This window comes from Coptis chinensis, chromosome 8, assembly GCF_015680905.1.
Source record: "Coptis chinensis isolate HL-2020 chromosome 8, ASM1568090v1, whole genome shotgun sequence".
Taxonomy (NCBI): domain Eukaryota; kingdom Viridiplantae; phylum Streptophyta; class Magnoliopsida; order Ranunculales; family Ranunculaceae; genus Coptis; species Coptis chinensis.
The window spans coordinates 26,719,897-26,791,985 of record NC_141463.1 but is presented as its reverse complement, the minus strand read 5'-3'; the positions used below and the strand labels follow the sequence as shown (position 1 = coordinate 26,791,985).

General features: G+C 36.3%; 2 protein-coding genes, 1 long non-coding RNA gene and 3 pseudogenes across 5 annotated transcripts; 3 read left to right on the top strand and 3 right to left on the bottom strand.

Annotated features, from left to right (window-relative positions):
- Window positions 1-1,317: 1,317 nt before the first annotated feature.
- LOC147480817 (large ribosomal subunit protein P2 pseudogene) lies at window positions 1,318-1,857 on the top strand (annotated as a pseudogene).
- Window positions 1,858-38,086: 36,229 nt separating this feature from the next.
- On the bottom strand, window positions 38,087-39,178 carry LOC147480816 (putative trehalose-phosphate phosphatase D). The gene is made up of 4 exons (XM_086578751.1): window positions 39,131-39,178; window positions 38,954-39,031; window positions 38,703-38,819; window positions 38,087-38,236 (listed from the first exon to the last, which is right to left on the bottom strand). The coding sequence occupies exons 1-4, from the start codon at window positions 39,176-39,178 to the stop codon at window positions 38,087-38,089; spliced, it is 393 nt and encodes a 130-aa protein (XP_086434877.1).
- A 5,246-nt stretch (window positions 39,179-44,424) lies between these two features.
- Window positions 44,425-44,832, bottom strand: LOC147480815 (endoglucanase 12 pseudogene; annotated as a pseudogene).
- Window positions 44,833-54,909: 10,077 nt separating this feature from the next.
- On the top strand, window positions 54,910-61,443 carry LOC147480814 (short-chain dehydrogenase TIC 32, chloroplastic-like). Of its 2 annotated transcripts, XM_086576165.1 has the most exons (9): window positions 54,910-55,433; window positions 55,506-55,572; window positions 57,501-57,529; window positions 57,611-57,819; window positions 58,862-58,980; window positions 59,375-59,470; window positions 59,604-59,679; window positions 60,191-60,344; window positions 61,192-61,443. In XM_086576165.1, exons 1-9 carry the CDS (start codon window positions 55,230-55,232, stop codon window positions 61,327-61,329), a joined length of 1,092 nt encoding a protein of 363 aa, XP_086432291.1. In that variant the 5' UTR covers window positions 54,910-55,229; the 3' UTR covers window positions 61,330-61,443. The 2 variants fall into 2 exon arrangements, with proteins under 2 accessions (XP_086432291.1, XP_086432292.1); XM_086576166.1 differs by lacking the exon at window positions 61,192-61,443 and having other exon boundaries at window positions 54,923-55,433; window positions 60,138-60,261.
- On the bottom strand, window positions 60,567-63,463 carry LOC147480813 (uncharacterized). The gene is made up of 2 exons (XR_015203907.1): window positions 61,844-63,463; window positions 60,567-61,764 (listed from the first exon to the last, which is right to left on the bottom strand). It is a non-coding gene; the product is annotated as an uncharacterized LOC147480813 (long non-coding RNA).
- A 342-nt stretch (window positions 63,464-63,805) lies between these two features.
- LOC147480812 (senescence-specific cysteine protease SAG39-like) lies at window positions 63,806-65,234 on the top strand (annotated as a pseudogene). The gene is made up of 2 exons (XR_015203905.1): window positions 63,806-64,287; window positions 64,438-65,234. The product of XR_015203905.1 is annotated as a senescence-specific cysteine protease SAG39-like (transcript).
- Window positions 65,235-72,089: the final 6,855 nt, after the last annotated feature.

Below are 72,089 nucleotides of genomic sequence, written 5' to 3'. Positions count from 1 at the left end.
AAGTCAACAAAAAAAAGAGAGGTCAAATCAGAAAATGTAACTGGGACTAGGGCTTATACTCACCTAGCTATAAGTTTAACACTAGTTTCTACCACCAGAAAATGAAGATTGGACACTCACCTATAAGTTTAGTTTTTACCAAAACTATTTACTGACATAAACATGGAGAAAGAAATCAGAAAACCAAAAGTCCACAGCAACACAACATGGGAACCACCAAAACACAAATAGTCTAAATTAAATGTTGAGGCAAGTTCTAAGACTAGCCAAAAGAAGATCTAGAGTAGTGCTGGCTTTGGATGTGTTAGCATTTAAAATGAAGCAAACATCATTTGTGTGTTTAAAACATTCCAAAGTTACAAACTACATGCGCACATAGAACTTTAGTATAAAAGCAACCTACCCCATGTCAAGTATAAACTAACCTACGTACAATTCAGAACTTTAACACCAATCCAACCACTACATCCACGTAACAAAATGAACTACCGATACGGCAATGTAACTATCAACCCAAACATTTACCCAGTAGAATATCTCATAATGTAACTATCAACCCATAACTTATAGTACAGCCACGCAAAAATTTACGGAACAACGAGACTGAATTTTATCTATTCTAAAGATTAAAAAGTACACTCAAAGGTCTAGACACAATCTAGTGATATTTTTCCTATTCTAAAGATTAACAAGTACACACTCAAAGATCCGGACCACGCCTAGTGATATTTTTCATAGTTCATAGAAGTGAGGGAACACTTGATTACAACTACAACAAGGTGAAACAAATTCCACCAAACAAATGGCACAAACATTCCATTAATGTATTTATTAACTTAAAGGTTTGTATACAATACATGGTAAAGAAAAAAAGTTCAAATCCTACTTCTGTGCAAAAATGGTAAAGAAAAGAGGTTGAGCTGTATAAGTCGGGAGCAGATTTAGTAGCAACTATGGAACATAGAACTTTGGAAGTAAGATCTAATTACTTTAATTGACAACACTTAATCAAGGAAAATATTCCACTAAAATAGCCCATAACAACAAATTTTCCACTAACAAAAGCTATGTTTTACTAAAGGGGGGAAACAAAGGAACATCGTAACAGAGGGGAAAAACAAAGGAACATCAAAACAACACCATTTGGGAAAGAATCAAAACCATCTACAATCAAACAATTACAAATGAGAAGAATACGAACCTGAAAAATTAAAGTATCAAACTTGTTTCCTCTAGTAGAAATTTCAGCATCTAACCTGATAAATTAATTAAGAGCCAAAAATGAGAAAAGCTTGTTTTGAGAGGAGAGAAAAAAAAAAGACAATGAAGGTGGTCGTCGCATATTTGCTTGAATTGTTGGGTGGAAACAACAAACCTTCTACTGATCACATCAAGACTATTCTTGCCTCCGTTGGGGCTGATGCTGATGATGATAAGATTGAGCTTCTCCTATCGCAAGTCAAGGGCAAGGACATAACAGAGGTGATTGCATCTGGAAGGGAAAAGTTGGCTTCAGTTCCTTCTGGTGGTGGTGGTGGCTTTCTTTGTTCTTTGTAAAATGCCTCGGTGGTGGTGGTGGTGGTGGTGGTGCCACAGCACCTGCTGCTGTTGAATCAAAGAAAGAAGAGAAGGTTGAAGAGGCAGAGGCATCTGACGATGACATGGGGTTTGGTCTCTTTGATTGAGGGGTTTGTGACCATACATCCTTTGTAGAAGTCGGAGATGCTGGTGAAATGTTGGTGTTCACTGTCTGCTGGGTAGATCTGCTTTTCATGTTTTTAGGAAGTTATTGAGTTTTAAACTTTTTTGTAGAAAGGAGTTTGATGTAATGAATTTGAAATATCCTTGGTGTACTCAAAGTATGTTGACTTATTCAAATTAAGAGCCAAAGATAATTAAGGCCACTTGAAATTCTTTGAAGCTCAACCCAAAAGTCGAAGCTTTGAAGGAAACCTAAAACCAAAATTAGGCTTTGCAATACACCCACAATTTGAAGCTTCTCAAGTGAAAAAAGAGATAGAAAAAAAACTTACTCACCGCAAAAAGAGAGAGAGAAATAAAGCGTGGTCAATTTTGTTGCTTTGGTGGTTGGAGCAAAAGTTTGAGAAAAGAAAGTGTTTAGGGTTTTTCAATTTTTAGTTTTTTGTTCGAGCGCCAAAAAATGAAAATACCCTGCTCTTAAGAATGCCCAAGAGCAACACCATTCTCGTCACAATAAAGGATATACCAAATACCCCTTTTAGATTGGTACAACCTTGTAACAACGAAGAAGGCGCGGTAAATTATAAGCTATAACATTAGCAGCGAAAGTGGAGTCCTAATTGATAAAGTCCCAATAAAAAAATTGCATTTATTTTTTCTAAAAATTTAATTACACTAGTTGCTATGCACGAGGTGCTGCAATTGATAAATTCAAACTCATAACACGGTGAAATTTCAGCAGCCCCTAGAGGCGTTGCAATTGGTGACTTGTAGCAATAATTTTTTGGCGTTGCAAAAGAGTGCGCTGCAAAAAACCCCTTTTGTTGTATAGGCGTTAGTTGTTTTGCTGGATATATATTTTTGTGTAGATACATATAAACTTTGTGTAATAAAAATGGGTTGGGGATATGCAAGGTAGCTGCTTAAGTCATGATATGGTACTGGCTGTCTATAGCTTTTGTATTTGAGCATGTGATAAGTGCTCAAAAAGTGTATTTTAACCCTCGATTATACCTCTTGTTTAGGCATCTTAGTGGACTAACCGTGCTTGTAAGTTATGTTTTATGATTCTACAGGTGAAAAAGAGAGTTTTGTAGAATATTAGAGAAAAATATATTGGTAAAACGGAGCAATTCAGAGCATTAAGGATCACATGGGAAGCCCGTGGACAATCATGGAGAAAGCCAAGGAATTGAAGCTATGAAATATGCGACTTGGACATATTTTAAAGCCTATTTGGAAGCCCAAGGAAAAATGATTCGTTGCTTGGACCAAAGCCCGCAAAAGAGGAAAGAAGGATGGAGCAAAAGAGGAAAAAAAGACTTTTGTGTCTGAGACGCAAAGTCCGTGCGTCCAGACGCATGAACCGACACTGTAGCCCACCTTTTTTACTGTTTCGGCCTTGCGTCCTAAATGTAAGAACCGACACTGTAGCCCACCTCTTTTATTGTTTCATAAACGAAGTTGGACTCTGAAAGAAGTCAATTTGTAATAGGAAACAAGCCACTATTTAGGATGTTTCTAAAACTCATTGTAACCCCTATAAATAGAGGACCTAAGTGCCTCATGAAACTCGCCAATTCACTTATATTCTTGTCTCCAAAACTTGAGGCAGAGAGAGATTAATAATAAAAGATTCGGTTTTAACTAGTCGAGTCTTAATAAATTAGTCTTTCTATTCTTATGTTCTTCGACTCTTCTTCTTCTCATTCTTCGTGTTCTTCCTTTTTTATGGAAGGCTAATCTTCTCCTTCAAGGGAGAAGATGAAGCCGGTGTTTAGGGTTCATTGATTCTTTTGGTTCATGGTATTCTCCAATCAGGTTAGTTCTTTATGTTTTTAGTTATTAGTTCTATTGCCCACACCAGGAGATGGAAGTATAGAATAGGGTTTATGTTTTGCAATATTAATATCATGCTAATGTTCTTTACTTTTCTTCTAGTAGTGTAGTTCTTTAGAGTTAGTGTAGTTCTCTATCGGCATGATGCACACACAAACGATAGTTATCAAATAGGGTAATAATGTTTTCGAATGGAAAATGTGGATATGATAACGACATTGCTAAACAAATAATGCCACCCCCAAACAAGTCGGAAGAGTGGGATCCATAAAAAAAACATAGCATATGCCAAAAATTAAACCAACTTTAAACTTAAATAATAATCAAACACAGAATTCAATATTAACTACTTAACTACAACTGGGAATAAAAATTCTACTAAAACAGGGAATTATTCTTAAAAACAACAATACAACTAAAAAAAAAACTAGCCACGAGATGAGGAAGGGCCAGAGTCATCCGTCCTGCGTTGACAATGCTCATGCCTTCCATAGTCACCGAAGAAGAACCATCATGAGGTGGCAGGCGTCGTAGAACTTCTACTTGAAACGTGTGCTATTGCTCCATAAAAACATCCATGGCTTCCCAACGCTCATTATTACTCTGGACGAGAGTCTCCACGTTAGCCTGGAAGTTTGCTTGGCTACGGATAGTAGTACCTTGCTTAGTCTGAATAGCCTCACAGAGGTCACGCAGAGAACGTTGGCCTATACGAATCGTCTCATACTCGTTATGGAGAGTTCGCAGGCCACGATGAAGTAATGAGATGCGGGCTATATCCGTAGTAGCTCTTTCCAAATCGTTTGCATCAAAACATGTTGTGTCTTCCTCATCTTCCTCGTCTGATACCATCTCAGCACCCAAAACCTTAGGTAAATGCCAATCCCTCTGAATACATTCCTGATAAATACATGCATTTTCATGCAACTTCAACTTAACCTTACCAGTTTTCGAAACACATCCCCAGTACAACATAACCTTCGTAATCAATGTAGGGAAGGTTGCGGTAAGTTTACCAACTGCTTTAATCTCATTTAATAAAAAATCAAGGATGCAAAACCCATACCTCTTTTTCTAAAGGGTCTAGAGAATGTCCAGACAACTCAAATTGATGTCACTTATTTTTGTGGTGGCAATAACATTCCTACCAACCTACTGAGCCACAGCCAGCTGGTTTCTTCTCAGAGACGTGTGACAAACACAATGCGAACTAGGGTTGTATAGTCCTTCCAATATAGTCTTCGTCGTCAAAGGACCGATTCCACTAAACTGAGATTCCTGCATTGTGACTAAGATGTCTCTTTGCTCAATGCCAGTAATCTTAGACAACACTGCTATAGTCAATTCCTTCCGACTACCATTCACCTTTACAAAAATCCTACGACCATCAATCTCCCTCTTCTTATAAAAATCAAACACCAAATCAGTGTGATAAAATCATCCGTCGAATACCACAACCCTTCCCACTTCCTAATACACATTTCAGTACTAAAAGAGGGTGAAAATTGTTGAGTAGTAAAACCTTGTTCCGGAAGAATCTTTGGGGTTTGAGGAGCCACTGAGTTTTGGATTTGGATATTATGGTGAATGTAAGGTGGGGGATAGTGAATGAATCACTCGATCGAAATTTAAATTGGGTTTGTGTGGGTTAGGGCGCAGGCGCGCTCAAGGTTTTCTTTGGTCGGTGTTCTTGAGCGTGGAGGCGGAGAAAAAAGAAGAACGCGTGGGTTTTTTATTTTATTTTTAGGGAGTCATGTGCGAGGCACGTGACGTGTAGGGTTTAAATTGTTTTGGGCCCAAGCCCAAAACAAATCGGTAATATCCATCCTGTCCTATGCCTAGTAAAACTTAAAACTAAAATTTTTCGATTCGTTAACGATCTGATTTTTGCGAATGAGCTATGAAAATGATTAGCAGAGAAAGTATAATCCAATGATCTATAAAAAAAACTCAAATCGAACCGTGGTTGACATATTAGAAGATGGAAAATACCTCGAAATGCATGAATGACATAAGTTATATGATCAAAAGAAATCAAAATTCATAGATAGTGTCAACCTGAATCAAAGTACGACTAAATAGCGTAACCAACAAGGATAGGAAGTTGAGCGATCAAGAATGGAAATACCAAACATGCCACCCCCAAACAAAATTTTGACAACAGGGTTTTAAAAAAATTTGTTTTTAAAAACGTGGATATTTTAAAGTCAGATTCCCGAGACTTGCTAGATTACTGTTTATAGGGTTTTAATTTTTTTTTTCTTTTTATGAATAAGGTTTACTATAAAGGAAAACAATAAAGACATAAATCACTCCATAAAGAAACATGACTCAAAAATTGAGAAAATATGCAAGAGTAGAAAGCGTGAATTACGTTAAATGTGGACTTAGGATCCGGTACTTACAACCACACACTCCAAAGGGAGGGCCCAGTTACCTTCATGGTGCACTTACCAATATATGGAAATGAGAGAAAGTGCACCCAACATCAAAGGTTAATCCTCATAGACAAGGTCCTGTAAAAGGACATCCTCCACATCTAGGGACATTAACTCGTGAAAATGTTTTAAACGTTGGCCATTAACTTGAGAGGTACTGTTGTCCTTGGGATTTACCAAGGTGATAAATTTCCCTGGGAAAATATGCAAACGGGAGTTGTAAAGCAAAACATTTTGACCAACTACAAACTCTTTACGCAAAATCTATTTATCATGAACACGTTTCATGTTAGCTTTATAATCCTTCGCGAGATCATAAGAATCGCTACGGATTTCTTCCAGCTCATTTAATTGCAATTTACGCTTTACAACTACCTCATCAATATTGAAGTTCAGGCTTTTTATAGCCCACATAACACGGTGCTCCAATTCAACGGGCAAGTGACAAGGTTTTCCAAACACAAGTCTAAAGGGAGACATTCCTATAGGAGTTTTAAAAGCTGTCCGATATGCCTATAAGACAGCTGTTAGATGCTTAGACCAATCTTTCCGATCAAGATTGATTGTTGTTTTTAATATTTTTTTAATTTCCCTATTAGAGACTTCTACTTGGTCACTAGTTTGTGGATGATAAGGAGTTGCCACCTTATGGGTAACTCCATACTAGCTAAAGAAGCAACAACTCTATTGCAAAAATGCGTTCCGCCATCACTGATGATGGCTTTATGGATGCCAAAACGACAGAAAATGTATTCCTTAACAAAAAAACACAACTGTCTTATGGTCATTGCTACGACAAGCCATGGCCTCTATCCATTTGGAAACGTAGTCCAAAGCAACAAGAATATAAATAAAACTATGGAAAACAGGAAAAGGACCCATGAAATCAATGCCCCATACATCAAAAATTTCTACTACCATAATGGGATTTGAAGGCATCATATTATGTTTAGTGATACGCCCAAGTTGTTGGCAATGAACACACATCTTGTAGTGAACTTGGGCATCTTTGAAAAAGGTAGGCCAATAAAAACCACATTGAAGAATTTTAGCTGCCGTTTTCATACCACTAAAATGGCCACCACACTCTTTGTCATGACAGAAGGATAAAACCTCATTATATTCCCACTGGGGAATATAATGACGAATAATCTGATTCGCACAATACTTAAAAAGGTTGGGTTCATCCCAGTAGTATAGCTTAACTCTGGCAAAAAAAATTTTACGTTTATCTTTTGACCAAACATCAAGAATAATATTATAAGCTAAATAAATCACAATGTCGGCATACCAAGGTACAGAAAAAATAGAATAAAGATGCTTATCATGAAAGAATCAGGCATGGACTCAGAATCACTATCACTGCCATTTGTTAGTCTAGATAAGTGATCGGCAACTACATTTTTGACCCTTCATTTATCCTTAATTTCTAGGGTAAACTCTTGCAGGAGAAGAATCCATCGGATCAATCTCTGTTTAGCATCCTTCTTGGCTAGAAGGTCCCTAAGAGCTGCATAGTCAGTATATACTAAGGTCTTTGTACTAACCAAATAAGGACGGAACTAACTTATCTAAAGCATAAACCACAGCTAAAAATTCCTTTTTTGTTGTAGTGTAATTTCTTTGAGCATCGTTTAAAGTTTTACTAGCATAATAAATAACGGTGGACTTATCATCTAGTTTTTGGCCTAGTACAATACCAACAGCATAATCGCTAGCGTCACACATAAGCTCGAAAGATTTAGACAAATCGGGAGGCTGTATAATCGGTGCAGATGTTAAAGCGACTTTTAAAGATTCAAAAGCTTATTTGCAGTCATAATTGAAATCAAAGATGGCATCTTTTAAAAGCAGATTAGTTAAAGGCCTAGTTAAATTTGAAAAATCCTTGATAAAACGCCTATAGAAACCAGCATGGCCTAAAAAGGCTCTGATATCATGGAAAGTCCGTGGTATAGGTAAAGACGCTCTTTTATCTAATTTGGCCTTATCTACTTCTATGCCGTCGCTAGATACAATATGACCTAGCAATATTCCCCTTTTTACCATAAAATGACATTTTTCCCAATTTAAAACCAGATTTTTTTCCTCACACCGTGTCAACACTTTGGAAAGGTTATACATGCATTCACAGAAAGAGTCTCCATAGAGAGAAAAATCATCCATGAAAACTTCCATAAAGCGCTCCACCATGTCACTAAAGATATGAAGCATACACCGTTGGAAGGTACCAGGAGCATTACAAAGGCTAAAAGGCATTCGTTTATAGGCATATGTTCCAAAAGGACATGTGAAGGTATTCTTGTCTTGGCCGTCAAGATCGATAATGATCTGAAAATTTGCTAGAGTAGCCATCGAAAAAACAATAATAAGTATGACCAGCTAGACGTTCGAGCATCTGATCTATAAAAGGTAAAGGAAAGTGATCCTTCCGTGTTATGGCATTTAAGCGTCTGTAGTCAATACAGATCCTCCATTTTATAGGAACTCGTGTGGAAACATATTCACTCACAGTATTACACACAATGGTAAACCACAATTTTTTACGAACTATGTGAATGGGGATTGCACATTCGCTATCAGAGATAGGATATATGATACCCGCATCGAGTAACCGTAAGACTTCTTCCCTGACCACCTCTTTCATGGCGGGGTTCAAGCGACGTTGAGGTTTGCATGAAGTCTTCGTATTATCCTCCAAATGTATGCGATGCGTGCATACACTAGGGTCAATCCCCTTAATGTCGTCTAGGGACCAACCGATTGCGGAACGATGTTCCCTAATCACCCTAATCAAATGTGCCTCTTCATCAGCAGATAACTGAGAAGATATGATCACCAGATGACTACCATCCAGATCAAGATGGATATATTTCAACTCAGTAAGAAGAGGTTTAAACACAGGGTTAGGAGGAATGGGTAAAAAGGCTTTCAAAGGGTCCTCGTCCTGAGTAGTGAAGACTTGTTTAGGTAAGAGGTCTTCAAACTCGAAAGATGGAGCTACAGAAGGATTTAAGATAGGAGTAGACTCGAAAAGGGATTTGACTTCCTCTACGCAGGAGTCGTCGTCGAAGTCAGAACTTCCGAATGAAAGGAATTAGTGCATCTTATTTTCTGGAAACGTGTTGTTGAAATAATCTTGAGCTAAGCTCTTGATCATGCTAACTTCTCTATCGATAGTCGTATCGGGTAACTATTACATAATTTTGAAAACATTTACCTCAACAGAAAGATGGCCAAAGTGTAGGAACCATTATTTCAGAATGACTATTTCTACAAACCGCAAACACCACGCGCAACGGAATCAATGGGTGTCCACGATTTGTGATTGGAAAACATCCTTTGAATCCGATTTAGATAACTCTGAGAATCCAATCTTTATCAATCCGAAATCAACCCCTTGATCTTCTGTTGTATTCCTTTAGAATAGATTGGACGTTGTGTGGACAACGATCTACCAACCCCCTTCTTTCTCTCAAGATCAGAAACGAATTCAGATATACTTTTCTTGCCTCTTTTTCTAATCCAGTGAACAGTGAATTTCGGCCAGAGAGAAAGAGTATTCTATTTATAGGCTACAACAGGGACCATGATGAGAAATTAGGGTTGGGCCTTCTGACGGGCTTGGGCTTCCCATGTTCGCCCCGAACACACGGCCCAAGTCCGTCAACAAATGACTTATTCCGCTAAAGGCCATTGTTGCACTACCGCTCTAATCCCAAATTACATGTCAGCGTTTATGGGCTCCATATTATATGCTCGTTGATCTCCCCGTGTTTAAGATATCGAATGTCCGTTGATTAAGTCAAGTTACTAACAACTACATTAATAAACTTCTTATGTCCTTGAGTAGTACCACTCAACCTCATTGTCATGTCGGAATAAATCCACCTGCAGGGTTTACATGACAATCTTTTTGAGCTCCTCAAGGGGACATCATCAACCTGACTTCTTGCGAGACAGGAATTCCTTCTATAATCAACAGCACACCTTACATACAATGTCATTACCCAATCCATCGAGTTTGTTGATTCACAAATGAATCTCACTCATTGATGATTTAAAACAATGTACAATGTATGCAAGTGCCCGTTATTATATCCGAATTAGGATGAGAAGCATCCATAATAACAAAGGCGTTTGCTCTCTTATATAGTCAGTATAAGGAGAAACAACCTCACTTGGTCCTGTTCAATACACACAAAGTGTACTAGTGTAATCCTATAGTCAAGATAGACTAATACCATATTATACTACAACCGTACTAATAGTTTGTCCAAATCCATCTTGGTTGCGAACGATTACTTATACTTCATAAGGTACTGATGATATGATCTTCTGTGTGTTCACACCATATCATCTACAACATAAAGTATTAGACACATGCATATAACTAATAACATATATAATATGCATAACATTTGCCCATATGATTCTCATTCAAAATATAAAGAATTAGAGTTAATACAAAAGTAATGCTTTTAGTATATAACCCTATCACAAAGGATATGGACATCGAACCATCGTGGCAGTTTATGAGCGCGTTGGCAGTTGCCAAGAAGGGACGCCCTAAGATGATAGGAACAGAGTAGTTAGCGACTTCTGTGTCGAAAATAATGAAGTCGGCTGGATAGTAAAAATCTTGAACTTTAACAAGCACGTTTTCAACAACACCCTTAGGATACTTAATAGAACGGTCAGCTAATTGCAACGTCATTTTAGTTGGTTACATCTCTTGTAGACCTATTTGTTTATATAGATAATAAGGGAGTAAGTTAACACTTGCCACCAGGTCTAATAGCGCAGTCGTTGTGTGGGTATCCCCTAAGGTGCATTGTACAGTAGGACGACCATGGTCCTTGTACTTAACGATTCCATTATATTCAAATAGAGTGGGAAACTATTCCGTTAAAAAGGCGTCTTTTGGAATGTTTGTTTTCCGCCTAGTAGTGCACAACTCTTTTAGAAACTTAGCATGTTGTGGTAATTTTTTAAACTTCAAGAAAAGGTAGGTTTATCGTTAGATTTTTAAAAACTTCCCTAATCTTGTCAAAATTTGTATCCTTGTTTGACATGGCTAGTCTTTGGGGAAACGGTGGTTTTTCTCTATATTTAGCATATGGATCAATAGGAGTTTTAACCTTGGCCACTTTTTGCTTGGGTTGTGGTTTAACTGGTACCTCTATAGGGGTAGGATCTTCAGTTTCTATTTCAGTATCTAGTAAATTTTCATTTTCATTGACCACTGGTGGTGTAACAACGGGCATAGTTACGGCGTTATCAACCACTTTGCTAGAACGGAGAGTGGTGATGGCATTTAACTCACCAACGTTTAAATTTTCATTACTAGTATTACTGGTTACTTCAAAGGCTGTGTTTGGCATTTTAGGATTAGGTATAGCTTGACCTGGAAACATACCTTTAGGTTGGGCTTTATCTTGCGTTAACTGTTGTAAGGATTGTTGTATGGATTGTAAAATCTATTGTTGAGCTTGCATATAGGCATCGAAATGATCCGGTTGTGAAGGTGTAGTTAGGTGGTGTGATAGGAACTATCTCACGTTGATTATTAACGGGTGGGTTGTGATAGTTATTATTAACCAGAACGATACCTCTATTATTATTATTATTATTATTATTATTATTATAATTACCTTGTCCTTGTACTTGTCTTGGTGGAACTTGGTTGTAATTGTTTGCTGGCCTAACATTTTGATTATTAAACCCCGAAGGTGTAACTTGATGATTATTTCGCCAACTGAAGTTAGGGTTTTGTCTCCAAGGTACGTTAGGTTGGCTATTAATGGAGCAAACATTGTCCGGCTGTGCAGATGGTTGTTCATAGATGAGAGGACAATAAGAGTCGGGATGCTTAGGACTCAAACAGAAATTACATGGAATAGAGTTGACGTTCATGACAGGAGTAGGCTTATGTTGAACAGAAATGGCTTCTACCTTTTTTGTGAGAGATTTTATTAGAGTTCTAAGCTTGGGATAAGATTTAACCTCAAACATACTGGTAGCCTTGGCTGTGGAAGAAGAATTGGCGGAGCAGGGGATGTCATTACCCCCCCCCCCCCAGTTATTATTATGCTTAGATTGATCTTCTGAAAACCTATAAGCCTCTGAGGCTCCTTTACTAAGGAAACTACCCCCAGTCATTATATCAAGGACCTCTTTATGATGATGTAAAAGCCCTTTGAAAAAGGCACGAACAAGCGTGTCTTTCACAAAGGTATGATGTTGACACTCGATAAGAAGATCAGTGTATCAGTTCCAGGCCTCTGAAAAGGATTCATGAGGGTTCTGGTCGAAAAAATGAATCCGTTGAATCATTTCATCTGTCTTCAGTGGTGGGTAAAACTGTTCCATAAACAATTGAACAAGTTTGGCCCATGAGTCCACAGAATTAGGCGTTTGGGCAGTTAACCAAGATGCCACCTTATCGGCTAGGGTGAAAGGAAACACCCTTAGTTTAATTTGTTCCAAACCTACGGTAGGATGATGGAATGTTATAAGAACTTGTTCTATTCTACGCATGTGCTGATAAGGCTTCTCGTGGTCTAACCCATGAAAAACCGGTAAAAAATTAAATATATTCGGAGGAATTCGAAAATCCCCCACTGGGTCTACAAGAATGAATCATGACTTAGGGCTATCATTTAGGGCTTTGTAAAAATCAGAGAGATGAGTCTCTACTTCTTCAGCCATTAATGCAGATATAGTATGTGGTATTCTAGATAGGCGTGTGCGTTGACGTTTACGATAGAGCACGTTAGATGGTTTTCTCTTACCCGACCTCAATCTCATGCAAGGTTAAGTCCAATATGAAAGAAACACTAACAACAATCAAACAACAACCTGATATACCAGAATTAAAACTCCTCTGATAGAAGAGACGAGGAGTGGAAGAAGGAGTACTTGAATGCCTCCTTGCTACGCGTGTGAATAACGTCTTTAATACGAACCTGGTTAAAATCAAGCTTTTTTCAGAAGGGTGCGAGCGCGCTTAGAAATAGAGTAAACAAGGGCGCGAGCGCGCTCTGAGTATTGTACCTTTTTCAAGTAACAAGAAGGCGTGCGCGCTCAGAAATAGAGTTAACAAGGGCGCGGACGCGCTCCGAGTACTGTTTCGATAATTTTTCCAATCAACTTCTAGGAGCAAAAATCCTTGATTTTTTTTTTCAAGAAACAACACACATGGTCAGATTTGAACCAAAGGGTAGGTGGGTGAATTGGGATATTGTAAACGTGAAAAACTGAAGGAATTTAATTCTAAAACAACTAAAATGGCAGCGACGCCATTTGATAAAATTGTAAATAAACGTTTCTATCCTATGAATAATTATTTATGCTAGGAATAAGAAAGCTAGTTATTTTTCGGTTAATCAAAGTTTCTACTCTCAATTATCATGCAATAACGTGAGCAAAGATTTCATTTCACTCCTAGTTGTTTAGATCGTAACAGATTCACTAACTTAAATAATTCTATAATATCAATGAGAGCAATGGTTTAATTATACTAATATGGTGAAAATAACTAATTAAGATATTCTAAATTATACTATGGCAATTAAATACGAAGATGTGAATGAGAAGAAGATTAGGGGGATTTGATTCCACCTTGATTAATCCCTAATATGCTAGTACAAAGTTGTTGTAACCCTAATATTTTTGTTTTCACCTAAAGATTATGTATTTTTATCCCTAATTATTCATGGCATCTCTACCAACTAATAATTAGCATGTGAGGCAATTGAAACCCATTCTCATGGTGAATTAACTACCTTCTAAAGTAGAATATCTTATTACAACTATTCTATACTAACACATCAAGTCTTCATCAAAGCTTTAATCAAACCCCTCTAATGGAGGTTTAGCTATGATTAATTAGACTATCATGGACATAATAATAAGGAGAAGAAGACATAATTAAAGAACACTTGTATTGGAAATAGATTGGATTGAATTAATGGTGGCTAGGCTAATAAAACAATAACAAGGTTTTTAAAACTAAAGAAGAAAACTAATTTATTATCTAATGGAAAATCTAGATTAACTCCAAGATTATATATATTTTTAGAGTTTTACCTTAGTCCTCTTTATATAGGAGAGGGTTAGGTTTACAATTTCGTGCATGGGCTTTGGAGCTATGCTTTGGGCCATTAAATCAAGCCCAAAACCTAATTACTTAAGTCCAAAAAGGGTTTCTCTGTTGGAAAATAATGCAATAGCTTTTTTGTCAACTTTTACTCCTTTGATTGGATCAAAGCATGGACCATTAGAAATATCTTTTCGAGCCGGTCGTTTTGACATATAGTAGGCCCAATTCCGAAGTCTTAGTCCAAAGATACGGCCTGCGTTGACTTTGACTTTTTAGCTTTGATTGGGCTTTATTTTAAAAATGTTTTTTCTCCTTAAAACTTGGGCTTTAACCATAGAACTTCTTAGCAACCAACTTTTGCTTCTTTCTCTTGCAAAAGTAACATATTTCTTCACATATTTAACTCCAATACTTGAAATACAAAAACGTACGTAAACAGTACTAACTCTTATTTATTATAAGCATAATTGGTCTAAATGTAATATTATTAAGGGGTTAAAACTATAGTTTTGGGCTCTTATCATATCTCGAAGACAAGATCTACCATCCAGATTAGTCGAATCTTCACTCTTTTTATTCCATTCTTAGTTTAGTTGCATCGTAGTTTAGTATTATTACTCTCTAGGATAATTGCATTTAAGACCTTTTCAACAATTAAAGTTATAAGCCAACACAGTGAAACATCAAACTCTAGTGTTTCTTTTCTGAATCTTGACAAACGGACTATTGTATGTGGGCCGTGGTATTTAAGCAATCCAAGTGATTCACCATAACCTTAGAAGAGACAACTTTAGACAACGGGCGAGATACTAGCTGCAAAGGCCAACCCAGTTGAAGGAAAATAGTTTTATTTTTAAAAAAAAAAATCAAAAAATTAGTATAATTGCATTTTAGTATAATTTAGAATAGTTACATATTAGTTTAATTGCATTCAAGCATAGTAGGATAGTTTTTCGTCATTTTCACATAACATTTTCTAGTGTATGCACCGTCGTCCATATCATCGTCCGGTAAGAACACAAGAGTGGACACGGTTTAACAACCGACTCACAAGAATACTAGACGAGATTGATACAATGGCCGCACGTAATGATGGAGGTGTTGTAGACCCGAATAATCCTGAAGCTATCCCACCCGTGCAAGCACAACAGAGGAAGAAGCTGAGTTATTTCTATTCACCAATCATTGGAGACCCACCCAGCAGTATTGTTTTTATAGAGACAGAAGCTAACCAGTTTGAGCTTAGAGCATCAATAATCTCTATGCTTCCAAAGTTTAACGGTTCAGACAATGTTCAGCCTTATGTTCACATGAACAAATTTCTATTAGTCCTCAGAACTTTCAAGAACTAGAATATCAGGGATGAGAGTATCAAGTTAATTCTTTTTCCACTCTCACTCGAAGGTAAAATATCCGAATGGTTAACTGCATAGCCGATCAATTCAATCAACAGCTGGGAGAAGTTAAGAACAAAGTTTATGAACAAGTTCTACCCACCCTAGAAGACAGATGTCATGCAGCAAGCCATCAACAATTTCAAAGGGAAGGTGACTAAAGAATATCATCAAAGCTTGGAGAAATTCAATAATCTGCTAGTCTCATGTCCACATCATGGTTATGATAACAGCACACTGGCTCATTTTTTCTTTCGAGGACTTTCTACTATGAACAAGCAGATGATTCAGTCGATGCATCAAGGTAAGTTTACATCATTAGACAGGGAGGAAGCCTACAACTTTCTCAAGAATTTAGCTGAAGACACTCAACAATGGAGTACTAGCAACAAGGACGTAGTTAGAGTGGAGGGGGTGCCGAAGCAATTTGGTAACCAAGTTCGTGAAGACCCAGATCAAGCGATGCTATCAATTATGGCAAGCCTGTCAACAGGACTTGAAATGCTGAACAAGAAGTTTGATCAGTTCTCTATGAATCCTCCAAAAGCAAACAATTTCCAAGCTAAACCTCAGCCATCCAAGCCTTGTTATGTCATCTGTGAGCTATGTTCTGTTGAAGGCCACACCACTGAAGAGTGTTCATACTATCTGGATACTAATGCAAAGGCATGTAGTATCAACTCTTTAGCAAGAAATAACCAGTTCAATCAGAGACAGAATTATTGGAAGCCATAAAATACAAATCAGAGGAATTTTCCTCCAGGATTCCATAATTAGTCTAATCAGTTCCAAAATAACCAGTATCATTTCCAATACCACTAGTAATAATCATATAGAAATCAACAGTCATACCAGAACTAACAATACCAAGCCAACACAAATAGAGAGTTAGTACCAGATCTTATGAGTGGATACATTGCCCCTACGCCTCAGTCGAGCAAAGCAGTTATCCCACATCTGGAAGAAGCTATCACCACCATTGTCAATGAGATGAAACAGACAAATCAAAGAACCCAGAACCTGGAGAATAATTTTAGTGTCATTCAAGGCCAGATAGGGCAAATTGCTGCTGCCTTGACGGAAAGATCGAAAGGAGCATTACCAAGCTAGCCGAAGCCAAATCCGAAAGGAAGAGGTGTCTTGAAGGGGGATAACCTGGAGATTACTCAGTCGAATGACCAAGTTAATGTTCTCACCACTCTGAGGTTAGGCAAGAAGGTTGATAACAAGATTGTCTATAAACTAGGAAACAATTCTGCGAAGCCTAAGGTAACTTATGTCCCCACCATCCCACCCAGTTCCAACATTCCAGATATATCTAGTGTTGTGCCACCTGCTGAAGAAACTGTTGCAAAAGAAGTTGAAGGAACTACAATGGAAGTAAGTAAGAAGAAGCCATCATGAGTCACTCCACCTATCACTCCACTATCTGTTACCAAGCCAACCAAAGCCGAAAGAAGATAACCAATATTGAAGAATTTGCCAGCACCGTTTCCTTCAAAACTAGTGAATACCATAAAGGATGGCCAGTACAAGGAGATTTGCGATGTATTTTAGAATTTACAGATTAATATCCTATTTCTGACAGCCATAAAGCAAGTTCCCTCGTATGCCAAGTTCGTGAAAGATCTGGTGAAGAAGAAAACCAACATTTCGAAAGAAGCTTTTATCGCTCAAAGATATTCATCATACCTACAGAATCTAGTGGTTGTGAAACTGAAAGATCCTGGAAGTCCCACTGTTACATACAGAATTGGAGATTCTTTGGAGGAGCAAGCTCTATTAGATTTGGGTGCCAGTGTAAATCTTCTACCATATTTCGTCTACGAGAAGTTGGGCTTGAAGGATCTAAAACCGGCTGATGTTACTTTACAGTTGGCAGATAGATTAGTGAAGATACCTAGAGGAATCATTGAAGATGTCATAATCAAGATCGAAGATTTCTATTATCCGGTTGATTTCATAGTACTCGACACAGAACATACATTTGGTAGGCAGATACCAATCATTCTAGGCAGACTTCTTGGCCACTACAAATGCACTCATCAGCTGTCGAAAAGGTAATATGATGTTATCCTTTGGCCATATGAGAGTCGAGACCAATGTTTTCCATATGTTACAGCAACCACATAAGGTGTGTGTTGTGAACGAGGTATGCATGATTAAAGCATTGGCACAAGATTATCTGACTCATTCATATCTTGCTGACGAGTTATTGAAAGCTCTGACAGACTCAGACTATGAGGAACTTAGTGTCGAGGCAATCAATACGATTTTGGATTCATCACTTGTCATGGATGACAACAAGTTCAAAGTAAAGTTTGAATCGCCTATGCCTGATGAACCATCTAAAGAGCTTAGGAAGGAGCCGCCTAAGCTAGAATTGAAGCCTTTGCCGTCTACACTAAAGTATGTTTTCTTGGGAGATTTGGGAACCTACCTAGTAGTCATTGCATCAGATTTGACTGAGGAGCAGGAATCCAGGTAGTAGCACTTTTAAAGGAATATAAGACAGCTATAGGTTGGACAATTGATGATATCAAGGGGATCAGCCCTATGATAGTTCAACATAGGATTCATTTGTAAGAGGATTTCAAGATTTCTAAGCAACCACAGAGGAGGCTTAATCCGAAGATGAAGGAAGTAGTTTGAGAAGAGGTCGTCAAACTCCTTGACGCTGGCATTATCTACCCTATTTTTGATAGTCAATGGGTTAGTCCAGTTCAAGTTGTGCCGAAGAAGTCTGGAACCACAGTGATCGAGAATGAGAACAAGAATAATGAGTTGATTCCAACCAGGATTCAGATTGGATGGAGAGTTTGCATCGATTATAGGAAGTTGAATAGTGCATTAAGGAAAGATCATTTTCCATTGTCTTTCATTGATCAGATGTTAGAAAGATTAGCTAGACAAGCTTACTACTGCTTTCTTGATGGTTATTCAGGATATTTTCAGATCCATATTCACCTTGAGGACTAAGAGAAAACCACACCCACATGTCTATTCGGAACATTCGCCTACCGTCGTATGCCTTTTGGTCTATGCAATGCACCGACCACTTTTCAGCGATGCATGATGAGTATTTTTTACGACATGGTAGAGAAATACATGAAAGTTTTTATAGATGATTTTTCAATTTTTGGATCATTTTTTGAGGATTGCATGCACCATCTCTCCTTAGTCCTTAAATATTGTTGCGATACCAACTTAGTTCTGAACTGGGAAAAGTGTCACTTCATGGTAAAGGAAGGGATAGTGCTGGGTCACCAAGTTTCAAAGGAAGGAATTCTAGTAGATCGAGCGAAGATTGATATTATAAAAGATCTACCCAAGCCGAGAACTGTCAAAGATATTTGTGCCTTCCTAGGTCACGCGAGATTTTGCCGTCGATTTATCAAGGATTTCAACAGAATTGCAAGACCGTTATCACATCTATTAGGGAAAGATGTTGTCTTTGATTTTGATGACTCATGTGTTGAAGCTTTTATGAAGTTGAAGGAAGCACTCACTTCTACGCTAATCATTCGTGTGCCTGATTGGAGCCAGCCGTTTGAGATCATGTGTGATGCATCTGATTATGCTATAGGAGTCGTTCTAGGACAAAGAGACAAGAAAGTGTCGTACGCAATCTATTATGCTAGCAAGACTCTAAATGGAGCTCAGATTAATTATTCTACAACTGAGAATGAGCTCTTAGCCGTCGTTTATTCTATTGACAAATTACGTTAATATCTTATAGGTTCAAAGGTAATAGTCTATACTGACCATGCTGCCTTGCGTCATTTACTCGCTAAGCAGGATGCCAAGCCTAGGTTGATCCAATGGATACTACTTTTACAAGAATTTGATTTGGAGATACGTGATAAGAAAGGAACAGAGAATGTCGTTGCTGATCACTTTTCTAGATTGCTAGTGGAGAATGCGGAAGACAACTTACAAATCTGTGAGACTTTTCCTGATGAACAGTTGTTTAGTATATCAGAAGTACCATGGTACGACAACATCGCAAATTATCTTGTGACCGACAAAGGTACCATCGCATTAGAGCAAGCAAGAAAAAGATTTATTCAACTCAAAGGCCAGATATTATTTTTGGGATGATCCATACTTATTCAAGAAGTGTTCGGATCAGATTATTCGAAGATGCATCCCAGAATTGGAACAGGAATTCATTCTATCATTATGTAACGAACAGCCTTGCGGAGGACACTTTGGCTCACAGCATACTGCAGACAGGGTATTACAAGCTAGATTCTATTGGCCTACTCTTTTTAAAGATGCATATGTTTATTGCAAAACATGTCCGAGATGCCAATTTTTGGATAAGACTTCGAAAAGGTTCGAGTGACCTCAACAACCGATCCTTATCTTAGAAATCTTTGATGTATAGGGTATAGATTTCATGGGACCATTTTCGCCTTCTTTTGGTTACATTTACATTCTACTGGCTGTGGACTATGTTTCAAAGTAGATTGAAGCAGTTCTTACAAAGACCGCCGATCATAAAGTCATCATGGACTTTCTTAAGAAGAACATTCTACCAAGATTTAGAGAGCCGAGAGTCATCATCAATGATAACGGTTCTCACTTTTGTAACTGTATATTTGGGAATCTTATGGCAAAGTATAGAGCAATTCACAAGCTAGCTTTACCATATCATCCCCATACTAATGGTCAAACAGAAGTTTCAAATAGGGAAATAAAGAGTATTTTGGAGAAGACAGTTAATCCTTCTAGGAAAGACTGGTCTCTTAGACTCCAAGATGCACTATGGGCATACAGAACAACATTCAAAACACCCATAGGAACGTCACCCTATCGCTTGGTATATGGAAAGGCGTGTCATCTACCTGTTGAGTTAGAACATAAAGCCTATTGGGCAGTGAAAGAGATGAATTTTAGCCTAGATCAAGCAGGAGAAAGGAGAAAGCTTCAGATCAGTGAATTAGAGGAATTGAGAAGTGATGCTTATGATAAGTCAAGGATTTACAAGGATAAGACTAAAGCATTACATGCAGAAGAATTCTGAAGAGAGAATTTGAACCTGGATAGAAGGTTCTGGTATACAACTCTCCTCTAGAAATTTTCCCTAGAAAGTTGAGATCTAGATGGACAGGACCGTTTGTAGTAAGACATGTCACACCTTTTGGAGCTATTAAAGTAGAAGACATAAAGAGAAGGACTCGTTTCAAAGTTAATGCTCATCGACTGAAGCCTTTTCTGGAGTTACCTCCTAGAGACGTGGAGGCCGTTTTTCTCAAAGATCTGGTTTATCATAGCACTGTTGAAGCGGAAAATTGGGGTAAGTTACCTACACACCTTAAAGATTACATTCTATGTCTTGCTGAACCTGTTACTCTGTCTAGTTTAAGCTTTTTGCATGAGAAAGCCAAGCGTCGTAAGGTTGACTCCTTAGGATCTCATTAGTATAAGTGCCACCGATAGCCGGGCCCTTAGATTTTTATAACTTATTTATCCTTTACTGAAAGGAGTTGCAAGCGTCGGAGTCAAAGTCTCATAACTCAAGTAGACCGAGTATAAAATGTCTACAGGAAGTAAGCATGTTGTTGAGAGATCAGTTTTGAGATGGAAACCTAAGTGTTCACCACTTGTTAGTTTGTGGTATTTACTCCCCGTTGACCTTCAAAGGAAGATTATTTCTATCGCTCGTGTAGGGTTCGGTAAAAGTTCATTTGTGCGTAAGAGGAGAGTGCATAAGCTAGGTTGGTGTAAGAATTGCCATTCTGAAACTTGTCCTGGGCTATAGCCATTAAGAGAAAATTGTTGTACAAGGTATACTTTTGTCAATCACCTGCTGAGAGAGAGCGAAAGAATCCTTACAGAGTGAAACCTAGTGGGTGGGAATACTAGTCTTGAGGATCTGACTATAAAGGACTCAAAAGTCTTGAGAATCTGACTTTAAAAGACTCACATTACGTCTTGGGGATCGGTAATATATATATATATATATATATATATATATATATATATATATATATATATATATATATATAAAATTTTATATAAGTTAACTTAAAATAAGTATGTACGTAAAACTTCACCTACAAAAATGAATTCAAATCTAATATTTTGTGGTTATGAAGAACTCACCATAATAATTATCTTTCCAAAATTTCAGCTCATATGGAAACCTCTAACATAAATAAAAATTGTTGTTATCTTTAAAAAGAAATCGAACGGTCCAGACTTGTTGAGTTTTTGTAATCGTTTTTTGCCAATGTTAGAGATTTCCAAATGAGGTGAAATTTTGTAGAGATGTTCTTAATATTAAGTATATCATATCCACAAAAAAAATAAGTTTGAATTCATTTTGTAGGTGATGTTTTACTTACGTAGTTATTTTAAAGTTAACTTAAGTAGCTATTTTTAGAGAAGGAATATATATATACATGATTATGAGGACTAATGCTGATTATGAGGATTAATTTTGATTTGAACTAATTGTATTTGATTTTCTCTATTTTGTGAGCTTAACCTTTATATGACATAGAAAGATCAAAATATTAATATTCAGCATCAATGGTAATAGCCTACCTTTTTCTCATCCATTTTATTTACTTCTTTATACATTGAGGTCAATGCATGCATAAGTAGGGGGAGGGTGTACTTGAGAAATGAATTTCAAAAATTAGTTTTCAAAAACAAAAATATTTTTGTTTCTACATCAGTAGCATGAGAAAAATGAATTTTAATGATGAGTCTGGGATATAGATTCTATACTGCTCAGTGTTAAGTTTGATAGATAGTTGATATTATTGATTTCATTATCGCTTAGCTAGACTATTTATTATGCTCGGATATAGTTCTTGTTGATAAAATTCTTTATCAAGGCATCACCATAGTACTTGGTTAGTTTTGTGTACTTTTGCTAGAAGAGATATTTAACCTCTAGTAAACTAGAAGTAGATCTTTTAGACTTAGCCCGTGAGACTTGAGCTTTATACCCATTCTTTGGAGGGTTTTTATGAAAAGTCCGAGTCTTTGTGACTCAACATCTTTCAGTTCTTTATGTCGTTGTAATATAGTCTCATTATTCGTTGAATTGGTTAATCACAAAGTGACATCAACTGGGGAGATAGCCATTAGGTCTTGTAGTCTATTCAAAATAGAGTATCATGCTGATAAGTCAAGTAGTGAACCCATTCAGCATTTATCCCACCTAGTATGACCATCATGTTAAACCCTTTTGAGCCTTATAATAAGCCATTTTCTTTTATAAAACCCTTTACCCTTTACCCAACTCCAGACAAGGAGTACAACCGAAAAACTTTATTAGCCATACCCATATGTTTCTGAGAATACGAGGGGAACAAGGAGGAAGAAAGAGCACAAAAGGAAGATTACAAGAAAATATCAAAGAGATACAATGAAGACCATCATTCTGTTCTAAGTGAAAGAAGCTAGTGGAAAACAAGCATATCCAGTACTATTCAAGGATATACCACTGAGCTAAAAAAAATAAAAATGAATAAAATAGATGGAAAAGCTAAGACAAAAGAAGAATTTTCTCTACAATACAGAATTTGAAGAAATCTTCCAAAGAAAGAAGCAAAACCCTTAATGTTTTCAGAAACATCCTTTGAATCCTTTTTACCTTTCCTTTATAAACCAATACCCAAGCCAAGTTACAACCGATGACTTATCACTACAGTATGGTACGAAGTCTAGAATAGGTGAGAGGATGCTAAAGTGAAGGACCCGATACTTCATATGGATTTACATTCTTTCCATGAGACTACTGTTATCTAGAAGTTCGTTTTTCAAGGTAGTATGTGGGATGTTCGTAATCATTATTATTTTCCCCACATACATGAGATAAAATAGTATACCATCTTCTGAGAGATTCTTTTCTGATAGTATGACCGGTGAGGATTGAAAGTCGAGATTATTTGTCTAAAGGTAGACTAGGGATTCCGTTTCTTGGATAGGAGAGTATAGGAGATTGACTGAGTACACACATAATCCTTGATTGAGAATTTTGTCAATTTTTACTATCTCCCATCATAATCTATGAGTCTTTGCAGCAATGCAGTTAGCAATGGAGACAATCTGATGGAGTAAGCACTAAGTGGGTAAGGAATTTCTCTGTCTGAAAAATACTATCATTCTTGAACATGCTATTGATTAATTTTGTGGATATATCACCTGAAAACCCTAACGAGACTATAACTTGTCCTTTTTGGGGAACTTAAAGGTTTAAAGCCTTGTTGCATATGGTAAATGTAATCGCGATGCCTGCGAAAGTGAGTTAGGATTTTTTTTTTTTTTTTTTATTAGGATGTGATTTTGATCACTTATCTCTTTTTATCTTATTTGCTAAGAGACTAGCAAATGCTAGTTGAGGGTTATGATAAGTGTTCAAAAAGTGCATTTTAACATTCAATTATACCTCTTGTTTAGCCATCTTAGTGGACTAACCGTACTTGTAAGTCATGTTTTATGATTCTACAGGTGAAAAAGAGAGTTTTGTAGAATATTAGAGAAAAAGGGATAAAACGGAGCATTAAGGATCACATGGGAAGCCCGTGGAAAATCATGGAGAAGGCCAAGGAATTGAAGCTATGAAAGATAGGACTTGGACCTGTTTTAAAACATATTTGGAAGCCCAAGGCAAAAAGATTCATTGCTTGGACCAAAGCCCGCAAAAAAAGGAAAGAAGGATGGAGCAAAAGAGGAAAAAAAGACTCTTGTGTTTGGGACGCAAGGTCTGTGCATCCAGACGTGATCCTTGCATCCGACGGGGCCCGTAAGGCCCGCACGCATGAACCGATTAATCGTAGCCCACCTCTTTTTTTGTTTTAAAACGGTTGGACTCAAAAGAAGTCGATTTGTAATAGGAAACAAGCCACAATTTGGGATGTTTCTAGAACTCATTGTAACCCCTATAAATAGAGGACCTAAGTGCCTTATGAAACTCGCCAATTCACTTACATTATTGTCTCCAAAACTTGAGGCAGAGAGAGATTAATAATAAAAGATTCGGTTTTAACTAGTCGAATCTTAATAAATTAGTCTCTCTAGTCTTATGTTCTTCGACTCTTCTTCTTCTCATTCTTCATGTTCTTCCTTCTTTATGGAAGGCTAATCTTCTCCTTCAAGGGGGAAGATGAAGCTGGTGCTTAGGGTTTGTTGATTCTTCTGGTTCATGGTATTCTCCAATCATGTTAGTTATTTCTGTTTTTAGTTATTAGTTCCATTGCCCACACCAGGGGATGGAAGTATAGAATAGGGTTTATGTTTTGTAATATTAATATCATGCTAGTGTTCTTTACTTTTTTTTCTAGTAGTGTAGTTCTTTAGAGTTAGGGAAATATTCTTTGTGTTGCCCTAGAAGGGGTAGCTCAGGGAGTGGCTGCCTAGGGGAAGTATTCTTTGTGCTTGCCTTAAGTGCTGATTAATTGAATGACCGCCCTATTAGGAAGTACTCCTTGATGTTGCTTCCGGTAATACATTGAATGCCTGCCCGAGCTTACATAAAAGGAAAGAAGATATTAATAACATAAATATAGGAACAACCTTAAGTAAAGTTATTCTTTAACGATGTTTCGTCCAATAGGGCATCGACACTCGCTCGATTGCCTAATTGTAGTCTACTTGTGAGAACAATCATGAAGCAAAAGATCATAGATCAATGACATCGGTGAATTCTAATATCTTGAATTCCCTCTCTTATAAATTCTCAATAGTTTAGTTTAGTTTAATTTAGCATTAGAATCTAAAATCTCTACAATTATAGTTTTAATCCCTCAAACCCCCTTTCCAGTCTTGTCCTTCACATAACATACACTTAAAAGTGGGACAATATCCTACTCATCCTTTACTCATTGAGGGATAATTAGGTTTTGATATGCTTCTGTTTTGTTCAACGACCATCATCTATCATCCATCTACACACACAAAAAGAGCACATGTCAACATGCATAACCGTGGAGGCGTGGATGAGCTAACGGGCATGTAGTTAACTCAAGCAGATCATTTCTTATACTATAGTATAGTCAGAGAAGTTGTAACCATTTATTAGTATGAAGGTTTTCGTACTTAATTTCTTTGAAAATAAGAAGTAAAAGAACTACAAAACATCTAAAAGAGCAATAGCTAGAAAACTAAGCCAAATTTTCATAACATTAGCTGATACGTCATGTATGCCCATCTTTTCTCCTTTGTTTATTTAGCATAAGTTCAGTGGATGGTTATCATGTTTCTTCATTGTTCCCATGAAGGAAAGCAATTGAGGTCATACTTGTCGTGTTGATCAACTTGTTCATCACACCATAGGAGAAATCAGGCTTAACCTTTAGCGGTATAGAGAAAACCTAAAATTATGAACAATAAATGTCAAGAATGAGCATCTATAGATTGATTAGTAACAATTAATCATAAGCAGTACGCAATCAAGAATTACTTATTCTCTACTAAATAACCCAAAAAACCAAAATTTTATTTTCATTATATCCATTATTTTCTTATTCTTCTTTTGCTTAAGCAGTCCATAGTAATTAAAAATTGCAGATAACTTATCCGACATCAATGTCATACAATTTAACTATAGACCAAATATAAGAGATGTCATTAAGAAAAACCCTTTATATAAATTACTACCCTTTACATAAATTACTAACGGGATTAAAGAGATGCTACTTCAAACAACAAAATGCATTATTATGGCTTAAGTTGGAACATGGATATATAAATAGTGTCATAATTCGAGAAATGATATGATCTAATATAACAGCCAAAGCAGAAGATAAGTTAGACATATCATCACCTACCCTTAGGCGAGAGAGAGAGAGAGAGAGAGAGAGAGAGAGAGAGAGAGAGAGAGAGAGAGAGAGAGAGAGAGAGAGAGAGAGAGAGAGAGAGAGAGAGCAAACAATGAAGAACATGACCATTTTCACGGTTTGAGGAAAAGATAGATACTTGAAAATTATATTTAAGAATGACCGATTAAAGTTTTAGTGCCAAAGCCTGGTCGATATCTTCTCTACTCCCATTCACCTATCTTTTAAATGAAAGAAGCAAATCATGCAATACTCTAAATAGTTAGCATTGTATTACCAAAGTGGCATAGTTTGAAAAACTGGGTTGCAGACATAATCTAGATAAAGTGAGTTGTGCCTCTTTGTGTACTCCTAGAAAAGCTAGATCCATCCAATTGTTCAGAATTGACTTTACCAATTCTTTGGTAGCCATCGGGCGTCCTGGTTTTATACTTAGTATTCAAGAAACCTGACATTATAGGGCCCATCTAGATGCTTTAAGCCCGCACAGTTAGCTCAAACACAAACCATGGTTTGAGTAACATAGCCCAGACACATCTAATATATATAACGTGTTAAGATCACAAACCTTTATGCCATTATAATTTCTATGCTCAGAAACATAAATAACTTCCAACACGCCGTGCAATCTTGCAGCTAGCATGTCCAAAGGCCTGTAGGTAGAATCATGTGTTCTTTGTGCTTTACAATTTTCCAGGCTTCTTCCTCCAACCACCACGTTTCCCAAGTGGTCTATGAAGAATACAGATAGCAACCAACACCTTTATAATAGGCAGATAGATGTCAGAGAATTAAGTATTTGAAAAGATTTACATGAACATGAAGTCAAAGTATCATCTTAACTAATTAGCTACAATTTACTGTCTGCAACTTTTGATATAATGCTCATTTTGGCGTTGCAATGTGATAAGTTGTTGAATTGAAGCTACCTTTAAGATGGGTTTTTCCCTGTTGATTGTTCTTTGCTCTTCTCTTTCTTTTTTGGTTGCCAAGATCATGGTTTTGTATTTAGCATCAACAAACCTTGGCATTTTGGGACACGTCCAACCAAAAGAAGGGGAGCAGCTCCAAACTGCAAAAAAAAAAACCACCCTCGTTAGCCCAGGAAACTAGCTCAACACGCAAAACCATTGGTTGAGTACCATATATAGAAGTAGATTTATTATCCTAAGATGACGGCCATCCATGCTGGATCAGAAGTTGTAGTTCTATGCTTAGAAACATAAGAAGCTATGCAATCTTGCACAATGTCTGAAAGCCTGTAGGTAGCATCATGCGTGCTTTGTGCTCCATACCTTTCCGTCAGTAACATGACAATACGGATTCCCTATATCCTCTAGCTAGCTCCTTACCTGTGAAATACTAAATCAAAGACAACTCATTTTAGCTTCAAAGTTCCCAACACTTTACATATAATGCCTTAGTCGATCATCACCCTACTCTTTTTATTTTTAAAAAAAAAAAAAAAAAATCCTTAATAAAAATAGTATTATCAATGTCATATATCTATTGCAATGATTGAGTAGCCAAAGTGCAATGCTACTATTAACTATAAAATTTAATGAAATTAATGGTATAAAATTTTACCATGGAATGTTAAACCTGATGCTACAATGGGCTATAGAAGCCACATTATAAAGATGAAGATTCCAAACAGTTCAAATCCCAAAGTGGAAGCTTAAAATGTGCAACAAAGAATCATTCCTCAGATAGGTGGCTTTTCTCAGTCCCCTTGCTGAAGAGGATATTAACAACAGTACGCTCTACTTTCAAAGAACATAAAAAAAAAAAAAAATCAACAGACGACGGGTGCCGTTACGTGATATCATTTTTTTTTTTTTTTATGTGATTTTATGTAATTCAAAAATAGCGGCTTTTATCTGATATACCTCTTCTCATCATAATTTCGATGGTATTGAGAACATAGATTCCATGCCCATTCACTGAACATGTATCATTGAAACGGGTGTCGTTAAATATTAGAGTTTGATGAAAATTGTTCTACATGGAATTATGTAATTACTTAAACTATGTTTGTTTGATAGTTTGGTTCACATTTTGTTCCAATTAGATGAAAAGAGAGAAAAACCATTTTAAATGCATAACTAACTATACTTGTTGGTGATCGACTTTCTTTTTCAATAATATCATCCCCAATTGCTGTTAAGACTTTCCCACTACATATTCTACAACTAATATTCTCAACCTCTTGGGTGCTTTGAGATTGATTCAATTCTTTTGTATCAAGCTTCTAATCTCCTGTTGATTACTCAAGGTGGTATAATAGCCAATTGTGTAGATCCTTCGACAAAGGTTTTATACCACAAATCTAGTGAACAATGCATACTCGAGATGATTGTGTAAATAACATCATTTATGTAAAGAAAATAATGACCTAAGCCAAAATTATGTAATACTTACTGATTATATAACAAAAACAGATCCTAGGCTTCCAAGGGACGATTGACCCACAATATTGCTTTTTACATAGATCACAAATCTTACACATTATGGATTATTATTAGAAAAAAAGTGAGATGGTAACTCACTTGAAAAGGCTGAGCTTTCCATACAGGAGCAGTAATATAATCATATACCAAAAAACTTTAACCACCCCGTAACTATCCAAGAAAAGATCACCTTCACCGGAGAACATCTTGAGTAAAAGAAGCTTTAGTCATCAAAAGAGGATTCTTCATCTGACACCCAACCTAGGAAAGAGCCCATCATGTTAAAACACTTGCCATCCTATATGCCAAAAGGTACATGCTATAAGATTAATGACTAACAATTAGGCTTGTTAACTCTGTATAAGGTTAAGCATTTGATAGAATCAATATTAATTATTATTTGGAATGTGCCAACCAATTCCAACCCAATAAATTGTGGAATACACTTTATAATTTGGCATAAAACAATAAACTTACATTTACAAATGCAGGAAGAATACATGCCTGAGCATCCTTTGCAAGTCACATGCAATCTGCTTCTCAACCTTGCTCAAGTCCATTAGTTGTTGACTTATTCCATCAATCAACTGAGGAAAAAATAGTTAAGAGCTTAAAACATATAGGGTTTTGAGCCATGGATAGAAAATAATTATAAAATGACCCCGCATTGTTGAACAGGCAAAATAATCAGGTTGAGCATCATTCACATATTATATATATTCAGCATTGAACATGCCTAATACATGGGTTATTATTCTTGTTGTTAGGAGGATATATAAATACTCATGGAACTCATGTACTGGCTCGTGGCTTCTTCCCCTTCTAAACCGAAGTAAGAAGCTTCATAGTTCTCACATTTAGTTTTTGCTTAACATCCTTACAAAAGCATAACTTCAAACTACCCATTTCATCTTTAAATTAGTCATAACTTTATGTTTCAATGATAAATGCAATAATAAGGAACCATATCAAATTCAACATTATTGGATTGTTAGATCACAAATAAAAAATTTCTATACCATGGCGCATAACCTTACTATGTTGGCTACGGAACCTGAAATGATTTATTTTTTTTAGGTTAAGCTAGGGTTTGGTAGGCCCTCACCTGTTGTATTACTTAAGAAATTCTTACATAAACTCTCCCTTGCCCATCCTCTTCAACAATGTTGTTGAGGGTCTCATTAAGGGGTGGTACAAAGGAATAAAAATTTACATAAAAGGCCTAGCTAATGGAAGCTAAAAAGTCCGCTGCCCGGTTAGTTTCTCTGACTGCATGACGAAAGGAGATGAAGTCAAAAAGAGGGCACAAAAGTTGGATAGCCATGAATATGTCGAGGCAGTACCAAGGAGGCTTTTCCTGCTTATTAATCATGTTAACTGCTCTTAAAGAGTCTGAATCAACTTCTACTTTCAACAACCCCTCATTTAGACATCTTTTTAACTCAGCTTCAATTGCCAAAAGTTCTTGGAAAAGAATTGATAGCATTCCTCCACTTCCTGTGTAAGCTGCAACAACTCGACCACAAATCTATCTCTGATCGTTCCACCATGCCCAGCGCCACGACTGCTCAAGCTACCATCTGCATTAAGTTTAACTTGATTCTCTAAGGGAAGGTCCCAAGAGCATTTGTTAAGACCTTTGGGCTTGAACTGCATGTTGAGTTCAAGTCATTCATTCAAGTCTCTTGTCACTGGCACGTCCTTTAGGTTAGGCTTCAGAACTACTAGATAATTTTTAAGATCCCTTACCAGTTTGTTAAAGAGGACCGAAGCAGTCTTGGAAGAACCTTGAAACCTACGGCCATTTCTCTCTTTCCATAACGCATCTACTGCAGCACATATGTAGACCTTATAGACTTCCCCAAGTTCATGTCCTTTACAAAGCCTGAAGATAGAGGACCATTCTCGATTAGCAGATCTTGAATCAGTCACGATGCCAAGAAGTTGTTTGATTTTGGAAATGACCTGCTGGGAGTAAGTACACTCAAAGAACAAATGCTTAGAATGTTCTCTAATGTTGTTGTAGAGACAACAAACTGAATAAGTTAACACTTTCTTATGCACCAGACGATCTTGGGTAGGTATGTTGTTGGAGAAAAGTTGCCAACATGTGAAGGAATGCCTCGGTAGTACCCACTTCCCCCACACAAAACTAGACCATCGCACTTCATTCCTTTATGGACTAAGAGCAGTATAGGCATTATAAGAGGTGTAGATTCCACTCTGGTGGGGAGTCCACACAATTTTATCCTGAGGGAGATGCCTTTGGACATAGGTGGAGAGTATTTCTTTCTTCAGAGCTGAATTTGGCATATGTAACACTAGGTTGTTCCATTGCCCATTATCTAACAAGCAGCTAACCTTGGCATTTAGAGGGAGTTTCCATGCTGACATAGCTTCAGCATTAAACAAAATAGGTGAAGTGCCACACCAAATATTATGCCAAATAAGGGTGTTGTCACCATCAACAATTGTATACTTGATATACTTTATAGCATCCTTTCTAGCATTTAGAATATTTTGCCAAGTCCAAGAGCAATCCTTCGATGTATTCATAGTCTAGAAGAATTGTTGTTTTATATGTTGCCACCAAGTCCAATTTACCCATACATTGTCTTCCTTGACAACCACCTTGTAGACCAAACCACAGTAGGCTCCTCGATTCCATTTATGCAGCCTTGAGAACCCAAGACCTCCTTCCTTTTTTTGTTTACTCATAATAAACCAAATCACATGATGAAAAGCTTTATGCAAACCATTTGAAGACCATAAGAACCGAGCACAAATTTTCTCTACTTGTTCTAGAACTATTTTAGGCAGGATGAACGTTCTCGCCCAGAAAACATGGAAAGATAAGAGTACTGACTTGATCAGCATAGCTTTACCAGCGTGAGAAAGTTGTCAGACTTTCCAATTAGTGACCTTTTGAGTAACTCTTTTAATTAATGGTTGACATTCTCTTATACCCAACCTCCCTGAGATTAGAGGGAGTCCCAAGTACCTAACTGGAGGTTTTACCAACTCGACTCCTAAAAGAGAAGCAAGAGATAAAGCATCTTGATGATTTAGAGCGCCAGTAAGAATGGTAGTTTTGTGAGTATTAATACTAAGGCATGTAGCCCTCCCAAATTCTGATATACACTCTTTAACTGCCAGGATAGAGTTACTATCCCCTTTACAAAAGAGAAGAACATCGTCAGTGAAGGCCAAATGTGAGAGTCTCACTCTTCTGCATCTTGGATGAAATTGGATTCTCTTCTCATTGATGCTCCTTAGAAGGGTACAACTGAGGATTTCTATGACTAAAACAAATAAATATGGAGACATAGGGTCTCCTTGTCTCAAGCCTTGGGCACCAGGAAAGAAACCTTTTGCAGAGCCGTTTATCATAACTGAATAGGAGGGAGAGGATACACACATTTGGATCCAATTATATATAGTAGAGGGGAACTTGAAAGTATTCAACATTATTTGTACAGTGTCCTAGCTGACCGTGTCGTAAGCTTTCCTTATATCCACTTTAATAAAACACCTCGGAGTACCATGTTTTCGCTCATATCCTCGCAAAAGCTTATGAGATAGTAAGATGTTATCCTAAATGGACCTGCCAAGGATGAAAGCTGATTGATTAGAGTAAACCAAATCATTAATCACTAATTTCAATCTGTTAGTGATAACTTTAGACATCCACTTGTATATGGTGCTGCATAAGGCAATAGGTCTAAAATCTTCTACTCTAGTAGGATTATTAACTTTTGGCACAAGGCAGAGAAAGGTTGCATTGACCTCTCTAGGGAGTTTACAAGATCTAAAATCATTTTTAATACCAAAAATAAAGTCTTGACCAACAATAGCTCAGTATTTCTTAAAGAAAATTGAAGTATATCCATCTGGGCCAGGAGCTTTATTGTCCTCCATATCAAAGAGAGCTAGTTTGATTTCTTCATCCGTCACTTCAGAGTCCAAAGAAATAGCATCGCTGACAATTGCTTTGACAGATAAGTTTTGAAAGAAAGCAGGTCAAGAGATCTCCACCCTCTTTGTACCAAGAATCCCTTTGAAGAACTCAACAATCATATAAGAAACCTCTTGTGCTTTGACTGTGTCACTGATAAGAGCCCAAAACTGTAGTTTTAACCCCTTAATAATACTACTTTTAGACCAATTATGAGAGTAATAAATAAGAGCTAATGCTAATTACGTACTTTTATGTATTTCAGGAATGGAACTCAATTATGTACAGAAGTGTGCCACTTTGGCGATATAAAGGAGCAAAGGGTTGGTTGCTAAGAAGTTCTGTGATAAAAGCCAAGATTCAAGGAGACAAAGCCTTTATAATGCCCGGTCAAAAACTGAAAAGTCAACACGGGCAGAAATAGTGCACAAGTCAGCAGAACTTCTGAAGACCATATCTTTGGAATCAGGCCTCGGATTTGGGCCTACCTTACGTCAAAACAACCGGTTCGGAAAGAGATTTCCAATGGTCCAAGCCTTGACCCAATCAGAGGAGCAAAAGTGGACTAAAAGTCTGCTGAAGTCAAAGCTAGCTGAAATGGGCTCTGTGGACTGAAGAAATTAGGCTTTGGGCTCGATTTTTCGGCCCAAAACATGGCTCCTCAGCCCATGCACAAAATTGTGGATCTGGTCTCCTCCTTTACATAAAACAAGACTTAGCTCTTAAGAAATATATAGTTAGATAGCTTAAAATAGAAAGTAGCCATTATAATAGCTTGTAGATCTAGTTTTTGAATTTCAATGAGTAATTAATTAGTTTCATTCCTTGTTTTAGATTATTTATTTGAATCATTGTTCTTCATTTCATTAGATAAATAAAATAGTAGTTATTGTCAATTTCGATTTTGTCATTTAAATTTGTTTAGATCTAATTTCAATTAGTGGTTGTTATCCAATTCCTAGTTATTAATTTGGATTTCAATTCTTGAGTAGTTAAATTAGTAAAGTTCAAATCTTTATATTATGTCTAGTTTTAATTCAATGGGAAATGATAGTTTGATGAATCAAGGCTAAACCTCCATTAGAGGGGTTTGATGAAAACTTGATTGTGTAGTATAGAATCGTTATAAGAATCTATTCTACTCTAGAAGGTCGTTGATTCACCATGAGAATGGGTGGACGACCTCACATGCTAGTTATGAATTGGTAGAAATGTCATGTATAATTAGGGATTAGAACGACAAATTCTTACCGTAATTAGGGATTAGAACGTAAGAATTGGTTTACAACAAATCTATGCTAGTTTATTAAGTTGGATTCAAGGTGGAATCAAATTCCCCTAATTCTTTATCTAGATTCAACTCTTAGCATTCTGTCATTCCGTTATTTGTATCTTGTTATTTGAATTCACATCGTAGTATAAATTCCCTTCGTAAATCTCTTATTGACCTTGGATAGACCATCAATTATAGAAAACTTGAATGCTAAAGAACTAGGAGTGGAACGAATCTTCTATTCCAACTCTACGTCAATAGGATCGAGAGTAGAAAACAAATATCTTTGATAAGTCTAGTATAAGCCACAGTTTATAGTTTTACTTTCGTTTAGAGTTCATCGCTTTATTTGTGAGTAAGACTATCTTTTTTACGGGTTATCAGTCACCTTGTGCATCTTGAAGTGTCCAAATACCACTTCTAGCTCTCTTTTCCTTTAACAGATTAAAGAAAAAGGCAGTGCATTTGTCGCCTTCCATCATCCATTCACTATCCTCCTTAGTTTGAATTTTAGAGGCTTCTGCTCTAGTAAACATTTGGTACTTGTTAAGAGCAGCTTTTTCATTTTGTCCTAGATGTGGATTGAAAGGGTTGTCCTGAATCTAATTCTGGATGTCATATAGCTCCTCTCTAGCTTTTGTAACTCTGCCATGAAGATTAGAGAAATTCTTCCTAGCCCAAGCCTTTAATCTTTCCTTCATAAACTTTAGTTTCTGCATGAGAATATACATGGGATTGGTGAAAATTTCAGTCTTCCACACCTCTTCAATAGTAATATGAAACTCCGGTTGCTCCACCCAATAGTTTTTTAATCTAAAAGGTGATGTATTTCTGCTATGTGCATTCCACTCAATAAGAATAGGGGAGTGGTTAGAGATTCCATGTGGCAGGAATTCCACTTTAGAGGAAGGAAATCGTGCCAGCCATGGGCTATTAACTAAGCACCTGTCAATCTTGGTCATAATCCTTCTAGGCCCATCCACCTTGTTGCTCCAGGTAAAGAAGAAACCATTAAAAAAGTCAGAAAGACCACATACTACCAGAAAATCATTAAAATCACTTGCTTCTCTCGGATGCATAGGTGTCCCCACCCATTCTCTCCTCTACCTTGGTAATATTATTAAAGTCACCAACAACATTTCAAGGTAGATTAATAGAGTTCTAGATAGTTCTAATGTCTTGCCATAGCTTCAATCTTTCAACTTTAGCATTCCTAGCATAGACCACTGTAAAAAAGAACACTTCATTGTAAGGTATATGGGTTACCTTACAATGAATATATTGGTCGGGTTCCATAATCTTGACAAATTGCAGTATACTTGGGGTCCCAACATATCTAGATTCTACCTTAAGGATCTTTGCTGTAGTTATTCATATGTTCCCACTGAGGACAACACATATTCTGAATGAGTTCATACTTGTCCTGCCTTACTTTAGTTTCAAGCAAGCAAAACGCACTCAACTTCTTATGTATTCTCATTTTATTTATTTCTTTGGCTTTGTGAACTTCATTAGTGCCCCGCACGTTCCACACATAGATTGGTGTAGACATTAAAGATGTTTATTTTTTGCTCCCTTGGGCCTACCCCTTATTTTACTACTGCTTGGTTGCTCAGAAGAACTTCCATGCTGCACTTTCTGCTGTGCTGCTTTCCTTTGATTGGGGATAGCACCACTTGCTATCCTTTGATTGGGGATAGCACTTTGTCTCATCTCGCCTTGCCCACTCCTTGTACCTGCCCTTGTTACAACACCAGAAGGACAAGGGGATATCAAAGAATTCACATTCAAAATAACTTCATCTTGAAAGTGCTCAGTTTCATCCTCAGAAATCTCACTTGGGTCCAGAACACTATCTAACTCCTCTTCAAAAGTAGAAAATATGTTATCAAAACATAGAGCATTTCATCCCCAATAGTGAGTGAATCATCAATGCCCAACATAGCATTAGGAATAGATTTGGCCAATGCCAAGTTCAACAGCACCAGCTCTTGTACTGCGGCAGGCTCATTAGGGACAAACTGCACCATTGCATTACTAAACTGGGTAGTATGTTCCCTAGATTGACCTGCAAGTCCTGGACTATTTTCCTCAGTTTGCATTGGTGTTAACTTCCATAGTATGCACATCATCTCCATGTTCTGCTTCTGCGCTTGGAGTAACTCAAGAATTTTCTGCTTCCCTAGCTCTCTTTTTTACCCTCCTTCTCTGACTCTTGGAAAGAGCAGGTTCAACCACCTTTTCCTTACCTTTGTCACTGGTGGTATTTTGGCCAGTCACTTTTCTGCATTCATTTATTGTATGACCAATGATTGATATTGTGTATAAATATCATCAAAACACCTATCATGATTGATATATGCAATGTTTGTTGGATCAAATGATACATATAATTATAGGGAAAAAAAATCGCCTTCAAGATCCTATTTTCAAATGAACTCTTTGGTTTTGAAAGAGACCCAAGTGCAGGTTCTACTGATGTGGTATGTGTGAATTGAAACTCACAGCTGAGTTCCCTCTTAGCACTCCTGACTCAAACATGTGGAATTGGTGGTAGTGCGGAAAACACACAGATGCTAGACAATAAATCCTCCATCTCCTAGTCATATAATTTGTTAATAAGCAAAACAGATGGCATTGTTGTATTTCCTTAGGTTATCCTTTGAAGAGTTTTAAGAAATATATGTAATAAAAAAAAAATTAACATAAGAAACCACTAATGCCTAGCACGCATAAAATGACCAAGACTTAGCAACGTCAAATACATGTAAAAGCGAGGACAAAATATGCTTTGGTACAATACGATGCACAACAGAACCAATGATGTAATGACTTTATACGCAACATGATTAGCATTTAAGATAAAAATGACTATAGGAGTTAGCAATAGTATGGGACACAACATACTGTGCTTATAGAAAGACCTGAATCAAGGAGGAATCCAATGATGTAATCGTAATCTTAACCTTGACATGGAAAAGAAAATAGGTTTCTATTCTCAAATAATAGGGCTGGCTATTGTTAAAGAAATCATATATGTCACATTAGAGTGGGAGATGACACTTTAAAAGCAACTGTGCAACTTAACCTTACCATGGTCTTGTATATTGAATGTGAAGAAGTCATGAGCGAAGGAGAAAGACATGTGTTTTCTACTCTTTATTTATTATTTAATATGAAGAAACAAATCTTCACTTTTCAGCGAAGATGAAGAAAAAGAGAGCATAAGAAATTGGTCATAAGGAAAGGGCCATTTTCTTAACAAACTTACCCAAAAAAATCCTAAATTACCATAATATACGTACTCTATCTATATACAAACACGAGTTAGAAAGATCAACCCAATCCCAACTAAATAATCACATCACTCAATCATTCTAACACCCATGAATATGAAGCAACCTATACCTATAAACAGTCAAGTGCCATGTCATTCATACCTCTTTCAAGATTTCCTCTTGAAATAATAATACACCCAAATTTTCAAGTTCTTCTTAGCTTTATTACACTTTCTGATCTAAATCATACTTTTCTCGATATGTTTAGCATTGATCGATTTTTTTTTTTGAACATACACAACACCAACTTTTGATTAGCAAGCACCCATGACAGACCAACTTGAAATTTAAAACATAGGGCCTACATAAACCAATTTGCATATCTTTGTTTTTCCCTTGCGCTAATGGAAAAATGAAACAACATAGAGAAATTGAACATTATCTATAATATTTCTTGTATCTAAACTTACCATACACTCTCTCATTGTCACTAACCAAGCGTGCTCCTAACTACAAAGTAAACTAAACCCAAAGCTCATACTATAATAACCAAGAAACATTTGAAAAAGAGATAAAAGTATAATGCAAGTATGATAAAAGTAGTGCATCAAAAACAGAAGTCACGGTAATGATACATACAATACACCTTATATTTTGTCTCCTTATTTAATATGGTTTTCCTCTCCATTTAATGCCCAATCAAATACAAAAGTTAAACAGTGTGTTAAGAGTAACTCACTTGCTAGAAACTCCGCGGATACTTTGACTATCATTGTAGCAATAAGCCAAGAAGGACATAAGCATCACTACTATTTTCCAGGAAAACATTATATAACAATGTAAATAGCGTGAACTTTATGGACCAAACATGATTGGCTTCTTGCAAGCCGCATCAAAAAGCACATCACCTCTGACGGGTTTTGGAGAAAGTAAGAGGTTTTTGTTTCCTTTGGAATTGAAGACACTATATTTCATAGGATAACCTTGCTCTTTTGTCACCAAAACCTGTAATGGTTCAAGTATATGCAAATGATTAAACTTGCATTCAAAAGGAGGGTTCTCCTGAAATGATTAGTTACTAAATGTTCAAATTCATTGATGCAGAGCAAACCATAAACTTTTATAACAAATTGCGCAATGCAACTTTAGACCCAATATGCAACAAAAAGAATAATACTTAAGTTGGCCACTTATCCAAGTCTTTCAGGATCATCCGGTATACAATACGGTAACAATCATATTAAATATGACAGATACCACATCATACACCCCCACACAACACACACTCACACACCATATAACATTCAAACACACTTCACTAAGCTTAATATTAGGGAATTGACATGTAATTAATGAATTGTTTCAAGCATAAATTATACACATGTCTTCCATCTTGCGCATTACTTTTAATTGAATTGTTAAGCATTACTCAAAGATTCTAGACATTATTCATTAACTAATATATTCATACCTTGAAAGCATCTTCATCAGTTCTATCGTCTAGGAAATTTCCAAATCCTAGAGTATTAAGTATATAATCTAGAGCATGACCCTTGTCCCATTTTATAGATGGGTGTATCTCCAAAACCTATTCAGAATAAATGCAAAGGAACAGTTGTGTAAGCAAGGCTTGCGTAATTACAACACTATAATAACTTGTACAGACTTGTAAGTTTTAAGACCTAACCAAAATCATCATTTGAAGTATTAATTTAATTATACCTTTCTACCCCTTGTCAAATGGAACCTACGATATTCTTTAAGAATAGACTCGACTTGCTCTTCAAGTGTGCAAAAGTCCTGCAATTAGATAAAATATTGAATTAAGATAATAAGATTATAATGAAATGGTGACTTACAGTTAATGCCTCATTAATTCATAATGATGGGAGCATTTACGACAGCCTTCATCTCCGAACCTTGTAAATTAGTGTGAATTGTTCCCATTGTTAGGTAAACTTCAAATCAGCCAAAGTTTTGAATTTTTGTTTGGGTTAACGAATATTACTCCCCCACTAGATGATGGGAGCATTTACGACAGCCATAAAAATTAAACAACCTTCATCTCCGAACCTTGTAAATCAGTGTGAATTGTTCCCATTGTTAGGTAAACTTCAAATTAGCCAAAGTTTTGAATTTTTGTTTGGGTTAACGAATATGACTTCCCCACTAGATGAGCCAATTAGGATCCCCCCTAGATGGGAAATTAGGGTCTCCCCCCAAAATACACAAAAAAAAAAAACATAATCAACTCAAGTTGATTTTTTTTTATGTGTACTTAGAGGGTAGACCCTAATTTCCCCATCTAGTTAGGGGGAAATCCTAATTGGCTCATCTAGTGGGGGTAATACTAGTTAACCTTTTTTTTTTTTTAGGTTTGACTTTAAGAAGAAAAGAGAAGGCTATGGAGAGTTTCCCGAGAAGAATCAAGCGAGAGATGAATTTGTAGGTGATGGTGCGATTTGGTTTTCCATTTTCTCTTTAGTGATCCTTCTTCGTTCTTCTTAGAGAGATTAGAGAGATATTTTTACAGAGTTTGGGGTGTTTGACGAAGGTTTGGAGTTGTTTTGCCTTTTTATAAGCTAATATTCTCCCCCACGCTTCTCTATAAGCTCACCGCCTAAAAATTAGAATGGCCAAGATGCCCCTCAATCAAACACCTCGCCAGCCACTTTCTTTTTACTTATTCTCTTCTTATTTCTCTCTCTATTTTTCGTAAATCATGAATTTTTTTGTTAATTTTGAAACCCACTTGGCTGATATTTAGACAAACTGGTTGTAGATTAGCTCCAAAAACTCCTCCAATCAACTATCATTGAAAAAGAATTGCTCGTCCATCACCATGGATTGCTGCTCCAAGGAAGCCAGATTTACTCCATTTCTGCCTCTACTAGTTCTTCTCCCACTATCAAACACCAATTACCCAGTTATAGTTTTTGAGAATTGGGTCTTATTTCTTAAGCAATTAAAACATTTTTTGGTTAAATCATGACTTGTTCGGCATCGACATTTATCACAAATGACTAATAGAAAATTTAAGCACATTTTCCATCTGTTTAGCTTTCTTAGATTGTGAATAGCAACATCTCCTTTATACTTCATAATCCACAAATGCTTACTCAGTTTGATTAATGTGTAATTTACCCAAGTGCAATTTAAAAGGATATATGAACTTCATTTAAGAAGGTTGTACTGTACACTAGAACTAGAACTGGGTAATTGGTGTTTGATACTAGTTCTTCAATCAACATTTAAAAAGGTTGTACCTAGTCCTGAAGGAGGTAATGGTTTCTGTTTTAGACAGAGGGTATATTCGGTACTTCAATGTTTAAGGCGGGGAGGTTATCATGTTGAGGGGTGAGAATATTAACACCTTTATTTAATTAGCCAAAAGAGCTGCATAAATTAGAAGTGGTGAATAAGCGAAACTCATGGAATTAGTTATCAACTCAAATTTTGAGAATCAGCATTGAAATATTAAAGCCAAAAATGATATAACCTTATGTAAAGACACCTATTCATCCAAACTTTAAACGAATTAATAGTGATATTTCGCTCCAAAATGAGGTAAGAGGTCAAGCAACTTGACCAAAACATCATATTTAGAGTATCCCAATCGCAAAACCAACATAATTATAGTACCTCAAATTATAAGTACAAAAATGCAGTGCAACATCATACTCTTCATAGACACAATTTATAATAGAAACTAATGGAGAAGGAGCTGAAAGTATACTCCATAAGAAAAAAGGGTGTGAATCAAATAAGCAACATACCTTAGATAAATTGCACATTGGAGCCAATTGCATGTTCTTTGACCATTGTGAAGAAGAATGTCTGCAAAATGCAAGAGTTTTGAGGTATTAATTTATTGAAGAAAACAACATTCATGTTAGTGGTCTTGAGAAATTGTCAAAGGAGAAAAGAAATCACATAACTATCTGACCTTATTAGTCAAGTACTTCATGTGAATGACATAAATTGTTGACAAAAAAATCAATTGCATGTACAGGTGATATCCCATGAAAATTACTACTTGTAATGATATTCAGACATGCACTCCAATGGAAGGCCTAATCAAAACAATGGCTAGTAGTTATAATCTAACTGCTGGTAGTATGGTGGAGTGCGTAGATGGATATGCCTGATGGGTTTGATGTCCATGACGTAGGAACCTTTATGGTCGCATCGAATGACTACAAACTGCGAAACACCATGCACAGCGGAATAAAGGTGTTCACGGTTTGGTTTAGAAATTCATACCTTTAGATCAGCTGTGATAACTCTGAGAATCCAAGCTCTACGAATCAGCAACCTCTTGATCTTCTGTTGTATTCCTATCCTTAGAATGGATGTTGTGTGGGCAACGATCTACCACCCTCTTCTTTCTCTCTTGGCCTCTCTTACTCACAAAATTTGGAACCGATTTTGGATCTACTTTTCTTGAGCAAAACCTTTGAGAAAAACGGCTAGAGAAAGAGGTTTCTATTATAGGCTACAACAGGGACCATGAGGAGAAATTAGGGTTGGTCCTCCTGATGGGCTTGGGCTTCTCATGTTTGCCCAGAACACACGGCCCAAGTCCGTAAACAAATGGCTTATTCCACTAAAGGCCATTGTTGCACTTCCGCCCTAATCCCAAATTACGTGTTACGTTTATGGGCTCCATATTATATGCTTGTTGATCTCCCCGTGTTTAAGATATCGAATGCCTGTTGATTAAGTCAAGTTATTGACAACTACATTAATCAACTTCTTATGTCCTTGAATAGTACCACTCAACCTCATTGTCATGTCGGATTAAATCCACCTGCAGGGTTTACATGACAATCCTTATGAGCTCCTCAAGGGAACATCATCAACCTGACTTCCTGCGGGTCACAAATTCCTTCTATAATCAACAGCACACCTTACATACAATGTCATTACCCAATCTATCGAGTTTGTTGATTCACAAATGAATCTCACTCATTGATGATTTAAAGAAATGTACAATGCACGTAAGTGCCCGTTATTATATCCGGATTAAGAGGACAAACATCCATAATAACAGAGGTGTTTGTTCTCTTATATAGTCAGTATAAAGAGAAACAACCTCACTTGGTCCTGTTCAATACACACAAAGTGTACTAGTGTAATTCTGTAGTCAAGATAGACTAATACCAGATTATACTACAACCGTACCAATGGTTTGTCCAAATCCATCTAGGTTGTGAACATTTACTTATACTTTATAAGATATTGATGATATGATCTTCTGTGTGTCACCACACACCATATCATCTACAACATAAAGTATTAGACGCATGCATATAACTAATAACATATATAATATGCATAACATTTGCCCATATGATTCTCATTCAAAATATAAAGAATTAGAGTTATTACAAAAGTAATGTTTTTAATATATAACCCTATCACATGATACATATGATATAGGCATGGGTTACTAGCAAGCGAGTATCTGAGGAGCATAAACTATAATTCTTAGGATGAAAGATTACAATGAACACTACGTATAATTCTCATAACCATAATTCTCATAACTATAATCTCGTGGAGCGAAAGTATTTTCAGCCTTTGATGTCATGTTTTGGCTCCATCTTTGCATATTATATCCATTGCATAAGTTTCACATACCATTCAATTGGCATTATACATCAATGAAGCATCTCAATTCAGACTTATGTAGATTTTCAATGAATGACCTAACATTTAAATATACCATTGGTTTGTATTAGAATGCAAACCTTTAAATTTGCTAAAGGGCAGTAATAATAGGATGGATGGTGAAACATCATTCAAAGTCTTTAACCACTTTTTTGGAAATATCGCTAAAAGAGGACAAACCCATTTTCCATACTCGTTGAAATAAAAGTGAATGTAGAAAACATATAATAAATCATGGTGACATAGCAATTATATTGATGTTAAATAAAAATTAAAAAACAAATAAAGAAAGCATTTACCTTAAGTAGCAGAAAACGACAGATGTTTATAGCGGCACCTCTTCTATTTGTTTATATCCACATCTTTTTGTCTATGATTTTAGTTCTACTTATCCTAAAGAGATCTAAGAGTGTGTGTAAGTCAAAATAGTTTAAATGAATTGTAAAATGGATTCTCAAAAAAAAACTCCCACATTGGGATCTATGGAAAATAAATGAAATTTTATAACAAAGAGGAAATATTTTAGCTGGTTTTAGGTCACACGTCAATTGTAGGCCGTCTAGATGGGAACGAATGTACGGTTGTTTTAATTGAGTTTTCTAGTGACATAGATCGAAAATTTATAGGCATAGCTTTAAAGAGATGAGGGCCGGCTTTTAGGGCATGGTTGTATCTATCTTTTAAACTCGTTATAAAAAATAAATAAATAAAAAAACAAAAAAACACACCAACAACAAAACTCGTTATCAATAAAATTTCCACTTTATTTAACAAACAAAAAATAATTTAAAATTAAAAAATGAATACGCGTTCAAAATCTTTTATAGCACTAAAAAGATAATAGACGAACATTAATTGAAGTCTTTTGTTGCACTACACTGTTATTTGATATATTAAACCAATTAGAGAAGCAATCCAACATTCCAACCTAATCCCTAATAAGTGAAAAAAATATATTTAGAAGTCTTCTAAAAACCAAAATGTGTTGAGAGAGAGAGGGAGGGCATATTTAGTTTAACCACAAAAGCACATTAATACTAATAATTTACTATAGGTTTTAGAACTATATGATATATATAAGTTTTTGTTTATAAAAATAAACACAATTCATATAATTAGCAGGGACTCATATTATGGTAAAAAGTTGAGAAACATATTCCTAACTTAGAAAAAAAAAAATATAATGAAAAATTAATTAACAATCACTATTTGAATAGATATTAAACAAAATCACATGATTTCGAAGAGGTTCAAAAAGGCATGTGATGGGGGTCACGATGATAGATAGAAAGTGGCAGATATTAACTTGGTTAATTTTGAAATTTACATTACACCTAGGTGGTTCCATGGCTATGATTGCCTTGATAGGTGGTAATTCAACAGTGAAAACAAATTCATTGAACTTTAAATGTTAGTTGTTTATGTCATTTTTCAGCGGAAATATAATTTTCTACGTACCTTTTGTCCAGTTGAAGACATTGAATTGTCGAAGATAAGAACACATGTTACGGTCAGCCTCATTATGATATCTTCTCAACATGCTTATGGTAACTAGGGCCCAAGAATATCCTCAATCTTGTTAGCAAGAGTTCTGCTGCAGGCAACTTGTTGTCCCAACTTAACACACTCAGATCTGGAATACGAATAAATGCCTTTGCATAAGTTGCTACAGTATCTTCAGTTGCATGTTCCAAATAACTGACATTTCCACTCGCACAAAGCATCCATGCCGCACTCCAATTGATTTCGTCCCAATAACCCATTGAATTATAGTATCGTGCAATATTTGAATTATCACGATTATAAGAACGACGCTTGCTTTTGTCATTAGCAAAGCTATGGAGGGCACTGGCACCATCTAAGAGTATATTTGAATACTCAATATCATCTTGAAAGACAATGGAAATAGCCGCCAAAGTTGCTGCCATTTCACCTGCCAGATTAAGCCCTTGTGTAGTTATTTAGACTGGGCGCTTATATCACATATCTTCCGATCTTTGTCAACATTTCCGGTCATCCCCATTTTATGTCAGATTTTGAGCTCCACTAACCTGGATGATCAATTCCCAAATGTGCATTTTATTCTCTTTATATTATTGTAATTATGCCCTTCTTATGCTCAATGAACAGACAACTTATGGCTTTACATCCTTTTGCAGGTTACAAGTCATTTATCACGAAGGATGCATTCTAGCACCTAAATATACGTTATTGACGCTTCTTATAAGGATTCAAGATGCTATGAAAAGTTCAAAGAAAAGTCAAAGTCAACGGTCCAAGTCAACTCTGAAGGACTCAAAGCTAAAAGTTAAAGACTCAAAGACTCAAAGCTAAAAGCTATGGACTCAAGGACTTAAAGCCAAATCAAGAATTCAAATATATGGGCTTGAGTCAAAAGCCCACAAAGCTTAATCTTATCCTCAAGAAGGGGCAATTATGTAATTGGTGCCCTATATAAACCAAAGAGATGTAGAGAATTAGATATCCAAGGTATTTAGGATTCAACCAATTTTGGTTTGTAGTTTATTTTTCATACCCTAGAATTAATCTTTAGATTAACATGCTTTAATTAAAAGTTTTATTTTTTTACTTGTTTTCCATTTTATGTTCTCAAGTTTAGTTAATGAATCAAGTTTTGATTGTCTTCAATACAAAGTTTTCATTACTTCATTTTAATCTTGCATCAACCCTCAAAACACTAGTCATACTTATTTGACAAGTTCAAATGAGTATAACTTTGTGAGCAAGCTATCCACACCAACCCTTTCCATACATGTTTTCTTATTTCAATCCATAATTTTAATTGTGTTTCCACCATTTAATATCAAAAACAAGTTAAAGAAATGTTAGAAAAGTTTAGAAAGAGATTTTCCAACCATCAAAACCATTCCTCCTAGCAAATGATCTAAGATGGACAACAAAACCCAATCTTACTTTCTACAAATGTCAAATGGCGCCGCTGCCGGGGATATTTAAATTATCTCGACTATAAGAACGACGTTTGCTTTTGTCGTTAGCAAAGCTATAGATCACTGACACCATCTAAAAGTTTCTTTGAATACTCAATATCGTCTTGAAAGACAATGGAAGCAACCATCAAAGCTGTTACCATCTCACCTACCAGATTAGGCCCTTGTATAGTTATTTAGACTGGGCGCTCATACCGCATATCTTTCGGTCTTTGCCAATATTTCCGGTTGTCACCATTTTGTGTCAAATTTTGAGTTCCACCAACCTGGATGATCAGTCCCCAACTGTGCGTTTTATTCCCTTTATATTATTGCAATTATGTCATTCTTATGCTCAATGAACAAACAACTTATGACTTTTACTGCCTTTTACAAGTTACAGGCCATTTATCATGAAGGATGCATTCTAGAACCTAAATATATGCTATTGACACTTCTTATAAGGATTCAAGATGCTATGGAAAGTTAAAAAAAAAAGTCAAAATCAACGGTCCAAGTCAACTGTCAAAGTTAACTTTGAAGGACTCAAAACTAAAAGCTATGGACTCAAGGACTTACAGCCAAATCAAGAATTTAAATATATAAGCTTGAGTCAAAAACCCACAAAGCTTAATTTTATCCTCAAGAAGGGGTAATTATGTAATTAGTGTCCTATATAAACCAAAGAAATGTAGAGAATTAGATATCCAAGGTATTTAGGATCCAACCAATTTTGGTTTGTAGTTTATTTTTCATACCCTAGAATTAATCTTTAGATTAACATGCTTTAATTAAAAGTTTTATTTATTTACTTGTTTTCCATTTCATGTTCTCAAGTTTAGTTAATGAATCAAGTTTTGATTGTCTTCAACACAAACTTTTCATTACTTCATTTTAATATTGCATCAACCCTCAAAACACTAGTCATACTTATTTGACAAGTTCAAATGAGTATAACTTTATGAGCAAGCTATCCATACCAACCCTTTCCATAAATGTTTTCTTATTTCAATCCATAGTTTTAATTGTGTTTCCACCATTTAACATCAAGAACAAGTTAAATAAATGTTATAAAAGTTTATAAAGAGATTTTCCAACCATCAAAACCATTCCTCCTAACAAATTATCTAAGATGAACAACAAAACTCAATCCTATTTTCTACAAATGTCAAATGGCGCCGCTGCCGAGGATATTTAAATTATCTCGACTATAAAAACGACGCTTGCTTTTGTCGTTAGCAAAACTATAGAGAGCACTGACATCATCTAAGAGTTTCTTTGAATACTCAATATCGTCTTGAAAAAACAATGGAAGCAGCTGCCAAAGCTGCTGCCATCTCACCTGCCAGATTAAACCCTTGTATAGTTATTTAGACTGGGCGCTCATACCACATATCTTCCGGTCTTTGCCAACATTTCCATTTGTTACTATTTTGTGTCAGATTTTAAGCTCCACCAACTTGGATAATCAGTCCCCAAATGTGCGTTTTATTCCCTTTATATTATTGCAATTATGCCCTTCTTATGCTAAATGAACAGACGACTTATGATTTTTACTGTCTTTTGCAAATTACAGGCCATTTATCATGAATGATGCATTCTAGCACCTAAATATATGCTATTGACGCTTCTTATAAGGATTCAAGATGCTATGGAAAGTTCAAAGAAAAGTCAAAGTCAATGGTCCAAGTCAACTGTCAAAATCAACTCTGAAGGACTTAAAGCTAAAAGTTGAAGACTCAAAGACTAAAAGCTAAAAGCTAAAAGCTATGGACTAAGGACTTAAAGCCAAATCAAGAATTCAAATATATGGGCTTGAGTCAAAAGCCCACAAAACTTAATTTTATCCTCAAGAAGGGGTAATTATGTAATTGGTGTCCTATATAAACCAAAGAGATATAGATAATTAGATATCCAAGGTATTTAGGATCCAACCAATTTTGGTTTGTAGTTTATTTTTCATACCCTAGAATTAATCTTTAGATTAACATGCTTTAATTAAAAGTTTTATTTATTTACTTGTTTTCCATTTCATGTTCTCAAGTTTAGTTAATGAATCAAGTTTTGATTATCTTCAATACAAAGTTTTCATTACTTCATTTTAATATTATATCAACCCTCAAAATACTAGTCATACTTATTTGACAAGTTCAAATGAGTATAACTTTGTGAGCAAGCTATCCATACCAACCCTTCCCATATATGTTTTCTTATTTCAATCTATAGTGTTAATTGTGTTTCCACCATTTAACATCAAGAACAAGTTAAAGAAATGTTAGAGCATCATCAACGCGTTGCTATTTTTGATTTTCAATGTGACAGTTGACAATGTTTATAGCAATTTTAATCACCAACGCGTTGTCAAATTATCGTTTCTATTATAAGAATTGTCAAAACTGAGTCAAATTGGTTAAGAAAATAGAAATGGTGTAAAAAAACTTGACCCGTCCCCAAGAGTGGGACCATCAAAAAATTTTTTTTTTTTTTATTAAAAATTCAAACAGTTCAATTTTGTACCTTTGGGCTTTATTAACATTGGGCTTTTTCACCATTGGGCTGAACGATTTTAGAAGATTTACAAAAATTATAATTGTTGGGCTTTTTGTTGGTTGGGTTGGGCTGATTTGATTTGAAGATTTTTTTTGTACCGTTGGGCTTTGAACATGTATTTGGGTGGTATTAGATTATGTTTTAGCATACTAATTTATTTAAATTTTATGTTGTAATCTATTTTTATTGTTTACGTGTATGTTTTTTCTTTAAATAAAATTGTATTTTGTTTTAATGAAAGTATATTTTCTTGAAAAAATGTGTTTGTTTATAAGTTGAAATTAAAAACAAATCAACTCAACTAGAAATGAAAAACATTACAACTTAATTTGAAATAAAACACAAAACATCTTATAAAATTCTACGGACTTAAAACACATGCAAAACAATTAAAGACAATACACTAGGAATTAAACAAAATACAAATATTACATTGAAGGATTGCATTGATCGCACAAGCCACACCTAGGGCAGAAATCTCTCTGCTTTCTTGCAAAAAATGACATACGTATGTCAACCTTTTTGAATGATAGATGTTGATATTTGAGAGACAATCATCAACATCACACTTTAGAAGTTTGTCTTCCAATGTTCCATCATCATTGATAGTTATGACCACTATCATCATCATGCACATTTCGGGTTTGGGCATTTGATGTTAATGTATGGACATGAAGTAAGCGTAATGACCAACTTCCTTACACCACCGATCTCAAGTGTAGAAATGTGGACAATATTTGATCCGCCCATATTGGTAGTTGAAGTTGAAAAGATTAGAGAATGAAAATGAGAAGTCAGAAGTGAGGAATGAAAAAATGACTTTGAATATATATGCAAAGGCCCAACGGATAGAAATATATCCGTTGGGAATAAATGCCAACGGATATAAATTGATCCCCGGGAATAATGCCAACGGATATAAATTGATTGGAAGAATAATAAATTGAGGCCCATGGGCTTTATTAGTCACGCTCACATGGGCTTGATTGTTCACATGAGAATTTCTTTGTCTACATAATAAAAAGCATGTATAGATTCTAAGTAATAATTAACGTAATGTCTTGAATTTAAATTAACGTTTTGTAATAATTAATTTAATGCATAAAAAAATTGGACATAGCCTCCTTTGTTTAATCAACATAATTCATATACCTAAACCTGTTAAGATTCTCAAAACCTGTTCAAACAATAAAAATAACAACAACCAACAACCAACAACAAAACAATGACATAACTAAATTATTACAAAATAGTGCAATATAACACTATGGAGCACCGCCTTTCCGCTATTCGCTTTTGTTGCATGATATTAGTAGCAATTCTGCATCAACACAATGCAATTAAAATATAAAATTGAATATATATTAAAAAAAAAAATGAAAATGTAAAACATATAATAAAATTACCAAGGCTTCCAATTCGCTTTGTCATCTCAAACCATCCTCCACGCCAAATAGCTTTCGTTCTTCGCCTAAATAGCCATAATATCTTGTTGAGTGTGCTCAATTAAACTAGCTAAGCCCTTTGTTTGATTTGCCTTTCATCCGTTTCCTCCATTGTCAATCATTGTATATAAGTTAAATATACATAGTGTGTTTAAATTAACATAATGAAATATAAATATACCTCATTAAACCTGTTTGTAAAACACCGGACGACTCCAAGTGAAATGTGGTCTCCATTCCCCGAGAACTAACAACGCCATGACCATGGGTCATATGGATCACTAGGTGGGGTGTATAACCATGATATACTCCGTATGTTCTTGTGGAACTTGCGGGTTCTAAGGGAATTGGACGCCTCGCCTAAAACTCGACTAGTTCGACATCCATGTTTGCACCTCTATACAAAGATGGACCATAACTTTCCGCCAATAAGTCTCATAATCAAGACTTTCACATCAACATAATCAAAACACGCCCAAACGCGATATACCGTTCAATCAAATTCTCTTCAACATCCATGGCACGAGCAGAATATATGTATATCCAATGGTTTGCATAGTCACCCTATCTCCAAGGAACCAAGCACGATATCGGGGGCTTGCAATATGAATCTTTTTAACGACATTAGAGTACTCTTGTCGACAGATATGCATATTCTCAAATTGAGAACCTTGCCACGGACTCCAAATAATAGATTTCATACTTTTCGGATCCTAGCAGCTTGAAGATCATTATGGACCTCATCTTTTAATCTAGCATGACCAAAACAGCCCATCCAGGGCGAGGCCATAAGTCCTTAACCCGATCCTCTTTCGAGATAGGGTTTTAGCAAAGCCAAATACTCATACCACCATCTTGAAATAATCAAATGAAAGTGTATCTAATTAATTTAAATTATATAATATTTAACTAACAAAATAAAACTTATATCTTAAAAGTTAAATCCTATTGAATTACCCAAGTATCCAAGTAATTCCATTGCATTTTTTGATTTGTTTGTACAAACAAATCAAGCCTAGATATAAATGTGCCATGAAAGCACCTCCCCAATCAAAATCTTCCAAGCTATCAAGTTCTACCAAAGATGCTAACCAACCAGATTTTCCCCTGTAAAAACCAACTTGGCCCAAAAAATATAACAAAATATCCCGATAAACTCATCCTCCTCCAAGAGTTTGGGTCCAAATATAGGGCATCAACTTCATGTTCTAAACAATATTCAATACTCAATCGGTGCATGAATTTTTCTCGATGTACGTGTTCAAAATGTATCGCCATCCATATTCTCGAAACAAGTCTACCTTCAACATCAAACAACAACGAAGGCAAAAGAGTCTTCAACCTTTCAAAATCATCTTCGATACTTGAATCAAACAAAAACCGGCTTCTTCGCCCACACTTAAACCCGTTAGCATTGTAAAGTCAAGTGGTGTGATACCAATCTCACCACATGGAAGGTGAAAAGTGTCGCGTGGTGTCCACCATCGTTCGCCAATGCAAAATATTTTAATCGTTTCTTTCATCAATATCAATGGACAAAAGGTGTTCCCAAAATTCGAGCTCTTCGTGCTCCATTTCCTCCCCTCTTTCCACTAGATGACTCGAGTAAGTCTTTAATACTTCGGCATTGCGCATCTCCATCCATCATCGAACTCATTTTCTATCGTTGAGGCATTTAATCAAACGGTTAGTATCGTTAAATTTTAAACACGATTTTAAATCAAAATCAATTGAACAACGTTCATAAACTCATACTTACTCCGTCGGTGTTATATAAACCACGAAACATGCATGTCCGGATCGGGAGCCAATGTCGGATGATCAACAATACTCAATCTCTGGGGAAAATTGAAATCATTTTCCGATGCGAGTTCACTCTCATTTTCCTGAGGATTTGAACTCCCGAGCCACGCGAAATAGTCTTCTACGTCCAACTTCGGCGACGTTGATCCATTGCAAAAACATAAACAAATTTGGTTGAAAATCGAATTTTTATTGGGTGATTGAAGGTTTGGATTTTGAGATGTTGGTGAGTTCTTTGCGGGCAAATGTTACCGAACATTGTTCGCGTTTTCAAATAAAATGGGCTAATAGAGTGCACCTGACAACTACTCCCGCTTCAAAAAAAATTGAGCCGACGATCGGACAACTTGACCCGCTCAAATTTTTTAACAAAATTTAACCAACCCGCATTGTTTCAACCCTTCGTTTTAGAAATTTTTGATTCCTAAAAATGATGATGTGTCACAACGAAATTTAAAAACGCGTTGATGATGCTCTTAGAAAAGTTTATAAAGAGATTTTCCAACCATCAAAACCATTCCTCCTAACAAATGATCTAAGATGAACAACAAAATCCAATCCTACTTTCTACAAATGTTAAATGGCGCCGCTGCCGGGTATATTTAAATTATCACGACTATAAGAACGATGCTTGCTTTTGTCGTTAGCAAAGTTATAGATGACACTGACACCATCTAAGAGTTTCTTTGAATACTCAATATCGTCTTGAAAGATAATGGAAGCAGCCGCCAAAGTTGCTGCCATCTAACTTGCCAGATTAGGCCTTTGTGTAGTTATTTAGACTGGGTGCTCATACCGCATATCTTCCGGTCTTTGCCAACATTTCTGTTCATCGCCATTTTGTGTCAAATTTTGAGCTCCACCAACTTAGATGCACAAAAATATCAAAATATTTTGATCATTAGTGGCATAGGTGGCATTTTGATAATTAAGTCGAATTAAATTATCCAATCTAGCGACAACTATGAAGTTGTGTAAACATATCATAACACATATTCCATCTATATTTTTATAATAAATACATTTATCACTTTGATTGATTTTGAAACCGTTATATATAACAACATGATCAAACTATAGATGTGATTTAAAGTTAGGGAGTGTAATAAATATTAGGTAGATGTTATTTAAAGTAACTAAGTACATCTATATAAATTGTTGGTTATGGTACCTGACTATAAATTTGGTCGATGGTTGTGGCAGAGGAATTCAAGGTGAGCAGTAAGTAATTTGTTCCCCATTTGATAAGCTCCCTCACATGATCATACTCGCCTATCGCTTTGTATTTTTTTCCCTATTCAATCACACTCCAACTGAGCATGCTCATGGAGAAAACCAATGGGAAATGGAGCTTTGAGGTTTCCCCTACATCATAATATCTACCTACGAGTCCACCCTTCTCGCTCCCATCTGAAAAGTCCAGAATCCCCTCTCTATGACACATTGTTGTCTTTAGGCAAGCGCCCAACTAAACACCAAAGTAACCAAACAACAAAAGTTGACATAAAATCAATATTTCATTATGGAAAATACTGGTTCTAGTTTTTATTGAATACTGTTCTGCTTCCATGGTAATGCTATCTAGCTGCACGTTCTACATCATCACCACAACATAATAGCTTATAGTTTAAAAAATCTTGAGAGAGCAATGGAGTGCCTCATTTTTTCCCAATTATTTTTAAAAGCAAGTGAAAAGAAAAACAGCTTATATATTCATCTTAGATACCATGCGACCTTAAGCTTCCCTTCACTTTAACAACCTGAAGTTGAATCTCTACAACTTTTTAAATATAAAAGAGCAACCTAGGTTGTGCACAGATTGGCCTCCAAATTTACAAGAGTTCGATTAAATTTCGACCTCGACGATTATACTACTAACTTGTATGTCTACAGCTCGATCTACTGCAGGTCACGATTACACTTTGAACTGGGGCCACATCCATCTAGCCATGTCCAGTCCAGCTCAATACAACATACATCTCCAAAATTATTACAATTAATATTGATGTGTAATAATTAGTTTGTACTAACTCTTAGGTGATAGCTTATTTTTTACAGGTCAATCATGCATGCTCCAACACTTGGGCTAGATATTGTCACGCTAATTCAAGGCTAACTATCAACCATAGTAACACTCCCAAAAGACTAGTTATTAACCAATCAACTTGATACCTTGCTAAGGATCAAGTTTAATTCAACTATAGTCACGCCAGTTCAATGCTAGCTATCAACTGCAATAATCTCCAAAATTACGATCTCCAAATTGCGATCTTTAAGTGACAACAAACACTACTTAGATCAATTCAATTCAATAGTATGCCAGGACGAGGACCTTATTCAAAGATCAACTTGTCACGACTTCAATTCAATATCTTGTCCGGATGAAGATCTTATCTAAGAAACGACCTGCCAAGACTTCAATTCAATTCAATATCTTGTCATGTCGAGGACCTTATCCAAGGATCGACCTGTCAAGACTTCAATTCAATTCAATTCAGGTCAATAAAACTTCAAACTAGGGGCTATGGAGGAGTTTCCAAAGTCGATTAAGTATTACTCATATATAGTAGTTTATCATTAATTCAATTCAATTCAAGGATTGACTTGCCAATTCTAAGACTTCAATTCAATTCAATACAAGATAACATTAAATATTAAATATGTTACAACCCATAATACACGTGTCATATTATTACTATCGTCAGATGATTCTCTCATAGCATAACCTAACGAAATGGGCCTATGTGAGAAACATATATATTGTGTACCAATATATTGTGACACATGTCATTGTCATTACTCAATTAACTTATGACCAAACTATTGGATCATAACAAAAGTGTAACCCAAGAACCAAGAGTCATTAGCAGTTACACTTACATGCGTGAAAAGCACCAAAAGTCGTCTCATCAATAGAGAGTTACACTTACACGTGAAGCACCAAAAGTCGTCTCATCAATAGAGAGTTACACTTACACGTGAAGCACCAAAAGTCGTCTCATCAATAGAGAACTTAATTGCTATTACTATGAGCACTAAAGAAAGCTATAAGGACGAAGAATTCTATACATCAAGGGGGCTTCATCTTCTCCGGGGCTCCATTTCTCCATCTTCTCCATTCTATAATAGAATTTAAATGATGAACTACGTCTGACTTGATTTGAGTTCGCTAGAGAACTTGATACGTATGCAACTCAACATAATCGAGTTCAGTCAATTCTATAATATAATACTATTTTCCTCCTAGTAAAACTAAAACACAAAATCTAGTTTACAACCATTCACAACTAACATCACATTTCTTCAAGAGGATTAAGTGATTTCTTTTATTGTTTATTCTTTTTCAATGAAGGGTTTTAGTTAAATGAGGATGCACTTTCAACCCCAACAATAAATTTTAGGATTGAGAATGCAATTTCAACCATTGGAATCAACTATCAGATGCATTTGACTAGTTGCGTGTCTCCTTCAAGTCTAAAAACAAAAACAAAAAAAAAAAAGGTTACCACAACATCCCTATTTGCGATCTTCTCTCCCAAATATTTCTTCTCTCTCAATATTGAAAGCTGAATAATAATAATGATGGGAAGAGGGACAATATGGGAAACAATAAAATTCATGTGTTCATCACAATTCTGGAGAATGGGTGTATTATGGACATTCCATTTATTCTTCTCCTATTTCAAATTATGGTTTACCCAAACTTTGTTGCCCAAATCATACCAGTATCCTCGTCATCCACGTGTCACGCAGAATAGGAAGTCTCTTTGTATCATTACTGGTGTAAGTCTTGTTATTATATATTTTATTTGCTTCAAATCATTTTATGTATGGACTCATTTATATACTGTGTAGGCAACTTCTGGTTTGGGTAAGGAAGCTGCACGTGCTCTTTCTCGTGAGGGATTCTACGTTGTGCTAGGTAACATACTAACAACATGCACATTTTTTTTTTTAGATTTATGGTTTCTATAACCTTAGTAGGAAGAGGAAGCTAATCCTTAGTTTTTGTCCTCTGTGCAAGTCCAACGAAGAATTTGTGAGTCACCCTTTATCTATCGTCAATATTCCTAGCAGGTTTGATGTTGCTTTGTTCATCATCCTGGAATAGTTTGGGTAGTTTCAAGGTCTATGAAAGAGCTATTAGCATCTTCAATCTTGAGAGTTTTGTCCCCCAAGGTAGCAGATTGTGGGGCATTGTAACATTTGCGGCCAGTGTGGGAACTATGGTTGGAGAGGAAGAAGAGATTGTTAGGCACTGATCTGTTTTGGTAAATGAGGCAATTATCTCGGTCAAAGGGCTGATTTTTCCAATGCTTGCATAAATGAGGAGTGGAGGGACGCTTCATTTGGGAGCTTTGTTTGCAGATGGATATCTTGCTGGGCAGAGTTTAGTGCTGTTCCATCGATACATATCTTTGTTTTGTTTTTTTCGTGTGTTTTTGTGTTTCATTGTTCTTTTGCTGGAACTTTTTTTTTTGGGTGACACATAGGATACTTGATCAGAAAACTCTCATTTCAATTTAATATTTCTCTACTTAAATTGTAAAAAGAAAAAAAATGTGCTAGGTCCCGGGTAATTTCCCTTCCTTCAGCTACTCAGATGTTTCAGTTTGCTATGTTTTCCGCAAGAGGCACTGGACTATAGAAATCAGTTTGCCACCCTCACGCTTATGCTAGAGGCGATTCCTGCTGTGAGACCGGATAGGGATCGTCGGCACTGGACTATAGAAAAGAATGGGAAATTCTCAGCCAAGTCTTTCTACTTTTCTTTGTGTTCTCATCTACCGGTTAACAACCGAGGGGTCATGATTCTAGACTTTCCTAGTTCTTTTATTTGGTCAGCAAAGATTCCTTATTTTGTTTCTTTTTTCATTTGGTGTGCAACCCATAATAAGATTTTGACCATAGACAATCTTATTAGGAGAAAGAAAATAATCATTAATTTTTGTCCCTTGTGTATGGCTGATGGGGAGTCAGTGAGTCACACTCTCATTCATTGTCCTTTCTCTTGAGAGATATAGAGTTACTTTGTGGACCACTCTGGGGTGTATTGGGTTGATCCTCGGTCAGTGAAAGATCTGTTGAGCTCTTGGGTGCTTAATGTCTATTCCCCAAAGGGATGTAGAGTGTGGAACATCTTACCTTTTGCTATCATGTGGGCTTTGTGGCTGGAAAGGAATAGGAGACACTTTGATGGATGTGCGATGACTAGGGAACAGGTGATTGTAGCAATCAAGGGATTCATCTTTCTCTGGTCAAAGTTCTGGGAAGAGTGGACAGATACATCGTTCGGGGACCTTATGTTCAGTTGGGAGTCCTTGCTCGGCCATGCATGATTGCATCCCTTTGTTTGAATTTTCTCTAATAGTTGTAGTTTCTTTTTTCTAGTAGTGATTTTGTATTTGTTTTTTCCTTTGTTGTATCTGAGTGGGATATCTCATCCTACGAATTTTGACTTTATGATTATATATACACATCACATTTTACCAATAAAAAAAAAAAAAAGTTTTCCGCAAGAGGACCTGGTGGCACATAGATTAAAATGAAGAAAAAAAAGTGGGAAAAATGAGAGAAGAAAAAAAAAAGCGTTACTTGGTTGTATTAAAAGGCACAAGGAAAATTCTAATGTATATTTAGAAGGTGATAAGTTTTGGAACTTACTTGCATTATATTTTTGTTGGTTCAGTCTAGATTGCTTAATAAGTCTCTGACTTATAAAATATCTAGCCATTGATATTTCTGGTAATTATGCTAGAGTTAAGAGAAACTTCTTTCCTTTATTAAACAAGGATGATGTATTCTGCTAATATGATTGGGATATAACCGAAGTTCATCTCGTCTATGCAGCTGGAAAATCTGGAGATCTTCTATCTAAGGTGCAAATGATATTTTGAGTTTGTTAGGAAATGTATCCTCCATTTTGTTTGATCTTGATTTTCTCCATGATTGTATGACAGACAATCGTAGAGCTCAAGCAAAAGGATCCTGATGCTCATGTGAAAGCATTTCAGGTTGATATGTCATCTTTCCAGTCCATGCTGAAGTTCAAAAGTTCTCTTCAGCAGTGGCTTTTGGATTCAGATATGCATCCCTCCATCCAACTTTTGATAAACAATGCTGGAATACTTGCAACATCACATAGATTCTCTGCTGAAGGCTATGACAAGTAATTTTCTCCGTTCTTGGAAGAATTTTCTGCTAAGTACTTTATTTTAAGTATCAGATGCAAATTTCTTACTGTCCTCTGTCTTTCACATGCATTAAGAAATTGATTCTTACTGGGTGAACATGATGAAGAAATTTCAAATACAGATTTTATGTTATGTTTCACAGGTAATGTATAAATGATGTTCAGAAAGATAGATGGGCCTCTTTGCACAAACAAGGTGACATATATTTTGTGTTAGAGATATGGTACCCAACAAAGAATCCTGTGTGTTATAGTGTTTTGCCATTGTTGTTAGATGATATCTGTGTAACAAGGACATTCAAATTTCTTATTGGTTTCTGAATCAGTCACCATATCATACTCCAGAATACATAAATGGTTTTAGACTAAAGTGGATATTTGATGGGCTGCAGGGTATGTATGTCGTGTCGGTGAAAATAATATATTAAATTAAAATTTATCTTTGGGAGTTCGAGTTTTGTTTTGGTTCGAATTTTGCTGATATTCATGGATGTTCTATCTCACTTTTGGTAGTACTAGAAATCTTGATATAGATCCATATTTCATACCATTTCTACGAGTGTTTCAGTATTGAACAAAGTTGGGAAATATCATTTACTTTTCACAAACTTCGATCCACACGTCTATGTGAATTTCGCTGCCTTTCTAGTTGTACTTAGGCTGAGTTACTAGGGTTCCCCTTTTCATTTAAACTGCCCCAACACTTTTCAAATTATTTATCCACCTGAGTGCAAATGTGAGCCATTATTTACATGTGTTTTCTGTGTATACTACCACATCTCTTAGCATATTGAATATCTTTATTGACACATTGCTATATCAGGTTTGTAGAATTTATAACATTTTCATTTTAATTAGATACTGAATTATGAATTTATGTTTGGGTGTATCTCCATACCATAATTTATGAATTTTTTTAGTTTCTGTAGCCTGCATTCTGTAGAGCGTAACAGTAGTAAATAACTATCTTGTGGTGAAACCATGGGCCCATGCTGACAATTTGGCACTTGTATTTCAGGATGTTGGGGACAAATTACGTTGGTGCATTTGTGTTGACCAATCTTCTCTTACCACTACTCAAAGACAGTTTTGTTCCTTCGCGGGTGGTTAACGTTTCCTCTTTCACCCATCGATGTGGTATGTATCTGATCCCTTTTCATGTATTGATCTTTTACCAGTGTAACTAAACCTCGGATTTGGGTAATATTTCTCCGTTTGAAAAGATGTAGTGTTTAACTGAGATTTCGTCATAATATTTAGAAATTATCCAATGTTGAAAAAGTTGAAATATCTTCTACTGATTCTTTGGTACCTTGAAATTGTATGCAAAATCTTGCAAACTGTGCTCTATGGTATACTCAATTTTTTGGGAATTATTACCTTTTCAATTTCTTTCCGTGTGTGTGTGTGTGTGTGCAAATGGGGTTCCCACATTTTTTCCGGGTTTGAGTCTTTACTCTTCTTCTCAGTCATCTTTCCATTTGTATCTAGAAAAATAATTTGATAAATATAACTGATGATGTTTCTGCAGTATCTACTATACAAGTCATTGAGGAAACGTCATTTGGGAAGTGTTCATCTCTGTCAAAAGCATATCCATGTGCTGAAGTTTATGAATCCACCAAATGTAAGCTGTCTTGAGAAAAGAATAACATTAGAAATGGGAAAATATCAATCAATGATTATACCAGTAAATTTGGTAAGTATGTTAATGGATCCCAAATTAAAATAATAATCACATTTAATTATTTTCTCAACAGTCTGCTTATTGCTATTCTCTTACGAGCTCCATCGGCAACTATGGTTGGTTGAAGGTTCTTCCAAGGTTTCTATCCTGTATGTATTTAAGAACTTCTTTGTCTCCTTTCCCGCTTTTACTTAAAATTACTGTAGAAGATAGCCAATTAAGAGAAATCTAATGAAAAATTGAAAATCGATCATCTGCAAGCATGACATTGATGAAAAAAGTATAGTTGTGGATGGTGGAGAAGCCCCCAAATCAATGAGCTATACTGGTCTATTTGGTGGATGGCCTAATTATCGGCCACAACCATCTATTAGAGAACACCACTTTTGTTTTGACTTTGTCATCTAAAAGTCAATCTGTATGTTGTTCCAACAACTTATTATTCCCACCTACGTTTAATCTCACGGCAAACATGTGGGATTGCAGAAACTTAGTGCATAATTTCTATGCAGCCGCGTGCTGAGTGCAGTGGTCAGGATAAATGGATTATATTACAGATAACAATTCTTACTGCAAATTATTGTAATTTTTTATTTGTCATCTGTAGGTTTCTGTTTCATATACCTGGTAGACTCTGGTTTATATGACTTCTCTGTACAGTGCAGCTGACCCTGGAGCAGTGGCAACAAACATCATGCGAGAATTGCCCTCACATCTTTCGGTTCTGGCTATTACAATTCTGAAAGTATTGGGACTTCTACAGTCTCCTGAAGCTGGGGTCAACTCGATTATTGATGCAGCTCTTGCTCCTCCAGTAAGTTTGGTTTCTTTGTGCACCGAGTCATTACTGAATGTCAGATTAAGAGATCATAAAAGTAAGGCGGCGGTATTTACACCCCACTTTATGGGATTGGCACCTCTTTGACAAAACGGTAGAAGAATAATAGTTATTCCCTATATGTCCTTTTACACCCCAACATGCCTGATAATCCCACATCAGCAAATTGTCGTGAGTTCCCACATTTTGCGTCAGCGAGTTGTCGTGGGTTCCCACATTCCATGTCAGCGAGTTGTCGTGGGTTCCCACATCCCACGACACAGTTGTACCGCGAAGGATTTGTTTTTGTACTTCAAGTTTTGAACACCCATGACATACGGATACCGTGATATCCCAAAACCCACAGCAAACGAATACCGTGATGTCTCCAAAACCACGGTAAGACGCTGCCACGAGTATATAAAGATTGTGGAAGTTTGTTCCCGTGAGAATGGAGGGGTGTACGTCAACTTATACGATTAATGGAGGGGTGCCAATACATGGGAATTTGTCGACGGGGTGCCAATCTCATTAGTTGGGTGTAAATACTGGGCCTCTATTATTGGCCGTATATTTACCATCTATAAATAGAGTCACCACTTAATGATGGCAATGTTTAGTTTGCCTGCTTGATTATGGTGTGATTTGAGAGATGTCCATTTTCTTTGTAAGCTAGATTTTTTTTCTGCGTGGGCCTGGAATCCATATCACATCATTGAAAGGACCGTGGAGCCACATTTCATAGTGATATCCCACTAATTTGAACTTTTGTAGATACCATTCTGTCTAAGTTTTTAATCTTGTGTGAAGACTAATTTGGGAGGCTGATGTGCTCCCTTTTCAGGACATATCAGGAGAGTACTTCTTTGGCGGAAGCGGAAGGACAATAACTTCTTCTAAACTTTCTTATGACACTAAACTCGGTGGAAAGTTATGGAGTAGTTCTTGTGAGCTGTTCCTCCCAACTTTTGCATCATTTTAGTTGTGAAACCAGGTATTAGGAAAGGAACTCTCCTGTGTATATAATAACATCTTTTAGTTGTTTAGATATTGAAAATGAAAAGTATTTACTAATCCTATACCGTGGATGCAAACATCTGTTGTAAGTTTGTAACTGGTTTATTTAATCAATACAGTTACCTTGAAGCAAAAAATAAAAATAAAAATAAATGAAAAATAGAAAATGAAAAGAAAAACTAAATGCTCGGCTGTATTAGTATCCAAGAGACTTCATATGGAAGTACTTAGCCATACCTATAAATCATTCCAAATGCTTATGCAGCGCAGCTTAAAGAAATTAGCAGTCCAATCGGTTTCCCCAAATCTTTTGCTTGGCGTGGGAAATGGGCGTTGGAAGAGGTTTTTTTCCCCCCTTGGTAGTGTTTATTACTTTTTTTACTTGAACGTGAATCTGAGGCTGTGAAAGAGAAATGCATTAGTCTAGAATATGGAGTTCTAATGGAAAATAGGAATGTATTAATAGACACTAGACAGACCTGTTGCATCTCAGAGACTAGTGAGTGCTGAGTGTTTGAACGCGTTTTGGACTCTCATCTCTCTCGCTGCTCAACAATCTCAAAATCCTGGGCAACTTGATCTCTTTTCCCCATTCTTCCAGTTGGCGTGTACGTCCACATGCCTGACGACACAGATGGAGCTACCAAACAAGTTTCCCTTCTTTCGAACTGGCTGTAGTGCCTCTGGTTAATGGGAGTCATGCCGAGGAATCATGTGGTAGTTCCGGTTGCAGACTTGCAGTGGTATAGTACTTGAAGTGCGTTGAAACTGAAAGGGGGTTTCCGTCAGAGTTCATATTCATCTCTACTATGGTCTTTACCTTAAAGTTGCAATTCCATTCGAACTTGATACATGAAATCCTAACATTCAAGTAGAATTAACAGTTTAAACTTTAGAACATAATTTTTTTGGTGAATTAAACTTAAAACTTCAGAACACTTACAGCTTGCTAATGCCACTTGTGTAAGGTAATCGATGCTTATGAGTTCAACATGGACAAGCCTATACAAGCTTTGTTTATTTAAAGTTCCCCCAGAATTTGATTGCGCCTCTGGTTTTTTGTATCCCATCTGAAGGGCAAATTGCATACTCCCAAGTCTCAATATTACTTCCAACTCTACCGATGTTGCACCTTTGAGATTTCGACTCAAATAGAAGTGGACAATCATTTGTTGGCTTGGCAGTCTTGTTTTTTATATTAGGCTTTGGTTGTCTAATCATTTGGGACTTTAGCTAGGTTGCTCGCTTCTGTAGTTTGCTTTTCAATAATTTGACCCCTTTCAAACCTCACTGGGGTGTACTCTCCAATCAAGAAACTCTGCAGACTAAGCAAAACTTGTCAAACTACTAACATTTCTGTATGGTTCTCTGGCATTTCTATATTTTTCTTTCGTTCAACCTTTCTTGTTTTGCTTGTGTGAACATTGTGTGTTTATATTATCATTCGCTTCTATGGTACTGGATGTCACTATCTTGTGCCGAGGAGGAACTAACGCTTCAGGGACTTGGTACTCAACTGGAATGACCTTATTGCTTGGCCATAATCTGCTATGGTGCTCTAGGTGTATGTGTGTTTAATGTCTTGCTGTTAGTCTTTTTTCTATGTATTGCGGTGTCCTGCTTGCGATGTATTCTGCCTGTGTGAGAGGATCTCCCTCACAACAACTCTTTGTTTCTACTTTACTTTGTAATCCTGTATGTACTAATTATCAATCAATAAAATTCAATTATAACAAAAAGATAAATCGCTTCAACCATATCATCACCTTTTTTTTCTTATATTTATTTATTTATTTTTATTGTGATAGTATATGGATAGCCTTTAACGAATGTAAAACACATCACTCATAGGAGTGAAACAATGAGATTTGTTTCATGGGGTGGTTATCTCAATGAGCACCGAAACGCGAGTACAGGACTACTTTCAGGAATATTAGGATGTGTGTCCTGGCTGTTCTTTCCTTCTGCCAAACAAATTCTCGTTTCGCAACAGTCTACAGTAGTATTTCCTTCCTTTCATTCCCAACATCTTCCAAAGATAATACATAAATTAATTAACAGGACTAACGTGTCCTTGAAGAAAAAAAAGAGAGAGACAGAAGAAAGCTCCTATGTTCACACATTAGGAGTATTAATTTCGTTTCCATCAACACAAAAGACACATTAGGAGTATTCAACCTTTCTAATATATCTCTACTCAATAAGTTCATTAATAAAATAGGGCAAAACTAACAAGAATAATGTATTCCAATAGCAGAATAATAACGTAATTGTATTACTCTTTACATTACCGTTCAAAGTTTTTAACTACTAAATTGTCTACTTTATACTTCAAATCATCTGTGGTTCCCACGGCACTCAGTTGTGAAAGTCTCATTATTGTATCACAGTTAAACAACTGAAATTCGTCTATATAAACAAGGAATAAAAATTCAGTCCTACAACTCTCAAAACTACAGGTTCAGATCCTCCAATAGCTAATACCCAGTAGTCATGGCTTCTTCACTCAAATGGCAATGCATGAGTTTGGCGTTGATCATTTTGGCTATCTATACACCTCAAGCTATGTCGCGTAACCTCCAGGAACTATCTATGGAAGATAGGCATGAGCAATGGATGACCAATTATAGACGAGTCTACAAGGACTCTGTTGAGAAAGAGATGCGCTTCCACATATTCAAAATCAACGTCGAGTACATTGATACTTTTAACAAGGTTGGTGATCGAACCTACGTGCTAAGTGTCAATGGCTTTGCTGACCAAACCAATGAAGAGTTTGTAGCATCTCGAAATGGATACAAGAAGTCCTCTGAACGAAAGTCCGGGACATCTTTCAGGTACGAACATGCTGCAGCAGTTCCATCTAGCATGGATTGGAGAAAGAAAGGAGCTGTTACACCAATCAAGGACCAAGGCCAATGTGGTAAGTGAAACATACACTTCTAAGAAGCTATATACTAATATGAGTTGCTCTTGGTTTTTGGCATATCTAGGTTATTAAAAAGACACCACCGTACCATTTTGCTGTTTGCTAATATATATATTTTTTATATGAAAATACACAAAAATTCAGGAAGTTGTTGGGCATTCTCTACTGTAGCTTCTATGGAAGGTATAACCCAACTCACAACAGGTACATTGATATCTTTGTCTGAGCAAGAATTAGTAGATTGCGATGTCAACGGTGAGGATCAAGGCTGTGAAGGTGGTCTCATGGATGACGCCTTTGATTTCATTGTACAAAATCATGGTCTCGCTACTGAAGGTACCTACCCATACAAAGCTATTGATGGAACTTGCGATAAGAAGAAGGAAGCTTCCCATGCAGCCAATATCACTGGTCATGAAGATGTGCCTGCCAATGACGAAAAGCTCTGTTAAAGGCAGTTGCGAACCAACCTATTGCTGTGGCTATTGATGCCGGTGGATCAGACTTCCAGTTCTACTCAAGTGGTGTATTCACAGGAGAGTGTGGCACCCAATTGGACCATGGTGTCACCGCAGTTGGTTATGGAACCGCTAGCGATGGTACTAAATACTGGTTGGTGAAGAACTCCTGGGGGACTGCATGGGGTGAGAATGGATACATAAGAATGCAACGTGATATTGGCGCTGCAGAGGGTATCTGTGGTATTGCCATGATGGCATCCTACCCCACTGCCTAGTAAGAAAGCCTCGAGTATATAAATCAAATTCAGTGTCTGTGATTAGCCCTTTATGCTTACGCTGTAACTACTGTATGCTGCTTTTAAAGTAATTAGGATGTGTGTATGTAAAAAATGTTTATGCATGTAAATTGGCTTCATTATGCGAAGTACATTGTACTAGCGTGCTTTTACCGAAATGCAAATGCGCTTTCTTTTTAACACTCTTCAAAATGTTGGGAGAAATTTGAGTTCAATTGTTATAAGTCCGTTTGGGCTTAAAGAATTAGGAAAGGATCTCATTGTGGTTTAAGGGTTGAACTTGCACAAGATTGCCGGAAATATACATCTTGAACCTTTTCTTCCACATTCAGAAGCTTTCCTGCGCTCATACTTCATGAAATATGGTGGTATAGGACTCAAATAATTTTTGAAAAGGTTGATACCCAGGCAGAGTTTGTTTGAGGCACCACAACAGGCAGAGTTTGTTTAAGGAACCACATCAGAAAACAGAGGAGTAGAGCATGGGAGCCAAAGACTAGAAGGACCTTGACTTACACTAGTAGTACTCACTCTCAATTGGTTACATGATTCCTAGTAGTAGAACTTTTATGTTTTCTTTCTTGTTATTGCTGCTTTCAACCCATTATAATAGAAGGCAGCTGCTTGAGTTCCCAAAGTCATCAAAATAGAATAAACAAAAATGTTGATTGCTTCCACCAGCAATAGAGGTCAATCCCGAAGATAGAGTTCAAAGGGAATGCTCTGAATGTGATCAGGCTTGGTATGGAGCAATCTTAAGCCATAAATGATTTTACTCCTATGATATAGAAGCTTGTGTAAGTGAAATTGTAAGATCTACACAATCATTTTTCATTCATACGTAGTTTGTCTTGCATGTCCATTGGCACAGTACAAAGGTGGTGTAGCTATTGACCGAACGAGAAAAAGAAATGAATGAACAGAGAGATTTTTCTCTTAAGATCGACATTCTCTTCTAAGCTATCCAGACATTAATCATGATCACATTATTGCAGGACTTTTACTGTGGTAGTTTATTATTTAAAAAAAAAAAAAAAAGGTAGTAGTCCTTAATGCCCCAACACCTTCATAAATTTAGTTTACGTGGTCGGTGGTCCCATATTGTTCCTGGCACAATAACTTAGATTGCAACATGTATTGTGAATTTGTGATACACTTGCTCACTCGCTTAGGACCAAATGAAGTATTAAACTGTATTAAAGCCAATGTTATGGTGTTTCGTGCTTTAAGTTCCAATGTCATAGAGACTATCATCTTGTCTAATCTTGGCTTAATAGTTGAAACTCCAATTCAATTGTGAACTTGAAAAAAAGCGAAGCTTTAAGTTTTTGAAAAAAAAAATGTGTTTGGTTTCATTTAAAAAAAAAAGTTTTCATCCAAAAACATTTTTGGTCCCAAAAAACTTGTTTTATGATAATTAGGTAAAACTTGTTTTTAAGTTAAAAAACTATTTTTCTTTTCATTTTGGAATTTAAAAGTTGAAACTCCTCCTGATGTTTTTGAACGAAAACATGAAAACATGTTTATTGAAAAACTGTTTTTAGAATAAATACTTTTTCATAAAAGTGTTTTTTAAGAAAAAATACTTTTTTGAAAAAATGAGAACCAAACACCCACTTAAGTTCCAACAACCAATTAACTGGTTCATGCAAACTTAGATTTCCTAGAAGGGAAAAAAAGGGAGGGCTAGGAAGAGTTTAGACATATAAATAGGCTCTAACTGAAACGTAAAATGACAGTACGTGGAGAACTTCACACCCTAAGAATACTCAAAAACAGATAAAGATGGCGTTGGTGCAAAGAACTAACACTGCCAATATTGTCCATACCCCCAACCACGTTATTCTCTTTCAGGGCAACGAAATTGAGTCAACGGTGACAAACAGTGCTGCAGTCATAGAGGATTGGTTGTCTCAAATCTATTCCTGCTTGCACAATGGAACTCGCATCATTGTTGGATTAGATTGCAAACACAAATCTTCTTATTTTTCTAAATCTGAAGTCTTGCAGTTATGTGTGGACAGGAAGTGTCTCGTTATTCAATTATGCCACTTGGACATTATTCCGCAGACCCTTCTGGATTTTGTTAGGGACCCAAACATTCTCTTTGTTGGAGTTGGTGTTTCTAACTTGGTCAGGAGGCTTAACGAATACAATAAGCTTGACTGCTCGTCTGCTATAGAAGCATATAAGTTAGCAAACCACAGTTACTCTTCCTCCCTCTTATCCAAGTGTGGGTATGACCCGTGTTTAACAAATCTTGCAACTTATGTTTTGGGAAGCCCGTGGGTCGTAGAGAAGCCCGTTTTTGTTACAGAGAGTAATTGGGGAACCAGTGTACTTAGTGTGGAACAGATCAGATACGCAAGCATTGATGCTTATGTTATTTATAGAATTGGACGTGCGCCGTTATCCAAGAATATCTGAATTTCAGTTGGAATTTTCATTAGGCTGTTTGCGATATTTTGATATGTGGGTTCTGTTCTTTTCAAACACGCCTTTATTTTCTCTGTCCATGTTTTTGTTTGATGTCTGTTAGCATTATATTGTTAAGGCGTTTGATGTTTCCTTCTATATGTTGTTAGGGAGAACAGTTATTGGCGAACAGTTTGAGAAGTTGATTTAAGAAAAAGTTATAATTTGGTTTGCTGTTCTAACTTCTAATTTATCTCTACTACTAGTATAGAATATAATGATCTTGGCCTCTTAAATTCATTCGGGACTTTTTCTGACGCATAATACCCTTGATGAATAATAAAATCAGATGCCTACCTATTTATTAATGAGGACTATTTTGTCTTTTGATGTGTTTATAAATTTTCAGTACCAATATTGTCCTTAAATAAAATAATTGCTTAACACTTTTAAATAGGGCCAATCAGTTTTTTCATGTGGGAGTATATTATAAAACCAAATCCACGCTTGTACGCATTACTATAAATGCCATTTATTAATTATTAGTAATAATTGGGTTATTTAAAGTAATAATTGGGTTATTTAAAGAGTTTCATTTAATCAGCTAATACGAACCGTCTCTTTTCTGTTTCTCATAATTTTTTTACCAATAAAATTCGGTTTGCATTTTCTGCAAAACCTCACTTCTTCTACATCTATCTCTCCCAATTGATATAGCGAATTCACTTTGTTCTAATATCAATACCACAGGACTCTAACGCCAAATGAGAAAGCCATATTTTCTCGTAAAGAGACAACATTTAGTTCATTTGGTCGCTAAGATCGCATCTCTTGACATTAACCACATCGCACAAAGGGGTCGGTGCAGTTGAATTTGATCTTTGTAATATGAAATGCATATCTTTTTCTCGATTCTCACAACTTTACATTTCAATTCTAGGGATATTGACTTTATCCGTCCGGTTCTCATTACGGTTCTTACGCGCCTGCCTCTGCAGAATCGATAAAGCTGGGACTAAAATTGCTCAAACAATCGACAAAGGGGCCTTTAACGACCTTGACAAGTTATCCATGGCAAATGCGGAGGTAAGATTTGTTTTCTCCCTTAAAGGCGTCTTTCATCTTTCTTCGCTCTGCAGAGACTAACTAAATAAGATAATTGTTGGATTGAAAATTTTCGGTATATCCCTAAAACAATCTCTACGGTTTGGTCCGAAGAAAGAAGTCATCGAGGGCATCGAAACTCATCTGTAAGTCTTAATATTTTCGTCATCATCATTTAAACATTTGATATTTTCAAATTTCAGCATATTTCATATATCTAATTGCAATTTTACTCCAAATCCCTTATTCATCATCATCATTTAAACATTTGATATTTTCGAATTTCAGCATATTTCATATATCTAATTGCAATTTTACTCCAAATCCCTTTATTATCAAACTTGAAATCTATTAATCTTCAATGATTGGAAAACAAGATAACTCTATAAAGGTGTTCATCATATTAGTTCTTTTATTCGAGGATTAATCCATCCACTTTACGTTAATCGAACAAGCGGTGCTGCTCTGACTAATTGAACTAAAATATCCAGAAACACATACAAATTGGTCAATGCACTATCTAAGATAATGAAGGAAACAAACAACATAAGATTGAGATATGGTATAAAAAGCCAAGCTATCTCAACCTGTCACTTCTATATGCAAGATGCCAATCTTCAAGTGAATGCTAAAATGCTAAAATGCTAACAGTAATAGATACTATTGCCAAAAGAACAAGAGATGATAAGGTATGTTATAGGATAATTGTTTATCCAGATAAACCACGAGACTTGTTTAATTAATTGGAAGGAATTAAGAATTCCACATTGCTTCATTCTCCGCAGTTGTCATGTGGATGAAGGCCAATGCCCAATAGGGCAATAGGTCATCCTTCACTACTTCAAAGGTAGACTGGATTATATTCCTATACTAATTCAGTAGTAGGGCCAGAGATCTCTTCGATTTAAAGTAGGAGAGTAATCATGAATCAACACTACAGCCTAAAGGATGAAGTGGGCTACTCCAAAGAGAGGAGTTTGGATGGCCTCTAATGATCTAATTAAGAGGCCGATCTTAAGAGAGTTAGAGCTGATGGTACTGCTGAGCTTTATTCTTAACTAATCTTTAGTTTGAAGTTTGTCATGCAGTTTTCGTGTTTAGTTGTAGAATTTAGGTAACTCTAACTGTCTAAAATAGTTCAATAGGATTGATAGCTTAATAATCAGCATCAAGAATGTAGGTTTTGCACGATTTACACATCAAGTAAAATAATTGCGTGCATGAGAAGTAGAGTTGCTCACCAGGGGACAAAAGCTCTTGAACATTCAGCTACAACGACGTGAATCATACAGGTAAAATAAGCAATTTCAGAAGCAAAACAGAAAATTAAGTTCATGCAGAAACAAAATAATTCATCATTACCTCAATGTTTTCTCCTAGAATTCCAAGGATAAGCCCCATCAAACTATGTGGGTTGGATAGTGGTTTTAATTGCATGCATTTATGAGGTAAGCTGTACATTCCTGCTAAGCCCTGATCCAGGATTAAAGCTTATAAGCCAGTGATAAAGACACAATGAACTTATTGAAATTGAAACTTGTAATCATCGGGTGGGTATGGATAGGCAGGCTCAAGAATATGCAAAGCAGTTGATGGCATTTGCTTTCGGAACAACAACAAAAGTCGCTAATATGCAACAACAACATCAGCAAGGCCAGTTTGGGTTTCCAGCTCCACACTAACAGTTTCCACAAGGTCCACCGTTTTTACCTCCTCATCCTTCTCTACAACAGTTTCCATTCCATCGTCACTTGCAACAACAATAACAACAACATCAAATGCACCCACATCCACACCACCTTCCTCATATCTAACACCAGCAGCAAGGACCACCAGGCTATCCACCTGTTTTACTCCCACACCTAGGGTCATCTCCTTTCCACAATCCTTATGATGCCGCACCTCCCCAAGTTGCTCCCCCGTCTGATCATGAGTTCCACAAGGTCATTGATAAACTTGTTGAATATGCTGCCAAGAATGGCCCTGAATTTGAATCAATGATTCGTGAGAAGCAGCAAGAAAATCCTGCTTACGCTTTCCTTTTTGGTGGAGACGGGCATAATTATTATCGTTACAAATTCTGGATAAGCACACATCCTCAAATGCTCCTTTTAGTCCATCATTTCCCTCCTCCATGCCAATGATGCCTCAACAATCAAACTCTATGATAAATTCTCCTACTCTGGATGCCTCACCCGCTGCTGGAGTTACTCCTCACTTGCATCAATCTCCTTTTCCACCTTTCTATGACCAGCAACATTCTCTTCCTTCAATGGGCCAAGGTCGACCAGATTATGATCCTTCACCCAAGTCTTTCAAGGGTTTGTCCGGACCACTTCCTTCCCGATGTGGCGTGAGAACTTGGTAATGTGCTCAATAATCTCACCGGTACTAAGGAGTCGATCAAGGGTGCCAAGATATGGTTTATGCATAGGTCCCCTTTCGCCTACTCTAGCGAGGCTCGAGAGAAAGGGTTCTTTCCCGGGGATTTTGAAAGACAGTTGCATATTGTATACTTGGCCAATGACATTCTTTTTTGAGAGGTACGCGTCATAAGACCGACATTTGACAATTATTCATAACCCATTGTTGATTATTGTGGCATACCATATTAGTATACTACGATTTAATTATAGATATATACATGTGGTTTTGTTTCTATATTCCTTAAACTAATTCTCTTTTACTACTATTCTATATTATTATTATTATTTTAGGGATTACTGTAATATATTGTTATCATTGTATTTGCAAAACATTATCCAGTGCCTATTAAGTTAGTTTATGTTATCTGGTATCCTGGACTAGAGGAATTGCTATGACCCAGATTATCATTTATAGCTATGAGCCGCAGAGCACGTAAATATCTAGGTATGGAATGACCAAACTTTCATCTGTATAATGCCGTAATACAACAAAGAGGGATTTGTATATCAAACAGGTAAAAGTGTAATCATGCGTTGAAAATTATCTTGCTCTCTCATAAATTGTACGTATTACACTAAATAATATGTTTTACCCTCCTGATTTTTTTTAGGATAGCATTTGGCTGTGTGAGATTGTCCTCTATTTTGGATCGAGCTGATTTCTTTTCACCTTATTTATGAGGATAGGTTGCCTTGTAAGCGACTTCTTCAGAAGTAGAACAACTGATTTTGGGATTTTGACTTGGACGGAAACTTGACTTAGTAGGTTGGCTCTTGGATTATACTGTAGATGGTAGACCTGTATCTGCTTCTCTTTCAGTTTGATTTTGGGATTTTGACTTGGACGGAAATTCAGTTGCTTACTTTCTGATAATCTGATTTTTTAATAAGCTACATTACAAAGTCATCTTTGGGGCTTTGTTGAATTACAAAATCAATCATCATAAGGATTGGCCGTCTTGCGGAAATTCATTCCAGCGGTCTTATAGCATTTGTTTTTGCTAACGATTGGGTGCAGAATTATGTTTACTTATTACAATTCTTATTCACCTAAGTTCTGAATTTCTGATTAATTGGACACCTTCACGAACTAT

Coding starts and splice junctions, on each gene's coding strand:
- LOC147480816 (XM_086578751.1), bottom strand. CDS start 39,178: ATGGGAACAATTCACACTAATTTACAAGGTTCGGAGATGAAGGCTGTC. Junction 38,820..38,953: donor ATTTGACAAGGGGTAGAAAG/GTATAATTAAAT, acceptor TATTCTGAATAG/GTTTTGGAGATACACCCATC. Junction 38,237..38,702: donor CTGATGAAGATGCTTTCAAG/GTATGAATATAT, acceptor GAACCATTACAG/GTTTTGGTGACAAAAGAGCA.
- LOC147480814 (XM_086576165.1), top strand. CDS start 55,230: ATGATGGGAAGAGGGACAATATGGGAAACAATAAAATTCATGTGTTCA. Junction 55,573..57,500: donor GGGATTCTACGTTGTGCTAG/GTAACATACTAA, acceptor TCGTCTATGCAG/CTGGAAAATCTGGAGATCTT. Junction 60,345..61,191: donor ATGCAGCTCTTGCTCCTCCA/GTAAGTTTGGTT, acceptor CTCCCTTTTCAG/GACATATCAGGAGAGTACTT.